Consider the following 52,776-nt stretch of genomic DNA (forward strand, 5'->3'; position numbering starts at 1 on the left):
AACAAATAAAAGACAGAAAATGGCGAAGAGGTTAAATGCTAAGTATCCTTACACAATCCATAATTACTATCTTCATTCACATTCTTCAAGTGTTAACTTAGCATTTAACAGATTATTGTGTCAACATTTCATGTTCATAATGTTTTTTTTAAGTAGCCTTCGTTTCTTTCTCCAAGTTTAAAATCAATCAAATGATAAATTTACAAACTGTAAACACATGTGTATGAGATGAGTAGAAATATCTTGTTATACGTAAGTCTATTGTCACATTCACACCAACAAACAAAAATTAGATAATTACTGCTTATACATACATAGAAAAAAGGAACACAAACCTTCAGTATATAATACTATGCAAATTAAAATAAATAGGCCAATGCATATTGTAATTTTAATAATTTTCTTAAATTTATATATATCTTAGATAATGCATCATGTTACATCATAAATTATTATAAATATTTAGATATATCAATCTCTAAAATGTCAAATATGTCTAGGCAGAACAAAACTACATTTAATAGCTACATTTACAATCCAATGTTTTCTTTTAAAAACGTACAGTTTTATCTAAATCATAGATCATTTGCCTGGAAGTAGGATCTGATTTACAGATCATTTGTCCGGTAGTAATATTCTTCACTTGGTCCTTCCTGGAACATGTTCGACAGCTGATCCTTAACCTCTGCAAAACCTGAACGTTTGCTTGGATGATAGTGCCAGCACTTTAACATGATCTTATAGAAGCTGAAACAAATAAAAAAGAACATTTCATTATCAACAATTATTCGTCCCTAGAGAACATGAAATGCAAGATTTATACCAACATATTGTTGTATTTTGTAATTATACAAAGATTATCACACATACATCTACACAACAACGATGTCTTTTTGTGAAACTTGCTAAAATGAAAATAAACAACAATTCCATCAATATAGATCTTTTCCATAGATACTTTGTAGTGTATCCTAAATAATGACAATTATAAATTGGTCATTTGGTTAATTTTGTGATACGCACTTTTACGATAGAAACAACTACTTCGAATGGAAGTTATTTGTTTTAGGTAATAACAAGAAGAAACTTCTTTTTATTTATATCAATATTAATATTTAATTATATGTTTTAAAGAAATTAGAGAAATATAAAAAATGTTCAATTGTATAGTATGTTATGTAGAAGATTCGAACAGAGTTTGATATTGTTAACAGAAGAAAATATTTAAGATATGTTTGTAAATAAAGAGTGATGGATGGGCAAATAAGATAGGTCCAAATTCATTTGCACTTTTTTCACTCACAGGGTGTAGATCAGAGCTGTAAATAAACTAATCATAGATACCAGGACCAAAATTTTATAATAACGCCAGACGCGCATTCGTTTACAAAAGACTCATCACTGACGCTCGAATACAAAAATGCTTAAAAGGCAAAAAAAAATACGAAGTTGAAGAGCATTGAGAACCGAAATTCCTAATATATGCCAAATACGGCTAAGGTAATCTGTTCCTGAAATAAAAAAGCCTTAGTTTTAATTTTCACATAGAATTTGAAAATGATGAAATACTACTCTTAGATCTGAAACATATAGCTTTTTAGTGAAAATTTCGGTGGATGCCTTGATTTCATTTCAAATAGGACCAAAGGTTGATTTAAACTCAGAGGAATTGACCGTACCTGTTTTAAATGAAGAAAAAGACCACCATTAGACATGAGTATTATTAAGGAAAGTATAAAACATTGAGAAGCAAACATTCTGCAAAAGTTACTGCTGTTTTATATAATAAATTTACAGCATTAATTTTGAATTAATAACGCAATGACATCATCCTTGTTGTATTTTGGGTTTATTTTCGTGTATCTATATATTTCGGCGTGTTTTCTAAAACAGTCAAATTATAATTAGAAATTACAAATGTAAAGTTTCCTTTTATGCTTTAAGGTTTGAGTAAATATTCTGTATGCATATTTTTGCCAAGTAATTTTGAATTATTAAAAAAAAGCTATTCAATACACTCACGCATCATCGCAGTATTCTGGTCTCTTCATTTTGTATCCTTGTTTCAGTTTAGAAGCAACGTCCCTGCTCTGTATGTCTGGGTAAGGTGTGTCGCCTACAAATTGAAAAACAAATATTCTCTCATTTCAGGGGTTGTACGACGACGCATTCATTGCCTGTTATCTTGCGGATAGTGTTCTTTCATCAACTATACAAAGATAAGCAGGCTTATCGTTAGTGAGCATATTCCAACACTACTACAAATTATGTTTTATCTTTCATCTTTTATTTTTAAATTACAAACAAGTTGTCAAAATTAGTTATGGTTGGTTTGGATATTTTTTTTATCAGTATGTTAGTCAACATTCAACATTCAACTACTACTATTATTAGACCGACATCGTTGTAGATGTACTTTAAGCCAACGGACATTAAATGTGTTTTTCTTCATTGTTACAAATGTTCTTATAGGAACCAGGATTATAATTTAATAAACGATCTCAATCTAGTATACATGAACATTAAACTGTGAGCGATAAAGGCTTTGTTGCAGTAAATATTAGTATTCAGTTTTCTCATAGCATGAACATTGAAGTAAAAAAATATCTTACCCAATGAAAATATTTCCCACATAACAATGCCGAAAGAGAAAACATCACTCAATTCATTTGCATGCTTAGTTGTTTTCATACATTCTGGTGCCATCCATTTCAGTGGTATACGTTCCTACAAAAAAAATAAAAAATAAATGAACAATTTTATTTTCAAAGGTCTTTCCGCCCACAAATGCGTATGTTTCGAATAGGAAATATTCACATTCGGTTCAAATGACTATTCTGGTGTAAGATAAAATCTTAATTATGGAAGATTTAAGAAAATGTATGCTTTCTCAATACTTTTGCTTAAGATAAGGGCCTGGTAGGTACTTTCGGTTAAAATTTCAGTTTGAGTTTCATTTATTATGTTATTTAACTTTTTCAAACTGATTCCAAAATTTAAAGCTCTAGTAACACCAAGAAAAAAATCACATCCAGTCAAAATCTAGAACATCAGATTTACATTTGACCTTTACGTCAATTTGAAGGCTAGGAAGCTAGCACATTCATTCAAAAGATCTTAGGTCATTTCTATATATGGTTTATGAACTATGTCACTTATCATCTTATTTAAAATATAAGATAGGAGAAAAAGATTATTAAATGTCAACGTACCACTACAGTCTATACGTTTTCTGATGATAAATTAGGTAAAATAAACCAGAATCAGTTAACCTCGAAGTCATTTTCAGTTTGGTTGACTAAGGACCTCAAATCAAAATACCCTTGATCTCTGTAACTTATCGATTATAACATTTCACATGTAACCCTTATGGTAGTCAAAGAAGAGAACACAACACTTATATGGAGTCTCCTAGCTATAGGCGCCTCTATCAAAATTAAAACATAACATTCTAAGGATACAACGAAAAATTTGAAGAATTGTTCAGGGGCTTGCTAAATGACTTCTCCGGATACAGGAGTTTGTCGCTGCATTGAAGACCCATTGGTAGTCTTCGGCTGTTGTTTGCACTATGGTCGGGTTATTGTCTCTTTGACACATTCCCCATTTTCATTCTTAATTTTATTCAGTACTCGAGGGAAAAAAAATATGTTCAATTATAAAAAAAAGTCATTTGAACACCAAATATTTCTATACATTTTCATTGCCTCTAAATACTTGTGCGTACATCTAAATAATACTATTTTAAAATGTAAATTAGATATATATACAAATACAAAAACCCGTCGAACCGGTTTTCAGAAATTAGAAGAATAATGTTAAATAAAGAGAATGTCATTAAAACTTACTTCCCCCTCTTGTTCTGCGTCAGGTTCTGGTCCAAATCCAGTTATCTTTGGTTCAAACAAATGATCTAAAAGAACATTTCTGGCTGCTAATCTTCTGTGGACAACCTATTGCAAAGAGTAAAGTTTTTTTGAAATAAATAATTAAAATGATAATATTAGAAATTTAAAAAGCAAAACAATTCAAAAATGGTCACATGTAAAGTTTTATTAGCAATGTCATTTTAAAGCATATGCCGTTACCTCGTTTAATAAAGTTTTCTTAATATATAATAAGTCTCTCTTTTCAGTTACGTGATACGAATGGCTATTATATGTAAATAAGGTAACATAATGACATTGTCTTTCCTGTTTTGTACCTTTTTTGATGATAAATAGTCCATTCCAAGACAAACCCCAAAGACCATTCTGAACAATCTTTCTTCCAAATCAACAGTTACGTCAGACTTCTTTGAGATCAGGAACTCCTTCAGTACCCCACTTTCACAATATTCCAATACCATAAACGGTCCTCCTACAAACATGTATCTTTGTAAAATAATGTAGTGCAATGGGCATATGCTTATAAGATGAAATACTATGAAAATCATGAAAATATAAACCAGTGTCATAATATAATCATTTGGCAAAACGAAACTTAAATGCGCATCTGGTGCAAGGAAATTGGTACCGTTAATTTTATTAAAGTTAAGTAATTGATCATATTCATAGACTGCTTTATCAACTCCATCACCAACTAAACTGGATGGCTAATGACAAAAAGTATACAAAATTGAATATGGATAAGATAGTGGACCAAGGACAGACTGACGGACAGCAATGAGCATAACTATACAAATGGAAGCAGCTTACATCAAGAACATTGGACAGTTTAGCTGAAGAATACAGATTTTCATCTCCTTCATGATTGAGATTTTCTAACACAATTCTGTTTCTATTGTTGCGGTTCATGTCTCTGTCGTTACTTTGTATGATTTAATAATGTCCTCCATGAAAAAATGTCCACCGGACACATTTTGACAATATTTACTTATTTAAATGTGTCCTGGACAAAATTTCCTATGCAAACATGTCCTCAGGTATGAAAAAGTGTCCATGAACATGGACATTATTTACCACCATAATATTGTCCAGGTGGACAATTTTTGCACAAGACATTGTGTCCGGCAGGGCATTGTTTGATATGATTAAAGTATTAAATGATATCCACTGCCTTGTTATAACTGGACGCATTTTAAAATATGAACTTGAATTAATTGTAACTTTGAAATCAAAATTGTTTTATTGGCACTCACACCTTCCTTATCCTCATATCTATATCTTTTATCTGTTCAGTTTCATTTTCCTTGGAGTACACAATTTAATAACATTCACTACAGAATTTGTTTTGCAGATGGACCATATTTCATAAATTGTTGCTGTAAAATGCTGTCCACTTAGGAGACAATATTTCATGGCAATGGACAGTATTCATTTTCTATTGCCTTCTTCTCTGACATTAAAGATATGGTAAAGTTTTTCATATTTGATTTTACACTATCTTCTTATTGTTATTCTTTCATTGTCATAACCATTTGATGGGAATTTTTAGAACTTAAATTTCTCTATATTCACCTCCATCCATAATTTATTTGTTAACATTTGTATGTTGATCAATTTCTCATCAATCCTTTATATTTTAATTCAAATTGAAGTATAATAAAACTGTGCAATGACCTTTGTATTACTTAAATTGGAGGACACAACTACTATGAAAATTTGTCCTGTGAGTGGACACTTTTTTATATTGTTAGCAGTAAAAATCTGTCCTGTTGAGGGACACCATTCCACGGCAATGGGTTATATCAAATACCGAATTTAAATGAAAAACTGTCCACATTGAAACTTTTTCACAGGACACTATTATGTCTTACAACTCGACGAACTTATATACTTACTAACATCGTCCTCTACGTATCCTATAAAATCCACAACGTTTTTGTGATGTCCGACTTTTTCTATGTAAAAGTTAATTTTAGCCTTCATCTTCATGACATTCTCTTCCTTTTGGTCATCTGTAGTAATATGATTAAGTTTAAATATCACTAATTATATCATTTTGTTTAAAACTATTTAAGGTATGATTTATACTAATTTTTCGGTAGTGTCAATAGTGTAATATTTCCAATACTTTATTGTTGAAAAAAAGGGCATATTTACTATAAATCGCCATCAACAAAAGAATATTTTACTGTTATATTCAGACTGATCTAAGAGATATTTGGTTCCCAAAAATGTTTTATCTGCAGATATTTATATGGTAGTCCCTAAAAAAACTCCACTTAACAAACTTCAGCACAGCTGGTACTTAATATTTTGACTGCATTCTACAGCTAACCTTTTTTCTGAGTTTGCGGTGTGGACAGGTTAAAAGTATTGACAAGTCGCATGTAAGTTATATAATTTGAAAGGAATTTAAAATCTTGGTTTTATTTGTAGATAGTACATTATCTTCATGTACATTGTACCCTGATATCTTTATAGAATTTTATCATATTGTCTTCGGCAATCAAAGATTCATATGGATAATACTTTGTAATTTGTTTCCTTCACTCTAAGTGGAAAAGGAAATAACGAGGAAAAAGAAATATTCCTTTGACCAGTGTTAAGACCCTTTTAATTTCTGTGGTATAACTAAGAAATTACATATGTTGAATTTAATTTGTATGGTATACATTCATATAACTTTACCTTTTAAAACTTTAGCAACAACGGTTTGTGCATCTCGATGGTTACCATAGTATTTGGATAAATAAATTGTTGCAAATCTTCCTTGAGCTAACTCAGATTCCATGGATATGTCCTTACGTGAAATAATTAGATTCGTAACTCCTTTAAATTCCATTTGTCCATAGAAGTATATGTCGTCATCAAACTTAGAACTGTATGCTCGATTCTAAAATACAAAGACTGATTTGATTGAATGAAATTAAAATATTGATATGAATTTTATTATCCTAACTGTGAAATGCTAAATGTTTTAGATTTTGTTGCAAAGAGGAAGGGCAAAGTTTCTAAATACTAAATTGTGTGTCACTTACTAAAGTGCTGCAAACAATTTCCCACAATTTTGAGTAGAAGTTTCTGTAGTAGGGATCAAAATTGGTAAAGTGCTAGAAATTTGGAATGTCACTGGAAAATGAGGTCAAAGGAAAGAGAATTGGAAAAAGTAAAATAACAAAAAAACCGAACTCCTAGGAAACTTCTAAATGAAAAGTTCTTAAGCAAATGGCAAACCCAAAAGCTCATACACATCAAACGAGTGAATAACCACTGTTATATTCCTGTGCTGAGAGATGGCATTTTATCAATACAATGCATTCAAACCGTATGTGGTTACGTTTTTATACCAAGTATAGCCAAACGTCCCACTTTGTCATGGGGTTATAACAGGTCCGAATAAGGCAAAGGTTACAACACTTATATTCCTCAGTCACCTTTGGGGTTGAAATAGAGTCAACATTAAAACAACTAAAGATCTGAATTGAATCAAATTCTCCTATAAATAATTCTTCTAAAAAGTCGATTTTTAAATATCTTATTCGAATTAAACTGACACTACCATAGCAATAAACGGATAAACAAAAACAACTGTACTTAAAACACACCACGAAAATTCTATAGACTAAGCAACACAAACCTCACTTAAACGGAGGTGATCTCAAGTACATCATGATAAGGAGATTTTGCTCCACATGTGGCATTCTTCATACATAGACAATAAATGGATGTCTTCAAACATGTTTTCTATATGTGATTTTTCTCTGGTCAGGAGTCAGTATTTAAGTGGTTGTCGTTTGTTGATGTATATTATCATATGCAAATCATATGCTTTATCTTTCTAAATATATTGTAAGATGCAAACTTTATATCTCAATTATTGCAACATTTGTAGAAGTAAATATGAGAGAAGTTTTCTTTCGGTACGATTATCTTGATATATACTGTAAAAGTCACGTTTATCAAATGCACACACATTTCTTTATGCATGTTCAGAAAGCAAGCATTGTTTGGGAATTTTTACGCTATATTGATGTATCTACTTTGTGAGATATTTTTTTTAACCTTCCGTTGACTTTATTGTCTTTACTTGAAACTAGAAGCTTTTTAGAGTCTGTGTCGCTCATCTTGGTATTTGTGCATATTAAACAAAGGACACAGATGGATTCATGACAAAATTGTTCGGTGATGATGATGTGTTTTGAAGTTCTTACTTTATTGAACGTTCTTGCTTCTTACAATTATCTCTATCTATAATGAACTCTGTCCATTAGTAACAGACGAAATTATTTTTGAAAAATTTACAAAAAATTACCAAATTAATGAAAATTGTTAAAAATTGACTATAAAGGGCAATAACTCCTCAAGGGTCATCTGACCATTTTGGTCATGTTAACTTATTTGTAAATCTTACTGAACATTATTGCTGTTAACAGTTCATCTCTATCTAAAACAAATTCAAGATAATAACCAAAAAGAGCAAAATTGCTTTAAAAATTACAAATTCGGGGCCAGCAACCCAACAACCGGTTGTCCAATTCATCTAGAAAATTCAGGGCAGATATATATTGCCTTGATAAACAATTTCAGCACTAGTCAGATTTGCTCTAAATGCTTTGGTTTAGAGTTTTAGGCCAAAATCTACATTTTACCCTTATGTTTTATGTTTAGCCATGGCGGCCATCTTGGTTGGTTGACCGGGTCACCGGACACAACTGTTAAACTTTATACCTCAATGATTACTGTGGATAAGTTTGGTTAAAGGAGTAGGTTCAGTAAGACCCCTTTTTGGCCCCAAAATATAGCAGTTTTAGAAAATTGTGCAAATGTAATCGTTAAGATATTTATTAAAAAGTAGAATGCTGCTGCTGCATAAATAAGGACTATGTTTGACAATACAATGCACATACATCTGGTATTAGCATCACTAAGTCATGCTAAATGACTGAAATCTTCACAATTTTAGCATTTTAGTTAGATTTAAGACGGTTTCCGTCTTAAATGAAAGAGCCCGCATTCGTGTTCATTCATTATATTGAAATGTTAGTTGTATTTGATGATAATACTGTATTATTGATACATAATATATATAAAGGTTGATGATGAACACTGATGCGGCCATTTTCATTTTTTACAAAAACCTCTAAAAAGTGACGATTTTTGGCATATTTGATAGATTTGTTATATTTATGCTTGAATAGAAGTGTTTTAAATGATTTAATCAGTTAAAATCCTTCCCTAATTGAATAAATTGAAATAAACACTTAAGTGTTTGAAAAGGGTATACAATCTTTCGTTAGATGAACTTTAAAATGCCGAAATCGTCCCTTGCCGGACCTACTCATTTGACCGATTAGTTTCAGAGGAGAAGATTTTTGTAAAAGTTAACGACGACGGACGACGGACGACAAGTGATGCGAAAAGCTGACTTGGCCCTTTGAGCTGTTGTGTTGGCTAAAAAGGTATGCTACACTATGAATAACCTCATAGTAAGGTCTTTTTTTCTTAAATTTTATATGTTTTGTAGGTAATACTTACATTATATCCACCATTAGTATGTGAGCGAACTCGGATTGTGTTACGAATAGTTCTTATCCCTTGTGTCATTCTGGCTTTAGCAGGCTGTAAACGCCCAGTACGTCCAAGGAATAACAGTACGACCACAACACCAATCAAAAGCAATATGAACCCTACAATATGAGAACGATGATAGATTTAAAATTAATACAAAGTAAACAGAATAGTAATATATTGGAGAAAGGCGGTAATAAATTCATTAATGAAAAGTTAAAAAATAGGTTTCCTCATGTATCAAACTAGTGTGACAATACTCACCGGCAGATATTCCAGCAACTCCGCCAGGTGGAAATCCAACAGCTGAAAAGGTAAGAATTTCATATATATTCACTGTTATAAAGTATAATATCATGTTTGTTTCGGCGAAATGCAATGTGACAATTCTGAAAGATGTTTGCTATTCAGAATCCTCTGGTCTTATTAATGTGGTGCTATTAAAACATTTCTCCGTTAACCCCTACTTTCTTTTCATAATTTTATTACAGAGTTTAAAAAGCCATATTTGAAAATCCAATAAGATCTTTGTTATTCTTTCATATATTTTGAAAGAAAAGGTTGCCAGTGTTAAATGTATGAATAGTCTTGAGAAAATCGTTTCCGGCATATTGTCAATGTTTTATATCTCGAAAACAACGAAACGGGACTTCATTTTTCTCTGTTTCAGGTCCGTTATTTATATACTATGTCAGTCTTTTAAAAACCTTGTTATTTTGGAACAGAGTAGCGAAAATTCTTAAAATCATCACAACATGTCGTCTGATCCAAATTGTGTTCGTACCACCATTTCAATCTCTTTCGCTTTTTTTGTGTAAATGTCTTACGATTTCCTCAGTTTTTGTTTGTAACCTTGATTTGTTTCAAGTTAATTACGGGGTTAACTTATAGCAGCGGCAAACTACTGTCGCCTTACTGGAACAGCAAATGTTAAGATTTCAATTTGTAAAAAATCACGTATAAGGATGTAATACTATTGGTTTTCAAACCACTTATTATTTTAATGATAGGAAACATGTCAATTTAATGTTTTGGAATACAATGATTGTGAATATATCACGCTTTCTATACATGTTCTCATCAATACAAAACCATGGCACAGACTGTTTTCATTACTGAAACATTACTCATATATGACTTACATGCCTCCGCTGTTTGGAATTTCAGAATTGCAGGAGATCCGCTCATAACAAAGTGTGTATCGTTGCCATATTTAGTGAATAATTTAAACCAATAGTGGGTAGTAGGTGAGAGTCCTGTTAAATCAAACGTAGTCGCATCTTTATGTACTTTGAAATCCCTTGAGGAATTATTAGGTCGGAATAACTGAATGAGTATACCCGCACGCTCATAACAGGACGGTGCCTGAATCCAGCTAATACCCAAACTTGTGTCTGACGTCTTTAATATAGTAATGTTTGATGGACTATAATCTTGAAAAAGAAAAATGAATAATGTGAAATATTACAATAAAATAAAAAGCTACATGTATATATAATTATTAAAGATACACGACTGATGATCGTTGTTGTTTCGTTCGAAAGATTCATAGATTGAATTTGACAATTCCCTTATGCCACATTTTGATAAAAATAGTATTTACCCTTAGTTTGCCATACCTTTGATCGCATCATTTTTGTTTGAAATGGTTTTTGCTTATGAATAGTTTGGATTTTCAAGCATTGAATTTGTTCTAAAAGAGGGCCAATAGATACAAGAAGGACAGTCAAACTCGTATATCGAAAATAAACTGAAAACGCCATGACACCAAAACATAGAAAGACAAACATAAAGGTACATAAAACACAAAATGGAAAATTAAAGACTACGCAACACCAACCCCACCAAAACTGGGGGTGATCTTAGGTGCATCGGAAGGGTAAGTATATCCTGTTCCACATGTGGTACCTGCTTTCTACAATATATCAATCTATTTATTGTAGAATACGCATGTTAATGTTACCAGTATCATGTTTTGAAACATGAATCGAAGGTTTTTGTGTGTGTCATATAAAAAGATTTAACAACAGAAATGCACTTGCATAGACGTATTTTCTTTCTTAATTTTGATTGAATTACCTTTCTATTATAAAGCTAGAGACTCTGAAGAGCCTGTGTCGCTCGCCTGAATTCATATGTATTTACGGCAAAATTGTAGACGTTTCTCAGTATCTAAAATTGGTTTCAATATCACAGGCAAAATAAAAATTTTTTAAAAAAGTGTCATTTAAAGGCAATCTTTCCACAAAAATTGAAAATTTTCGATATTATAGACAGTGGTCAGACACCCCAAACATTAGACCCCTATACGCTTATTTGATTGGCTGAAAATTACCTGCATATTTGAATGTAATGAAAAATTGAAATAATCGTTAATTCTTTAACATAATACGCCATATTAGCCATGCAGGATTACAAGCAGTATCATCGTGCATGTTTATAAACTAAATATCCCAATGATGGTTCTGAGCAAATTTGGTTTCAATTAGCCCAGTAGCTAAGGAAAAGACTAGGACGACGGATCACGGACACCGCTTGCCAAATGTTGAAAAGAGCTCACTTGAACCATCAGGTGAGACGTACTAACAAATTAAAAGATGTAAAATAAGTAGATTGCTTACATTCTTGTACTCCTTTGTAGCTTTTCACCTCTCCTAGCTGTAATAAGAAATCTACTGGTAAAGGAATAGCAGTTGCAGGTTATTGACTTGTTAATGTGTTTCCCTCGGTTTAAGTTTTCACTTAATCGATTTATGACAATTGAACAGAGGTATAATGCTGTTGCTTTTAATTTAAACATCCTGCCATAATTGTTCTATGATATCTTTTGCATACTACCTACTATTTTATATTTCTATCTGTGTTGTTAACAATCTGACGTCAAACCAAACACGCGATTCTACACCATAGTTGATGTTAATCAAGCCATTCGGTCACAGGCCTTCAAATATTTCAATCCTTAATGGGTTGATGTAACATACATAAATAACATATACAAAAAAATAGCATTGCACGTGGTTGTTAAATTTGTTATATAAGTTTTTATGCCTCTTTGTATTTGTTTTGCTTGTTTTTGTTCTGATTGAGATTGAGATTGTAACACGGTGATGACTGCTGTACCCCTATTTTGACAAGTTTACCTATAAAGTCTGTTTTGTTAACGCATCGTTGTCACTATAATGGGATTTGATACGACTGTCATACAAGCAAGTTGTAGGCTAAGCACTATTAAGCAAGGTCAAATCCATCATTTTCTACATAAAAAATGCCTGTACCAAGGCAAAAATATGACAGTTGTTGTCGATTCGTTTGATGTGTATTATCTCTTGATTTTACCATTTGATGATGGGGCTCTCCGTTTTCGATTTTCCTCGGAAATCAGTTTTTTGGTAATTTTACTTTTTATTTACAAGCACAGACTACTACTGATGAAAAATTATTAAAAGTTATACGTGCTAGTCTTTATATGCATGATTTTTTATTAGTTGTTATTGGCTTTGAAATAACGTTCAGTGACTGCGAGTGATCTCAGATCTATACGAAGTGTCTCTTTTGCTGTGGGATGTGTAAGTACCCTGTCACATCCTATCTGTTTTTGTTACATGCATTTCTGCTTTGTATCGATCTGATCAATTAATCCTTTTCAAATAATTTGCACAGTTTATTCTTATTCAAAATCACTAACGGTACTCGTTTAATCGATTTCCTGTATAGACTACCCCTTCTTTACAAAAATGTACTTTTGGAGTACACCCGTCCGAAAATGCAATTTATATCACTAAATAATCATAGGTTAAATCGTTACTAACGTTTTTGCGGAATTGTCACTTCAAATCTTTCCCATTACTTCAGATTTAAAAAAATAAATAAATTGAAAACACGTTTTAACAAAGAAAAACGAATTATCGTTTCGAAGAACAAACAGAAAAAAAGTGAAAACGGCCAATCATGCATCACACTTGTTACCTCTTATCGTGTAACATCTTTGTAAATGGTTTTTTTTAAATTAAAATTGTAACTGTTGTTTGATTATCAGATATGCTTAAACGTTGTATTCAGAAGATATTATCTCATTGCAAATTAGATTTAAAAAACGGTATATAGTTGTAGGAAACGTTGTATAAGCCAATGAGAGAACTCTCCATCCAGGTCACAATTTATAAAAGTAAACCATTATAGGTCAAGGTTCGGTCTTCAAAACGGAGCCTAGGCTCACACCGAACAGCAAGCTATAAAATGCATGCATGTAATGTTTGAGTTATAAATTAAGGTAAATAATTTCTAGAACTATCATTATCTAGCTTAGGTTGTATTAATTTGTTTTGCCTAATTGATTTCCTTAATGTGATCATTTATTGATAAATGACATTAATATGAATCACTTACATTGAATGTAGTCATACTAGACAGCATGGCTAAGTTGTATATATAAATCTGTAGAATATGAACTTCATCGTCGGTTCTATTGATTGGAACTTTAAGCCAGCAGTTATCAATATCTAGGACACTATCAATCATGAAACATTCACCCTTAGGAATGCAGTAACAATCTCTTGGAAGCTGATTACAGATTGCCGGTGTCTAAAACATGCACGGAAATGTATCTCAAATTCAACGTCATAAAACTAAGAAAATTTCAATATGAACTTTATTGAAAAACTCAATGCCTTGAATATGAGACCATAAAAAGCCCATTTAACAACTAAATTGAAGTTTGACTGAAAATGAAATTATTTATTTTGTAACATTTTTTGTTTTGTTTGTTGCATTTTATGTAAAGCGTTTAATAGAACTATCGTCAGACATTTTGACTCACTTTTAATGTTGAAAATTTCTTTTAACCAACAAAAAACGTAATTACCTTAATATTGCTGAAAATCATTTTACAAATATGAAATAATTGAGACAAGTAATTAATCCAATGAGAATGCCCGCAGTTCACAATGTTTTATATTAAATAAACTTAAAAGTGAGTTTGTATCCATTCGTCCTAGAGTAGGGGGTTGAATCTTTGGTAAATATGCTAAAGGTCTTGAGTTCGAAACCAAACCTAAATACTGGATTATTTCTAAATCAACTTCAACAGTTAGTCTTTTCTGTGTAAATATTTTTAACTTTCATTGTGGTTTGGCATTCCCGTCAAAGTGTAAAAAAACCCAAAGGAAAGCATGCAAAGCATAAACTTCAATTGGGGGTATTATAGTAGACGTGATCCTGTATAGATCACCCCTGGTAGAACAAAGCAGTTGGGATGTAATTATGAAGATACCTTTCATTGTTTGTTTTTTTAAATTACCTGTGATTCGATCTTAAAGTCTTTCTGGTTCTTAACTTCTCCTGTGCTATTAACCACGAACTTGAACGATACTTTATTGATTCCACTGTGTTCATCCTTGGCAGCGACTGTTACTCTGAGTGCAAAATATGATATCAAATAAGTCTTGTCTACTCTCCGCTGCCGAGAACTTTTGTTCAACATTATTTTGTAAAAGAAACACGTTGAAGTGAAATAATTGTCTATTTGATTCAATTTTTTTTAAATGTCTTTCAAAGAGACGAAGTCTTACTACTTTACACTTATAACGTATCTCACAGGTGTGTCTGGTTTATTTTTTTTTAATTTTAAATCTTTAAAATTCTCAAAGTTTGCATATCTCTTATTGAAGCTTCATATTGATAGATATATATAAGTTTTAATATGTTTAATCTGAATACCATTCTTGCGGTTTGCTGACGATCTCGAGACCAATTTCACTTCAATAAACAAGCATGCAAATTCTTATTAATGTGGATTATTAAAAGTTGAAAAGAAAACAGAGATGACATTCTTTCACTTTAAATAGTGACTAAAAGACTAGTAAGTAAATGCATACACATAGTTTTTGGCAATTATATGTGATTACCATAAAAACGTACCTGCTTGAAAAAGGAAAATGTCCATCTTCGACATTTTTATCAAACGTAGGAGAGTACACTGACGGTTGGCTGTGATCAAAATGAACAATTGTAGAATCGATATTTGTATTCCCCATTACATCAGTTGCACGAACCCAAACTTTGTATGAATGTCCGTCCTGAATATTGACGCCACTCAGAACAAGACTTTCATTTTCTTTAAGGGGAACTATATTTTCCCAACCATTTGTTGGTGGAATAGTGCTAGGTATACCGTGTATAATTTCAAATCGAACAATAGAATTGATATTTGATATTTCGTCTTTAGTTCTGCTACCTTCTTTATCATCAAATTGAGATTCAATTTTTTTATAGTCCACTCGCCTGACATCATCACTGAGTCTTGGAGTATAGTCTTGGATTCTTGCTAAGAAATGACCATTTTCATGAACTTCGTTTATAAAATGATTTTCCCATTGCACTACCAAGGTTGTCGTCTGCTGATTGTTAGGTGTCGTCTGCCAGCTGAAGTTAGACTGATTAGATGCCGATGAAACGAACAACCGATGACTTGATTTGGTGGATATTTCTGATGTTTTATCGAATATTGCTATTCTTCGGACATATCTTGAATTATTTGCTTTGTCAGCAACTTCGAGTATTGTTGAATAGACCCCTGGTCCCTTAGGTTCATATTCTGGGAATGTGTTGTTGCTTGCTAGTACCTCGGTTATAAACTCTGGCACTGGATTATAGTCTGACAGAATATCTGGTTCTCTTAAAACTGAATAGTCAAGACTATATTCCATCTTCCATACTTCAAATGCGTAACGCTCTACTCCAGACAGACTTCTATCTGACCATCCTGACCATTTTGGTCGTATTGGTCTCTAAAAAAAATAGTTTGTAAATTAAAGACAACGTTATTTTCGTAAAATTATATACTAATTTATTAAATCTAATAGATTGTCACTAATTCAAAAAACTCCTAACACCCTGTTCTTTCTGAAAGCTGTATTTCTTCGTCTGGACTTGAGTATCCCTCATGAAAAACTCACAAAAACTCTTCGAATGCACAATATTTATAATTGGTTATTTTATAATTTCGGTTTTATTTCCTTAACATAAAATTAGCCATGTACCTGTTGGTTTTATAACAAGCCTTTTCTTTTAATTTAAGACAAACTTATGGACCATTTGTTATGCTTTATCATACTATGTTTAATTATCTTAATATTTCTATTGATTTTAGTTCTTTTTCTTAAGAAGGAATAGGGTCGAGGATTTCTTTTTTTCCGGCTTATACAGAAGTGACAATACCACAGTAAAAGTAAAATTCATAAATCGAAGACACAATAGCAACGTATGTTAATTAACAGAAAACGACGAAAATTAATTCAAAAATGTGTACTAAAAGAGGGACGAAAGGTACCAAAGGGACAGTCAAACTGATAAATCCAAAACAAACTGACAACGACATGGCTAAAAATGAAAAAGACAAACAGAAAAACAAGAGTACACATGACACAACACAGAAAACTAAAGAATAAACAACACGAACCTCACCAAAAACTAGGGGTGATCTCACGTGCTCCGGAAGGGTAAGATGATCCTGCTCCACATGTGACACCCGTCGTGTTGCTTATGTGATTACAAATCCGGTAAATAGTCTAATTCGGTAAGTCACATTCATGAAAGGGGAGGGGATTGTAGTTACGACGTAAGGAACATATCCGATATCATTTGTGAAACGGTTATTCCATAACGGTCAACCAACTCGTGATGGCGTGCGTAAAATTTACGAAGGCATGATTTCAACTTCACCATTTGGAACTCTTGGTTTAATAGCTTCCTTGTGAGCAGTAACCCTCTATCAAGAAAATCATGATAGGAAATGCAAGCACGGGAATATCGTATCAATTTGGAGATATATACCCCTTATGCAGGTGCTGCTGGAATGTTAGAAATGGAAAGTTCACAATTGGAAAGCTGAAATCATCTCTTTTGTCGTAAAGTTTTGTTTTCAATCGACCCTCATTGTCAATTTCTAGATGTAATTCAAGATATGAAGCCGACTTAACTGTATCTGTAGTATCTTTTATCTCCAATTCGATGGGATAGATGCGTTCCACATAGTCACCAAATTTTGAATTGTTTAGTGAAAGAACGTCATCTATATAGCTGAAAGTAGAGTTAAAGGATATTGCTAACTTCTTATCTTTCTTCCTAAGAAGTTCCTGCATGAAGTCAGCCTCGTAATAATAAAGAAACAAGTCGGCAAGTAGAGGGGCACAGTTTGTTCCCATTCGGATGCCGACAGCCTGTTGCAAAACAATGATATAGTAAAAGTCAAGGCTATTTAGCTTTATAGCTGAACTATTTTCACCAAGCATGTGATATGAGATTAACGGAGGCATAAAAATCGAAGAATATATTTTTAGAATTTTTAAGCAAATACTTTTTGGAATTTTTAAACAAATATTTTTTGAATTTTTAAGCAAATATTTTAAAATTATTTTTATCTATACGGGTTAAATGTCTCCTGTCTTTTACTATGCCCATTTATTTTTAAATTTGATTGTTGATCAGTAAACCTAATAGTAAAATTTAATATGCCATTTATTTTAAATATGTTTGTTTTTAGGATCTCATAACATGGGCTTTCATATTTTATTGTTAATACTTGTATATCTGTATGAATATGTTGTAAAGCGTTTAGGGTATTTTTTTTATATTATATGATGCGCTGTTATAAATACTGTATAATAATGATAAAATCTATGAACCGAGATAGTCAATATCAAGATCTTCATCATATTTACAGTCTGCACACCACCTTATGTTTCCTGCACTTATTTCATATAAATTGACTTGTTTTATTACGTGTGTACTAAAAGAGGGACGAAAGGTACCAAAGGGACATTTCAAACTAATAAATCCAAAACAAACTGATAAATCCAAAACAAACTGTCAAATTTGACTATTCGACTTTTTGCAAATTAATAAAAGCTTATAAATAAAAGATGGTTGACATTAAGAGATTTTGGCACCATACTATACTTACTACCGATAATTTCTTTTGTCATATACACCAAAGGTATAAATACTCTTAAACACATATCCGTTATTTCAATCTAAATAATGATCTCGAGTGGACTTTTAAAAGAATATATCTACGACAAAGTCGGTTAACACTGCTGTTGGGATGGAGAACCCTGTGTCGGAAAAGTGCCTTCAACTCAGATCGTATGTGGAAAATTGTAGGTCGGTAGGTATCTTCGGTTACTCCGATCCCCACCATCAACAAAAAAACTGGTTGCAAGATTCTGAAGAGTACATTAAAGATCTGTACTTTTGTCTTGAACGTCTTATTGTTAATGTTTCTATGTTTGATGTGTGCAGATCATATCAATTAAGGATTTTGTCTTTGTTGGAAAGCTGGTTTGTTGTTTATCTTATCACATCTGCATATTAATATCATAGTGTTATCGTACTTAAAACCCCTTGCTGGATGCCAAAGTCGTATTTATGAGATACACACTTTTGACTTTTTTATTTATTATGGCTGTTTAGTTCACGCATCATTGTAAATATAACGTAATTTGATGAAACTGTCACCACAGTGAGAGTTTTAGAGCTATAAAACCAGGTTTAATCCACCATTTGCTACATCTGAAAATGCCTGTACCAAGTCAGGAATATGATAATTCTTGACCATTCGTTTTTGATGTGTTTTGTCATTTGATTTTTCCATTTGTTTAGGGACTTTCCGATTTGAATTTCCTCTGAGCTCAGTATTTTTGTGATTTTACTTTTTGATGACATCGAACATTTCAGAAAGTACCATTCCCCCTGAGTGATCGCGCCTTGTCGGAGACGAATATATCTTAATACGTGATAGATTGTTTTAATTACACTGCCTTTCTGGAGTGGACCGTTTTTTACTGTGAAATATAAAAAAACAAAGTTTAATACTTTTGCTGATATTGAACTAAATTCTACATACGTGTTATCATACCGCAGTTATATACTCTCCTAGCTCAAATTTACCTTTACTGGCGATAATTCTACCTAAGAAGATACACAATCTTACTGACGGAGAACCTGAGTGTTAGCATGCCTTATCGTTGATAAAGTAAGTTGACTTTTGTAAACAGTGATACCATACATAAGTCACACCTTTAGTACAAAGACGTGTTTTAATCTCTTAGCTGTTTTTTCAAAAGCTGTAAAAACTTTAGTTGTTACCCTAGTTATATCCTCTTCTAGCTGAAGTGGAACGTCACCAAAAGAACAAGTGCTAGATTCTTGACAGTGAACTGGTTTATCGTAGTCAAACCGATACTCCATATTCTGCTGAGAACTAATTCCATTATATATCTCAGTAGCGTGTAGTTGGTTATTGTCTGGATTAATAAGTATTCGGTACCCGCCAGTAGTTACTGTGTAGGTCAGAACGTATCTTTAAAATTTAATAATTATCTATAACAGAATCGAAATGCTGGAATAATAATTCGTTTTTAGCAACCAATATATTTCAATTCAGTCAAAATTTGCAAAGAAGCACTGCTGCTGAATTATTCCCTTGCAAGTGAATAATTCAGATCCGTATTCATGTGATCTTCAAGTTAACCCAATAGCTAAAGATTTTGTTTGCATCGTCGTCAGCCATTTCATAGGAAAAGAATGTAATCAATAAAAGTGAAACAAAGGCGAACCATTTCGTTGACTGATTCGATCCACAAAAAAACAATTCTTAGGTATACATGATAATTCACTTTTCGCTTAACCGATAGCATGATATAACAGACCTGGAATAATACAATTGCACGAGGTCGCTACAAGTATTTATATATATCTATGTTTATGTTTATATCGGCTTTTATGACAATCACAGCGTTAAATGAACATTACAAAAGTTAATAGTATGGCGTCTGGATAAAAAAAAATACAACTGAAATTCTGAATATCTGTTTTCGAGTATATGCAGTGCTTACTGTTTATTTCAGACATATTGTAACTTGATTATACGTGTGTGTATGTTATAACTTTTTAAAAATGAATTAAACAACTAGTGTCCCCTTAACTGACTCCGAGGTCCCAACTTTATTTTCTAAACAATTATTCCATTTTAAAAACCAGAGCAAGCTTAAAAAAGCATAAGTTCCTGCGACAGCTAGTCTTTGAGACACTAAGTTCCGAGATACCTAGTTCGTGAGACAGTTTTTTGTCGCCGAAGCACCGAAGTCAACAGATAATCATAAGCTACCTTTTCAAGGGACTGCGACGATTTCAATGGGAATTTAGAGTTTCGGTAATTGCCGCTAGTTTGCATCCACCGTAAATACTTCTAAACTGCTTTCGTTATACCACAAGTTTTCAACTCGAACTTTATGGTTTACAAACTTCACAATTCTTAATACTCTATATGATTGTTTTCACTTTCACTTTCAACAGCTTTAAAAACAAACAAAATAACTCGCACAATGTATCTATATACCTATAGCGAAGACCTCGAAGATAGCACCTTTACAATAACGAGTCTAATAGCAATCGAGAAGGAAAAAGATGATTTAAGATGTAGTTTTTGTTAATGTATTGTTCAAACGAGTAATTTATGATGGATTACACTTAAACATTGAATAATTAAATAGTATTTTGTTTAAACTGTATTTTTATCACAAATTAATGAAAGCGTACTAAAAAACCAATCTACACTTTCTTTATTCGATGTAAACCATTGCCTAAATTATGATGGTTAAGGACCATAACTCTATCATGATTTTCTTGATAGAGGGTTGCTGCTCACAAGGAAGCTATTAAACCAACCATCTAGAAATTTACAACGAGGGTCGGTTGAAAACAAAATTTACGACAAACGAGATGATTTCAGCTTTCCAATTGTGAACTTTCTTTTTCTATGTAGAAAAATTCAAGCCGCGCCGGCATAGTGAGTATAAATCTTCTAATTAAAACGATATTCCCGCGCTTGTATTTCATATTATGATTTCCTTGATAGAGGGTTGCTGCTCACAAGGAAGCTATTCAACCACGAATTCCAAATAGTGAAGTTGAAATCATTCCTTCGTAAATTTTACGGACGCCATAACAAGTTGGTTGACCATTATAGAATAACAGTTTAACAAATGATAGTTTTCTTACGTCGTTCCTACAATCCCCTTTCCTTTCATGAATATGACCTATCGAACTATTTACCGGATTTTTTATAACATGAGAAACACGACGGGTGCCACATTAGGAGCAGGATCTGCTTTCCCTTCCGGAGCACCTGAGATCACCTCTAGTATTTGGTGGTGTTCGTGTTGCTTATGGTTTTCTATGTTATGTCATGTGTACTATTGTTTGTCTGTTTGTCCTTTTTATTTTTAGCCATGTCGTTGTCAGTTTTTTTTTATTTATGACTATCCCTTTGGTATCTTTCGTCCTTCTTCTGGAACAAGATTGAAAATTGTTCGATTTAATGTGTGACAAAATCAAAATAGAATTTTCTATCGTCAATTCGAACGATTTGTTAATGTTTATGAAGATTGGCTGAAACATGTCATATCGTCCGACATTGCTCAAATCAAGGTACATTTGTAAGTATACTGATGCACAGTTTAAACGATACATACATCACTTGAGACTCAGATATTCCTTGATTTATAATGCTTATGTTTGAGTGTTTGTGTCAAAAGTCTAATCTGGAAAAGCGCTTTTAAGGTAGCACAATACAAAGATTTTATAACTCCAACTACCAAGTTTTAAAATGCTGTAACTTTCTTAATAATGCTTGAAAATTTATAAAAGTGGTAGTTTTGGATAGCTAACAGATTATTCTTTCAAATTAATGCAATGTTAGCATTATGCAACAATTATGTAACCAATTATAATGTTAACGGTGTCTAAAATATTTTTCACCAAATTTCCACTTTCAAATGAAATTAGCTTCTGCATAGATATCCCTAGAGGCTTGATTTTATTATATGTTGTTCCTATGGCCATTATCTACAAAAGGGTGTCTCAGATTTCAGATAGAATGTATAGAACAAATTTTACATCTAATTAAACATTATCTTCTTTTATGTGGTAAGGATGTTTCACTAATTGGAGATTTATGAGAGAATAGAATACCATAGAGACAATCTGAGACACTCTTTTGAAGCCCTTGATGTGTTGATTAAGATTTCGTTAAAATTTTCTGTATAGTTAAAGAGATGAAAGAGCCAAATTCATTCAAGTGACCTTACCCAGATTTTGCCACTAATTACATACTAATTGATTACATAATGATTGCATAATAAAAATTTTACATTCATTTAAAAGATTAATCTTTTATCTATCTATATGTACCTCTTTTATTATTTTCTATGCATTCATAAGAAAGTTATAGCATTTCAAATGTTAGTGATTGGAAGTAAAAAAATCTTTGTATTGTGCTACCTTAAGACAATTTATAGAGTGTTTTTTTTTATTTACCTGTCTCCTGAATCCACCTGGAATACATTTGTGCCATTATTCATCCTACATTCTAGAACTGTATTAGCTATTGGCTTCAGGTTAGATGGTTGAGGACAAGTGAAAGTTTCCCTGTTTACTTCGGTTTCACCGTCTATTCAAAAGAAAAGAAAAAGACCTGCAACGGTGCTGGCAAAAAGGAATAACATTGACACAAATTTCTTAATATTCATTACCTTTTGAATTTTCAAAATCAGTATACAAGTTCCCGATTGTTTAACAAAAATTTACACAAGGTTGAATACAGCAGCACAAAGAATAAACTTACTTAGACCGAGTTTATGATGAACAACCAGCACATGTGCATCAACAATTCCAAATTTTATGTCCCTGATGTATCCTGGAATGGGTGGAATATGATCAAAATCATATTTGACATCTACAGAGGCATCAATGTCGAAGTTCATTAAATTAAACTCATCAGAATTGGTCCAAAGCAGGTCAACTTCTGATATGTTTGTTGCGTCTGTCATAAATTCGTATGCAAATTTATTTGTTGTATAACTGTACTTAGCAAACGTCGCATTGCCTTTCCCTATCAAAGGCTTAAATCCATCACTATGTACTGAAAAAAACATAAATAGAAATTCTAATCATAGTATTGAATGACTTTCAATTGCTGTGTCAACAGTTGGTTTTTATTTTTTTCTACTTCTTCCGCTATATTGTTGTTTTCAATCAAGTCGCTTTTTTTTTTTATAGAAACTTGGATGTTAAATTGAACAAGGAAATGGTAAATGTGTCAAAGCGACAACAACCTGACCATAGAGGAGACAACAGCCGAAGGCAACCAATGGATCTTCAATGTTGACCAAATAGATGAATGAGCCTGAATAATAAAATACTACTTGATGCAATTTTATATGTTTTTATATGTTTTTCGACGCACAACAATGATATAATACGGCAATAAAGTATTAACAACATAATTTATGTGACTGCATCTTACATTTATTTGTAGGATCCTTTAAAACAAACCAATTAAGCTGTTCTGTAACAATTTCATCTTCATGCCTTATATATCATGTATTGTGCTAAAAGGCTTGATTTAACTGACGAGGAAAAGTAACACCTGGTCACCGAAAGCTTGATTATTGAAGAGCCTATGTGATAGAGTGGTCTACCGCGTCCGACATATTGCAAGGCGATCTGGTTCCACGATATCTCAGTAGCATGTGTTCGAAACCCGGCGAGGGACAGATCTAACATTGTTGGGCTGATGTTAAGACGAAATATATACTACTATACAGATTGTATTGTCAGTCTTGTATCACCATCACTGCTTGTGATCCGATAGACAAAATATGTTGTAGAGTCGTCACTGGACGAACTGATAATATACTAATATACTAATAGCAATCATTTCTGTGACTGAATCTTACATTAATTTGTAGGATCCTTGACAATAGATATGTTAGCTGATCTGTAGCAATTCCATATTCATGCTTATGAATTTACGTTTTTTGATTGAGTTAAGCCTGCCAATTGATATTTTATCGTGCGTTTTTCTATGTTGTAATGTTATGCTATTGTTTCAGGAAAAAAGAGAGAAGGTTTGGATCTATTAAAACGTTTAATCTCGCTGCAAAGTCAGATAGGAATCTGATGTACAGTAGTTGTCGTTTGTTTATGTAATTTTTACGTGTAACGTGTTTCTCGTTTCTCGGTTTTATATATAGATTAAACCGTTGGTTTTCCTGTTTGAATGGTTTCACACTAGTTATTTTGGGATCCTTTATAGCTTGTTGTTCGGTGTAAGCTAAAGCTCCGTGTTGAAGGCCGTACATTGACCTATAATAGTTTACTTTTTTAAAATTGTTATTTAGATGGAGAGTTGTCTCTTTGGCACACACACCACATCTTCCTATATCTACTTATATAGCATGTACTGTATAACGATGCTAGATTCAAACTGACGAGGAAAGGTAACACCCGGCCCTTGAAAGCTTTATTATTATTGTAGAGCTTAGGCGGTCGATTGGTCTTGCGCTTCAGTTACATTGAAAGGCGATTTGATCTAAGTATATATATAATGCATAATAGCTGATTCTTATTATGTTTATATTCTTACAAGTTTTGCAACTAGTTCCACTGAAACCGTTTGAGCACATGCATTTGTTGCCTCCATAACATCTTCCAGGGTAGCAGGGTGCCAAATGTGAACAGGATGCAACTGCAAAAAGTTAATGATAATTGTTTTATGGTAGATCTGATTTTGTTTTTCTGAACAGCCCGGAGAATAGTCGAAGGCCTCAAATTGCTCTTCAACACAGCAAGAAAATTCCACACCAAGAGATGGGCTTCACCTGACATTTATTTAACCTTAATATTTACTTAAAGATGAACACTTGTCTAAAATCAACTGACTATTAGCTTGAATACATAGGATTCTTTTAATTTGGGTTAACTTTTATTTGTCGGTTTCTGTCTAAAAACATTGGCACCTCAGAGAAATTCGTATAACCAATGATTTTACAGTTGTCATTTATAAATTAAAAAACCCGAAATACGTTCGAAAAACCTATGTTCATTTGTTATCGAAACAAAGATAAGAACAAAAAATATTCTTACTAGATATTGACGACAGTTTGTATATTTTTTTTTTAAAGGAAAGCGGTATGTATTGCAACACTAAATAAATAATAAAATTAAAAACGACGGATACATTCAAGCAGTCAAGAAGTCATTACATATATGTGTTCCATCTTATTATAATAAGAAAGGAAGTAAAAGTCATCACATTATGCTAAGCTAGTTAATATGAGCAAATTATTTCAGAGAGCTGAGCTGTTAGTGAGAACGTTTTGCAATGCAAAACCAAAAATATCCATATAAGTATGTTAAATACGGCTGCTGCTGTCAGTGTGAAAGTCTTATGTTGAATGCCAAAAAAAAAAGCTAAATGTATTAGTAAATATTAAAATAAACTGAAAAAGAAAATACTTTTTTTTTATCTGTTAACAATTCATCATGTCGACGAAGCTTTTGTCCAAGTTTCAACACATTCAAAGAATATCTTTCAAATTGTCTTATGTAACATATATTAAAGTATCGAACGCAATCATAGTTTTGAACATTTTCCAAAGAAACATAAAAAATGTAAAGGTATATTTAAACAGAACTCATTTGACTAACAGCTCGAACAACGGATATTCTTAAACCGTGCTGACTCCCATTGGCGATTGCACAATATACGGATCCCCAGGATGTAACAAAATGGACTTTATTATAAACCTAATAACAAACAGAAAACAATAAACTTTAGGAAACGATGGTTTACCGCAAAAATGAGGTGCAAAAAAATTGTACACCATATCCGGATTTCGACCATTAATGTCTCCTCGGTGATGTAAGGAATCGAAACGGTATTTGGAAGGCCATATAATTTACCTCAATTTAGGATAGATTGTTGCATTGTGGAGAGTCAAAACAAGATGAAAAAATCATATATATAACTGTATATATATATTTATCTTCGCAGAATATAATCTCTCTTTGAATTACAAACATTTTGCTTCAGACACCTCAAAAGTAAGAAAATGGCAACCTTTATAAAGATTTTGACCATACCCTGTATCTCAATATTTTTTTTTTTCAAGTAAATTTCTTTTATTATATATCTGCTGTTTTAACAATTTACTCGGATTACAGCGTTAGCCCGAGGATCCCTGTAATTAGTTACTGAATTTTCAGGGAAAAGTTCAGTAAAGTATACTAAAGTATTAAAGTGTTAATAATATATATCACATACACATTATTTTAAATACAGTGTATACATATTAAGAATAAAAAATTCATAGTATAAATCACGTGTTTACGGAACATCATTATTGTATTACTAGTAGTCCGTTTATTGATTAGATTGAAGAAATAAAAAAAAGATTTGGTTTTTACCATAGATACAGTGTTTTGATCATGAACAACTTATGATCAAGTTTCGTAAAATTTCATGAAGTGGTCGCAAAATTTATTTATGTTACAAAAAATTACAGAAATAATCAACTTAAATTGAGCATGCGCCACATGCCAGCTCCGCCTTTGACGAAATATGTGGTCGCTATGTTTCGCTTTCGTTGACAACTTCAACAGATGAAAACTACAAATAATCGTGGTTAACACTGATATAAACATATTACAAAATGTTTTACCAGATATTTCAAATGACTTCTATAATTTGTGTTTGGGCTATTTAAATATTTCTTACATCTTCAAACTTTTTGATATTTACAAATATGCTATTTATCTAATGTTTCTATGTACACATTGTATTGCAAAAATATTATACTAACACAAGTCAGGTTAAATATTTAAAAAAAGGACATGAGTGTTTCGCATTATCATATACAACATGTACAACGTCACGATAAAGCTTTTTTTTTTTAAACCCGTACATGTCCTTTCTGAGGAAAGTCTTTGATTTTATATCTGATTCTATCCAATTTAACCTAAGCCATGTTATAAATTCAAGATTGTGGACTGTGTAAATGACATTTCGTGCTTCCGAAGCGCTTTTCATGAATAACCCCCACCAGGAACGCTCTAACCAAACATTTAAAAGCTAAAATATTTACGAATACGATAAACCCTAAAGATGAATAAAAGAACATTTAAAGATTTGTTAACTTCAGATAAGGTAAATTTTGAGGAATTGGAATCTTAGTTTCTTATTTTACCAGGGAATTTTATGAATATATATATAAAAACAAGAATGTGTCCAAAGTACACAGATGCCCCACTCGCACTATCATTTTCCATGTTCAATAGACCGTAAAAGTTGGTAAAAAATATAATAAGGCATTAAAATTAGAAGGATCATATCATAGGGAACATGTGTACTAAGTTTCAAGTTGATTGGACTTCAGCTTCATCAAAAACTACCTTGACCAAAAACTTTAACCTGAAACTTGCACTTTCATTTTCTATGTTCAGTGGACCATGAAATTGGGGTCAAAAGTTTAATTTGTCTTTAAAATTAGAAAGATCATATCATAAGTAACATGTGTACTAAGTTTCAAGTTGATTGGACTTCAGCTTCATCAAAAACTACCTTGACCAAAAACTTTAACCTGAAGCGGGACAGACGGACGAACGAACGGACGGACGAACAGACGAACGGACGCACAGACCAGAAAACATAATTCCCCTCTACTATCGTAGGTGGGGCATAAAAAGCCAACGATATGTCAATACCGGTACAACGACTTTGATATTGATGAAACCCCCAGGTAATAACAATCTAACATCAGTGATAATACCTAAATACTTGTTAATAAAAACAGCACATTATAGTCCTGTGATTTAAAAGGCATATTCTATATTCATTGAACATATTTTATTTAAAATTGACCTCATAAAGTGCGGAAAATAAAATGATTGAAAACACGCATATAATGCGGAAATTTGAAACTATTGTTTACAAGGAATACTCTTGTAGTTAAATTGACATTAAATTTATAATGAAGACAAATAACTGCAGTAGCTGACAATAAAGTAGCGTAGTAAATTAACCTTTTTTACTTACTTCCAGAACATATCTCTCCATCAAACCCTGCAGGACAGGAACAAACATTTGGCCGGATACACGTTCCGCCGTTTCGGCAATTCGGGGAACAAACAGCTGCAAATATAAAATACACTGCATGAATAAAATTAGTTAATTTCCTTCTACCAATCTCAAAAGGTACGTATTGCTATCTGTGAATTGTGCCACAATGGTGATTACTTCTATTTTCATTAGTTGAATATTTAATTTGTTTATAGGTTATCAGTATATATACAATATAAGGTCTATGTCACAAAAAAATAAACTTTGTTTTGTGCTGAATCAAAAAAAAAGTTTAATTTTTTTATGATATTGACCTTATATTGTTTTATACTACAACTAAAACAAATCATTGATAGCTTTTTATATATGTAACACAATTTATCAAACTTATAACTTTATCATTTTTTTCTGGCTGTTATCAAAGCAGTGTCCCAAACAGTCATATGACGTAGGAAGTCAAATAAATTATTTTTTTTCAATATTTATCATATAAATTTAAGAAAAAAAAACCCGGTTGAAATTGTTTTCAAGAGACAAAATTTTACATTTTTACACATTGCTATACTTTGCAAACTTCATGTCATCTGCTTTCAACATTCTCACTGAATGTTAAGCAACCAACAGTTAATCAATCAAGCAATCAATTTTTCGAACGTTGACATCGTAATTTGTAAATACCCCCTGGCAAACTGTGCTTAATCAAATATTTTTTATAATGTTATCTTTTACATACTCTTTCTGTGCAATTGCATGATACCACAATTAAACATCATGTCGAGTAGTACTAATGCGCGAATTTTTAAGTCACCTTAACACCAACGTTTACATTTTAAGATTATAAATATATTTAAGCCTTTTCATTTTAAACAGTCTTTTTATTGTTTGTTTTGTCGATTACTTATCACTATGTTATGCTTCATGCATTATTATGTAAACTCTGCAAACTTCCTTTTATTAAGCAAACTCCCATTAATATGCTAAACTGATCATCACAATATAGCGTCTATTTTAAATAAGAACACTTTCTGTGTTTCTTTGGTAGTTTTATGTTTTTGTTTTTTTTTATATTTATTTGATTATAAATATGAAATTACGAATATTGCAGTTCCTATATCCATTATGTCTCCATCCTGCACAACAGAATGTCTCTGTGGAATGGTATGTTCTTCTAGAATATCCCCTGCTAGTGCACCTGTCAAATATTGTTCAAAGTGTATATTAGGTTCATGGTTGCTGGTTCCTCTTCTACTTGACAGTTAATGTATGATTTATTTCAGTTATTATGACTCTTAATAAACACAAAGCTCTATACACTTTAGATTCTTAACTCATATACATATTTACACTTATGTTGCCAACAAGAAGGGTGTCAAATATGGATCACAATTTGCTTACCACTCTGGAACACACGAGAAGTTTGAGTTTTGTTTATGTTGATAACTCGTAATTTTTCTGTGATTTTTGTACTGTTGTTTGTATTTCGTATTTTGTTTGGTGTTTTGGGGGGTCATTATCAGTGTATGTTCGAGTTTGAATAGTCTGTTAGTATCTCTAGTTTATATTGTATTAATACAAAACACGATAAACCTATCCAACATTTCCTGATGTTCTATCTTTATTTTTATTTCTTTTTTTTGTGTATTGTTTTTATGATTGATTGTTTTTTTTCAGTGATTAGAATTTGCAGTAATTCGATGTACTATTATACTGAAAATAGTATTGTCTGTAATTCCATAATCTTACATTTTACTTTCGGTCGTTGATCTAATTAGTCGATGCTTAAATCACAGAAGACATGTGTTATTTTCTTATCTTGAATACCGAAGGGATATCGATTTGGTTTTAAGATTTTCCCAGAAGTAGTACAAGTTTCTAAAAATTAGTAAAGGCACTTACCTACCCCACCATGTACATTTACAATAACTGTGTTGGTAGTAGCGCGTCACAACTCGTGAACAATAATTTCTGTAAAAATACAAACATCATTAACTAGTAGTTTTATCAAGGAGAAATGTGATATTAATACAGTTGACTCCTGAAGACATTGATTAATGACTGTTTACATTTTTTTTTCGACATCAACTTAATAAGATGAGCGAAAGATTCCAGAGGAACAGTCAATCATAAATCGAAAATAAACTGACAATGCCATGGCCTAGATGAAAGAAATAAACATACACATAATTGTACACAAGAAACAACATAGAGTCTCAGGTACGCCAGAATGGTAATCAGATCCTGTTTAAGATGTGGCACCCGTCGTGTTGCTCATGTTATTACAAACTCGGTAAAAAGTCTGATTCGGTAGGTCACATTCACAAAGGGAAGGGGATTGAAGTTACGACGTAAGAAACATATCCGATATCATCTGTGAAAGGTTTTTACATAACGGTCAACCAACTCGTGATGGCGCCTGTAAAGTTCACGAAAAGATGATTTTAACTTCACCATTTGTAACTCTTGGTTTAATAGCTTCCCTGTGAGCAGAAACATTTATCAAGGAAATCATGATAGGAAATACAAGCGCGGGAATGTCGTATTAATTGGGATATATATGCTCAATATGCAGGTGCTGCTGGAATTTTGCTGCTACATAGAAAAGGAAATTTTACAATTGGAAAGCTGAAATCATCTCGTTTGTCGTAAATTTTGTTTTCAACCGACCCTCGTTGTCAATTTTTTAAATTTTAGTCAAGATATGAGGCAGACTTAACTGTAATTGTTGTATGCTTTATCTCTAGATCGAGGTTATGCGTTCAACATAGTCACCAAATTCTCAATTATTAAGTGATAGAACATCGTCTCTATAGCGGAAAGTAAAGTTGAAAGTAAATTCATGTTACAATTTGTTATTGAAATATGCTCTTTAATGCAATCATTTCAGCGGATGATTGCGGATATGATCCGAATTACTGAACTGCAATCCCGTACCGATTTCACGAATATTATCTAGTCAGGAAAATTGCATCAGGTTTAATCCACCATTTTCTACATTTGAAAATGCCTGTACCAAGTCAGGAATATGACAGTTCTTGTCCATTCGTTTTTGATGCGTTTTGTTTTTGTTTTTTGATTTTGCCATGTGATTATGGACTTTCCAAATTGATTTTCCTCTGAGTTCAGTATTTTTTGTGATTTTACTTTTTAAAAAAGTCTGACACTATTTTTTTTACACTAAGTACAAAACAAGTATATATATAAACAATGGAAATTCGACAATGAACAGACAAGTCCCTACTGAGAACAATGCAGCTATTGTACAATATGTTAAATGACCAAAGTGTGTGCAACTGTGTAGTTTGTCCTTTAATCCTGATGTTAATTTGTGTTATCTCCCTTTGTCACAATTGAAAATTTTACATCTGTATCTTATTAGGATGTAATATGTTTGATTATGTAGGAAGGAGTTCGGAATACCCATAGTAAACTATTTAACTTTGACGGAAACCCGGAAAGTGAGTTCTTAACAATGGCTGGTATTACTGCTTGCATCAAGTTGACCATGCTGAGACGAATGTAGAAACATTTATTTGAATTAACAGGATTTGAAGGTTTTTTTTAAATTTTAATCAGGGTTCTCACTAAAGAATTTTGAAGGTGTGAGTCCATGAAGTCTTCATTTTTGTACATGTATATATGGTGAGTCAAACAGTAAAAAGAAGACCTGAGAAATACAAGTAGATTTTTTTTTATTAGACTACAGCATACACCAGGTTTTTCAATACGACAGAGTGTGTGATAATAAGAGAAGTTCTATTTCCTTTGTTTTTCATGTATTTACATACGTTTGTCTTATAGGCAATAATTCGGCTTATTAGGGTATGAATTATGAAAAAATACGGAGCATGATATTTTGTTTTCTTTTAAATGTATTTGTTTTATTGAATATCTGATACCTGTCTTGTTGTTCATGCTAAAGTAGAAAATTATATTGTGGCTAAGATATTTTAAATAGCCTTTTTATTAGGCAGACTTACTTGCATCATTTGCATCCTATATTTCTCTTCCAGTTGAATTGATATCATCAACATAGTCATTATAATGTATAATCTTAATGGGTGATAACGGTACTTAAAGTTAACAAAAAATGCTATTTCTTTAATTATGGAAATTAACAAATTTGACATTAAAACATATTAGGCTACACATATAAGCTTTATTTGAAAATTTTGTAAACATTATACCAAAATGGTCATTGGTCATTTAATCTTAGAGGCATGCATGTTTTTATTAATTATTATCAGATCTTTACTTTTTTATTTTTTTATTCTTTTTATTGTTGAGCTAAGCTTTTTTCAACGGATTTTTCTAGTACGATCTTATGTTTTACTGTTACACCGCTGTCAGGTATGGGGAGGGTAGGGATCCCGCTAACATGTTTAACTCTGCCGACTTCTGTATAAATGTGCCTGTCCCAAGCCAGTTGCCACAATTCAATGTTGTCGTTTGTTGATGTGTTACATATTTGTTTTTCTCTCACTTTTTGTACATACATTAATTCGCTGGTTTTCTCGTTTGAATAGTTTGACATTTGTCATTTCGGGGTCTTTTATGGCTGACTATGCGGTATATGTTTTGCCTATTGTCGAAGACCATACGGTAACTTATAGATTTTTTCTGTGTTATTTGGTCTCTTGTGGAGAGTTTAATCATTGGCAATCATACCTCATCTTCTTTTTTATATTGATATTTATTACTATTTATATAGGAAATGTTCTACATTGTATTGTCCTTCTTTGTGTAAATGAATGTTAGATATCAAATGTTTACAGATTGAGATTTAATTACATTCATACATCTTCTTTCACAACGGGAGAATGTCTTAGGGTTATTAAAGACACTTTTTTTTTTATCCTATTTTGAATAAAGAACTGCACCATGGGTAAATGATACGAATGATACTCACATCACCCTTTAAGGTGGTATTACTGTCTATTACCATTTCGGATTGTAAATAACAGAGTACCTAAGGTCCAGATTTGCAATCAAATTAGCAAAATTTGATGAGGAATGCAAATGAACAATGTGAAATATCAATTAAAGTATATATAATATTTCAACCAAGGAATATGAATATGCTTATAAGCTTATTTATTTATTTTTGGGCTTGATTTCTATTTTTTTTATTGTCATTTGGAGCAGAGGTAAATAGTGCATTTTGGAGAAATTTACATGGAACTTTGCTATTTCATATTTTGCTAAGGATTTTCCTATCCCAAGAATAGATTACCGTAGTCGTATTTGGCACAACTTTTTGGAACTTTTGGTCCTCAATGATTTTCAAATTTGTATTTGTTTGGCTTTATAACTTTTTTTTATCTGAGCGTCACCGATGATCCTGGTACCTTTCATATTTGAGATATATGCACATTAAACGATGACGCAGAGGAGTTTAGTACATTGAGACATGGTGAAAATTGACATTGAAAAGTTAAAATCGCTCTCCAAAATTTGTCATAGAACTTTTTTTGTAGTCGTCAATCAGTCTCAATGTCAAAGAAAAAGGTCAAGATATGAAGTAAACATTCTAGTTTCTGTAGTATTCTATATCACATGCTAACTCGGAAATATAAGTACTGACTGACTGATGTGTGGATAGAATAGAAACAGAAAATCTTCAATATATCTGAATTTGAAATCAATGAACTAAGCAAAAATAGTTATCTTAAGGTCTTCGAAAAGGTTTTTAAATTGCAGTGCGAACTGTAAATACCACTGTGTTATATAGACTTATGCATCATTCGTATCCATTTTATTTTTAACAAACTTTCGAGCGAATAGAATGAATTACAGATGAACTAAACTGAAGTCAAAATCATCAGTGCAATTTTGGGTAAATTTCATCATTACAAGAATCAACTGTGTCAACATATCTCGATTTACTGTAAGTGGTAAAAACAAATCAATTATACATTTAGGAAAACAACACTTTTTAAATATTTTCATTTGAGCGTCACTGATGAGTCTTATGTAGACGAAACGCGCGTCTGGCGTACTAAATTATAATCCTGGTACCTTTGATAACTTGATGCCACTGCTGGTGGACGTTTCACCAGCCCACTAGTCAACACTCCGGTGTTGACATGAATATCAATAATGTGGTCATTTTTCTAAATTTCCTGTTTTCAAAACTTTGAATTTTTCGAAACACTAAGGATTTTCTAATCCCAGGCAAATATTAACTTAGCCGTATTTGGCACAACTTTTTGGAATTTTGGATCCTCAATGCTCTTCAACTTTTTACTTGTTTGGCTTTATAAATATTTTGTTTTGAGCGTCACTGATAAGTCTTATGTAAACGAAACGCGCGTCTGGCGTACTAAATTATAATCCTGGTACCTTTGATAACTTATAAGGGATTAAACTGAATGTTTTCTTTTTTGAAATGTTTAAGCCAAGTTTAAACGGACTTACTAGTTTTGTTATTCTTTGGTGATTTTGTCGGATCCATATTTTTAAATGAAACAATACTTATTTTTCCTCTTATAAAAATAAAATCACATTAACACAATCTAAAAACAGAATTACGGACACCCAAATAATTCAACGAAATATTCATACATCAACAAAAACAAGTAATATCAAGTCCATAATATTACAGGAAAAATTATGTATTCCGCCCATTCATGGACGGGACCCAACCATCTGGATTTTTTAAAAGTTAATGATTGAATAGCAGAGATTAAAAATATGGTTTTAAGCAATCTTACCGCATGAAAACATGTGTACATGAAAGGTACAAATTGCAGTTTTATTACTTTATAGTATAAACGATATAATACATTCGTCAGCACTTTATTGTATGATGTTGGAATCAGGTAAAACACAAAATGTCCCCGTTAACAGTTGTTTTAACCTTCATAATTTGTCATCAAATGCTTTTAGAGTTATATATTTCGCTTAATGCATAGAGTATTTTGTCTGATGTTTGAATAAAACAAAAAGGGAAGTTATTCGAGGCCAGCTTTTGAATAAAAATTGACGACCAATCTTAAATTCAAGTAAAAATAAATTTCTAGGACTGTGCCAATTTTAAGTCGTATACCATGAAGTGAAATTAAACTCTTTTGATAATCTACTTTTTCCTATTCTGTCACCGCACTAAATTCTGCAGTAACCTGACAAAATGAACGGTAAACTATCATTTTCAATATAATTTTAAACATGTAACAATATATATTTATAAGATCCTCTACGATAAATAACGAATGCAGTCACAGAAATATTTATATGATAAGTACATCTGAACCAGTGACAACTCTACGACAGTTTTTATCAATCGCATCACCAGCAGTGATGGTGATAAAAGGCTGAAAACACATACTGTATACAAATGTCGTCTACATAACAGCCCATATATATTATAAGATAATTTTTTTCTTCCCTGACAGGGATTCGAACTCATGCTACTGAGATATCGGCACATATTCGCCTGGGTTGCTTGACCACCTGACTACCTCACGTTGTTGAGGATGGATGAACAGACAAACGGACTACAAAATTAATGTTAATTGGAAAAATCTGATTACAAATCTATTAATTATTATCTTTAACAATATACGTGTATAAGATAAATCACGGTCGTTGCGAAGCAAACGTAAATTCTAATGCAATTTTTATTGGACGTTGACAAATAATTTGAAGGGTTAGATTCCATGTTCTACCAGTCCGAAACTAAGAAAGCCACCATTTTGAATTCCGATTTTTTCGGTGTGTAATTTCTTACAACATATACAAAAAAGTCACATTTTTTTGGTCAATATTGAGACCTTTATGAAGCATACGAAAGGTTTGTAGACTATTTTTGAAGGCAATTTATTTTAATATGCTGCAATAGAATTGAGAACTGTATTGTATTTTAAGCTTGGCTTTGTAAAGCTCGACTTTACTGTCGCAAAAATCCGTTTACCTACCTCCGCTACGCGTCGCTAGGTATACTCAATTTGCGACAGTAAGACCTCCTTTCACGAAGGTCAAGCTTAAAATACAATACAGATATCTCATAAATAATATTTCAAACAAATAATGTAGTGGTGGTGTGACGCATATACTACATGAAAGTTCTTCAAAACGAAATAATAAATTCCTCTACATTCAGGTCAGTGCGCACCACAGAGAGTCAAATAGTTAACAAGCATACCACTGCCACTGCCCAGCTTAAAGCATCTTCCGAACATTTGAAAGTCCCTACCATGTACTGGTTACCAAATTACACAAAAAACCATTTAAATTCCGTTTCATCTCCGCTTCGAGTAAGTGTTCTACTACTAATCTATCAGTGCTTCTAACCACCTCCCTTACTACTATCAAAGAACTGGTTATTAACTTTTGTAATAAAGCTTATGAAAATAATGGTATTAATTATTTTTGGAGTGTTAAAAATTCTTTAGAGGTTTTAGATAAAATACATGCTTTCAATGGTCCTTACAATTCTGTTGACAGTTATGATTTTTCTACTCTGTACACTACACTTCCACACAATCTTATAAAGAAAAAGTTTTTGTATTTGATAAAATGGTCTTTCGAAAAATCTCATTGTAATTTTATTTGCTGTAACTCGTTTAAGGCCTTTTTCTGTAACGAAAAAGGAAAGTATGCTAGATACACTTACTGGAAATGTGAGGATATGATTGAAGCTTTAAACTTTCTGCTTGATAACATTTATGTACGTTTCGGCGATAAAGTGTATCGTCAGGTAGTAGGTATTCCTATGGGCACCAACTGTGCCCCTTTAATAGCAGATTTATTTCTATATTGCTATGAATCTCAGTTTATGACCAAACTCAGTAAAGACCCATCATTGTTACATTTGGTTGATACATTCAAAAATACCTACCGTTATCTGGATGATATTTTTTCGTTGAATAATCCAGAGTTCTCTAAATATACTTCAGAAATTTACCCAAACGAACTTACTTTAACTAAATCTAACATAAACAGCAGCAGTTGTCCTTTTCTAGATTTAGACATTTCAATTTCAAACGGGAAACTTCACACTAAAATTTACGACAAAAGAGACGATTTTTCATTTCCTATTGTTAATTTTCCTTTTTTAGACGGCGATGTGCCTTTGGCTCCATCATACGGTGTTTATATATCGCAACTCGTTCGGTTTGCCCGTGTGTGTTCTGATGTCATAGATTTTAACGAACGTAATCAATGCATCACTGGTAAATTGTTGTGTCAGGGATTTCGATACCATAAATTACTTAAAACTTTTACTAAATTCTTTCATAGATACAAAGATTTGATTAGTAAATTTGGCTATACCTGTAGAAAGCTTATTAAAAATGGTATTTCTCATCCTAAATTTTATGGTAATATTGTACTTAAAGCGAGGAAATCACTATGTGATCCTTGTAAACTCATCGAACCTTTGAACAAACTTATAAGTAAGGGTTATCGTACCAATATTGTAATTAGATCTCTGAATATAGTTCACATTGGCACTAATATTGATTTTGTCATTAGCAAATTAAAACATAACTAAATTTCATTATCTTTTGAGGCGAGATGTATAGGGGACACAGCCACGTTAACTTTTATTTCTATAGAAGTCGCTCTTCACTATACTACTACCTGTCGATACATTTATTTTTGGCATTGCACAAGTCATGTCTTCTTTGACTATTAATGACGTTAAAATACTAAATCCCTGTGATGTGTTTTAGTCGATTTTAGTCTCTGATGCATGATTTTTTTACTATTAATTGGTTTTGGCTTTTAACTAGCTGTCAGTAACTGCGAGTACTCTCAAATCGTATTTTCTTGTTAATTCGACCTGTTGATACTGTTTATAATGCTTTTTTGTCATTTTTTATTTATATGGATCTTGGCTGTATACCAGCTTTGATTATTTGTAATATCTTCAATTTTTCACTTATTCTTACAACATTTGTATAAACTTCAAGATTATAAAAAACCGGTTTTTTTCTAAAGTGAACATTGATTGGTTAAATATTTCTCAGTGTGTTTGAATTTATTTGATAGCCTTTTGGTCATGACTGTTTGTCTCTAATATTTAATTAACTGTGCATTTGTATTCAGATATCGCAGATCAAATTTATTCGTTCTTTGTGTAATCATACGTTTTTTGATTGAGTTCAGTCTGCTAATTGATATTTTATCGTATGTTTTTATATGTTGTGATGTTATGCTATTGTTTCAGAAAAAGGGAGAAGGTTTGGGCCCATTAAAACGTTTAATCCCGCTGCAAATGTTTGCACCTGTCCTAAGTCAGGAATCTGATGTACAGTAGTTGTCGTTTGTTTATGTAATATATACGTGTTTCTCGTTTCTCGTTTTGTTTATATAGATTAGACCGTTGGTTTTCCCGTTTGAATGGTTTTACACTAGTAATTTTGGGGCCCTTTATAGCTTGTTGTTCGGTGTGAGCCAAGGCTCCGTGTTGAAGGCCGTACTTTAACCTATAATGGTTTAATTTTTAAATTGTTATTTGGATGGAGAGTTGTCTCATTGGCACTCACACCGCATCTTCCTATATCTATATAACAAAGATATATGCAAGTGAATGTACTATTTAAAAAATATTTCAGAGGAACTGCGTATGTCTGTTGGTAGCTTACACAAGGCCATTACACCTCAGTAACACACTCCTGTGTTTGTACAAATTCACATCATGTGATATACCCAGTTGCTATGTTAAGCTTACAGAAGTATCAAACAATTCTTTTCATGATAGTCTAATTAGTGGAAATCCAACTGTATTTCATATGTACATTTTGTGGTACATCTATATTGTTATAACACAACAATAAATTTTCGGTAGGCTTGCTTAAATTGCGATCAAGGTAAAAATTATTTTTCAAAAATCTCCCAAAACTGACATTTTTTTTTATAAATATTTAATTTTAAATGCTTATTCCAGTTTTATATATTTCTATGAAAAAAAGTGATGTTTTTTCAATACACAAAAGTGTGATTCTATATACGTCTTTATATATTTGTTTTAATCTTTAAAACTTGAAGCATTTCTAAAAAAAAAACATTTAATGAGTTCAACGAAAGAGCTCGTTGTATACTTTCCCACGATATATAAGAAAGTAAACAAGTATACAATGCATTTATTGTCTCTGCTGTAAATCAAACGCAATATATCTCAATCGCAAATTTTAACAATATATTATTTATAACATTTGAATTTACGTTTTGGTTATATTTAGGGTTTGATTGTTATTATTGATGACTTTCTTATTTTCAAAATTACAATCGAACTGCTTTCAAAAATATAGAATTCCTATAAGGTATTTGTTTTATCTTGCGAAAGTTATATCACTGAAAGCAAAAATCTATAGCGGAGGTACATTTATTCAAAGATGAGTTTTATATTCAATTGGAAATCGCGTTCTTTGGAAAAGAAACTATGCCAAGCAAAGTCATTTACATAATACTCACAACTTATTCTGAATACCCTTATTCATAATACCAATTGTAAAATATTGTACGTCAAACGTGCGTTTTGGTCATTTAAAAGGTCTAAGATTATGAATAAAGGCAACCGTATTATACCGGTGTTCAAAAGTCATAAATCGTTTGAAAAAAAATTAACCAAAAATGAGGGCAACACATTAACTATTATGAAAGGAAAATTATAGGAACAACAAGAGCACGGAAGTGCAACAAAAACAAACGCCAATATACATAAAAAAGGAACAACGCTATTCCTGATTTTATAAGGGACATTTAAAAAAACTGGTGGGTTGAAACTGGTTTCATTGCTAGCCAAACCTCCCGCTTATATGACAATAGTGTTGAAACTATATCGTTAAAACGGCACCACCACGTGACAGACACACAGCACAAACACACTCAAGAACACCCACTACAATAAATGCTCATACAAACAATATAATATTCGACACACCATGCAAACCGCAAAACAAAAAAAACCGACAAAAATCTTCTTTCAACGACAGAAACCACAGGACATCTTACATAACAAGCATGCAATCCCGAACTTTATAAACCAAAAGCTAAAGATAAAACAAAATTTAGTTCACCGTCCTATATTTTTTGTTTCACTTAATTTTGTCATGACCATGGCACTTTAGATACAACCAAGGAAGAAGGAAGTTGAAACTTGGCTTTATTCCATTTATTCAAGTGACAACCTCATAGCAAATATAAACAAAAAATAATGTCATTTTATGAGCATGGCTACTCTTTAGTGCCTCAAATCGCTGTACTTAGAGGCAACAGTCTATATTTCATTTAAGTTGAAAACTTGTATACTATTTGGCCTATTTTTTTTTATTTTTTTTTATTTTTTTTTTAATTTTTTTATCTTTTTTGGATTCGAGCATCACTGATGTGTCTTTTGTAGACGAAACGCGCGTCTGACGTAAAAACAACATTTAATCTTGGTTACTATAATAGGTTCATCCACACAAAAATGTGGTTTGATTAGGGACTTTCCATTTTGAATTTTCCTCAGAGTTTAATATGTTTGTAAGTGTACTTTTTTCCAGTGAGATAAATATCATGGGAGACATTATTATCGAACGTATGTTAGTATATCCGTGTTGAATACCAACAACCACAACATATGTAATGCTGTCATATGTGTAAACTACAGAACCCCTGTTATTCAATCATTTTTCATTACGAAGCAGATGATCCGGGTCTTGTACGTTTCATAATTGTTCCAAAACATTTGTTATGACTGTATGAGTTTAGAGTTTATCTTGAAAAATAAAGCTCAGTCGTACAGATGTTGAAATACGTCTACTACAACTGTGTGTACAAGTTATTTTTTCTATTATGTTTCAAAATTGTCGATACTTTATAAATGTATTTTTAGATGTTTGCAATTAGTTTATGTTCTTCATGTCTTGAAATAACGATACATATTACCCGAATTTGGTATATAACATTATCCGATGTTTGATTTTTATAGCGATTAAGATTATGACATAATGTTGAGTGATGTACACCGTTTTGACATTTTTACCTATTATGTCTGTTCGTTTTGTTTAGACAGACATCATTGTCGATATGAAAGAATTTGGTGCGATTGTCATACAAGTGAGAGGTTAGCTAGCTATAAAACGAGGTTAAATCTGCCATTTTCTGCATGTCCCTATTATGTTCATTAATTTTTCGAGTCACTGAATAATTCATTGTTTAAAAATATTGGAATTCAACAATGTCTACTCAATACTAACGTAACAGCAATTAATCAATCTAGCAATAATGATATCCATTAAACTATATTTGTTCAACTGAAGATTGAAACGTAAAACAATTTGTGTGTTAAATTTGTTCAAAGGGCTTTAATTTGTATTTACACACAATATGTTTATATCTTAGTAGACTTGAGCTATATATACTTGGTTGCTATTTGTAAACTGCTAATACTGAAAACTTAAAACAACCAATAACGTTACGAGAATGATAGTTTGTGGCAATTTCGATTCAATTGAACGAGTTCAAATGCTTACAAGTTGTCATAAATGCCAAAAGACAGCATATTAATTTTTTATCTCGCCAGTATAAAAATAATAGTTCCAACAATTAAACCATTCTTACTCTTAAATTGTATGCGTTCTGATGATTGATTAGGAAAAATTAACATTGATAATAACCGAAAAGATATTTCAAAACATCAGGAAACTATTCATACATATATAAATGTTCTTTGAAATAACATAATATGACAAAGTATATATAAAGCGATACGTTAAAATTTAAGTAAGGCGTAAACTGATTAAACCAGAAGTGAGCCTCCCGTATTAGCCAATGGTCATTGACCAATACGTCTTTCCCGTATGGCACCTGTTCAAAAAAGCTAAATTAATTAAGGATTCTTATTAATAGGGCAACGTTATCAATATTGCACATGCTGATTTATCCGTACATAGGATGCTTTGCTCAAATCATTAAATAAGTTATGGTATATTTATATTACAAATAGTATTGCTCGAAAAAATGAAACGTTCAATAATAAATATTTTCAACATATTTTCATATTCATTAAGATAAAAACTCCCGTGGTCAGATTAATTTAGGATGATAAATAATTTCGGAAAAATCTTCAATTGCAAAAAAAAGAAAAAAGATTAGATAAAATTGTTATTTTTTAACTATGTTTTGTTTTGACTACTTCTCAATGATATATACCATCCAAATCATAGTTAGTATCATTGGAAACATGTCTTCTTGGTGACAATATGAAAATCCAATCCATAGTTACAGGCGAGCAGTGCTTTATTTGTTTTTAAATTTGATTTGGTCATAGTTAGGTCAATTTTTGATGACACTATCTATATTTGAAATTTATTTTCCCACAGGTATTTGAATACAATATTATTAACAACCTGTTTACATAACTTGTGCACCTTACCTAGTGTCAATAAATTTTTATATATCAATATATATTTATTTTTTACCAAATATAGTATCTTTGTTGTACTGTATCCGTCTTATTTGTTTTTCTCAATGACGCGATGAGTGTTATGATAAACAAGGTAGAAGGAAGTCAAACTTGGCTGTGTTCCAATGTTTGGAGTACAGCCCAACACGAGGCACGTACTGCTATACAATGATACAATAATATAAATTTTAAAAAGATTTACTTTATTGTAGCATAAAGTAGATATATTTGTTTATGACCGTGACATCCTTTTCAAATTTTCTGTTGGGAAAGGAGTTCAACTACCAAAGATTCTAGACAAAAGATTACAGTCATCAACTTTTGTCCGAAATATAAGAGAGGGACGAAAGATACCAAAGGGACAGTCAAACTCATAAACCGAAAATAAACTGACAACGCCATGGCTAAAAATAAAAAAAGACAGACAGAAAAACAAAAGTACACATGACTAAACATAGAAAACTAAAGAATAAACAATACGAATCCCACACAAAACTAGAGGCGATCTCCGGTGCACTTGAACTTTCAGCATATCCTGCTCTACATGTGGCACCGGTCTTGTTGCTTATGCGATAACAAATCCAGTAAACAGTCTAATTCGGTAGTTCACATTCATGAAAGGCAAGGGGATTGTAGTAAGGAACATTTCTAATATCATTTGTGAAACGGGTTTTCAGTAACGGTCAACCAACTCGTGATGGCGTCCGTAAAATTTACGAAGGAATGATTTCAACTTCACCATTTGGAACTCTTGGTTTAATAGCTTCCTTGTGAGCAGTAATCCTCTATCAAGAAAATCATAATAGGAAAAGCACGGGAATATCGTATCAATTGGGAAATATATACCCCGTATGCAGATGCTGCTTGAATGTTGCTACTTTGAAATGGAAAGTTCACAATTGGAAAGCTGAAATCATCTCTTTTGTCGTAAAGTTTTGTTTTCAACCGACCCTCATTGTCAATTTCTAGATGTAAGGCAAGATATGAGACCGACTTAACTGTATCTGTAGTATCCTGTATCTCTAGTTCGATAGGATAGATGCGTTCCACCGTCACTAAATTTTAATTATTAGTGAAATAATATTATCTTTATAGCGGAAAGTAGAGTTAAAGGATATCGCTAACTTCTTATCTTTCTTCCTAAGAAGTTCCGGCATGAAGTCAGCCTAATGATAAAAAAAGACACACGTCGGCAAGTAAAGGGGCCTAATTTGTTCCCATTCGAATGCCGACAGTCTGTTAAAAAAAACGTCCTCCGAACGTAACAAATATGTTGTCAATCAGGAAAACAAGCATATTGATGATATCAGTTCCAGAGAACTTTTTGTTTGAATCAGAGTGATCCTTTACAAAGTAAGATTTATCCCTCCCTAAGACAAGATACTTGTGTCTACGTTGGCCTTTTTTTATGAAGCAAAGCAATACCAACCTTTTCAATTTGTCTTATAGTTTGGAATGTGGAAATTATGTAAAGAGAAGAAAAGTCAAATGTTTTGATACTGTTACAAGAAGAAAGCGAGTTAGATTGTATGTACTCTAAAAGATCTTTGGAATTTTAAGTATCCACATCTGATTCACGTCACCTCTTGAATAGGCAGTTTCAGAATAACTTTGATGCCTACTATACGGCAATATCTATTACAAAAGAAAGTAGTATTGCTAGTGTATTTAAGTCAATTGCAGACTGTTTCAGATATGTTGTTTTCACAAGGTGACACTATTGAAAATTAAAAGCGCCAGAATTAATTTCATAAACCGGTTTGAAAGAGTTGCGAAAACCTGATATGATATAAATTGGTGAAAGTTCCTTTATTCCTGTTAAAATGATCGAAATCATGATACAATATGGGTTACTTAACCGGATAGGGAAATTCCGTTAGAGCCGTAAAAAGGGATTCTTACGATCCTCTAATACAACTTGATACTAAAAACAGTTAAAGAACTACGTTCGTGCGAGTACGTTTTACGCTTAATTAAATAGTGTTAACCTTTATGTTGCTTAATGTCAGTTAACATCCGATAATATCAGAACTGGGTAATGCCATGAATAAAAAAGATGATTAGATTTTGAATACAGCGAACGTGTTCATTTGCGTCTTGGTTATAGATATTCATTACACGCAGTCTTATTATTATAGCGTTGCTTAAAATTTCGTAGATGGATTAGAATAAGAATCTATCAACTATTGAATATTCTTTAACATGAATTAATAAGAATAGCGACCAATCATCCTTTTCTAGCAATATAGTCATGTATTAAAAGGGTTGCTTTATTTCTAGTGTGATGTTCAGTTTTGACCATGGTGTTGTCTGATGTTTTGTTCCTATATATTTTTTTACTAATGGTTTTTGATCCTGTCTGTTATATAATCATGTTAGGAACTCTTGCAATGTCAAAAAAGTATAAGTATAACAAAAACCTTCAAACGAAGCGAAATGAGGACTGAACAACGACTCTTAAGTAATCGAATCAATATTTGTCAGACAAAAATCATCTACTGATAGATTTTACAGAGCATTAATAGTAAGACCATTGATAAAAACAAATGGTCAGCTAGAACAAAATATATTCGTCACAGAAAATGGTTTAATTATTTTGTACTTCATATGTGTGTTTCTTCTTCAAAACACTCATTAGCTGCTCAGAATTAAAATGCTTTGGAGGTCAAACTCAAATATCCAGTTAAAGATCATTGAACATAAAAATCCCAAAACATTGTAAGCCAAATACCTTACAGTTTCGAATATTTGTAGAACTTGTTAACATATAATTTACAGACATTACCCGTATTTTTGAACTTCTATGTCAACAGAGCAGTTTTGATGAAATTAAGGCAAGAAGAACAAATCTTGTTCATACTTGTTTCTTCTTTTGTGACTACTTCAATAACTGTAAACTTAAAAAAATTTTGATTCTTTTTAATTGTTTTTAATCAAATAACATTTCCTTGATGAATATCTATCATCAATTTTATAACAGTTATAACTTAGTTTTTAAATGAATATCGAAATAATATCAAATGTTTTATCGTACATGTGCCTCATAAATTGATTAATAATTTGTTTCGTCCTAGGCTAGTAAAACTCGTAAAGGAGTAGGTCCGGTAAGGGCCGATTTTGGCCTCACATTTCAGGGTTCATCTAACAAAAGATTCTGGACACTTTAGTGTCTATTGCAGTTGAATAAGTTTTGGTCAGTGTACGGCCTTCAACACGGAGCCTTGGCTCACACCAAACAACAAGCTATAAAAGATCCCAAAATTATAACGGGAAAACCAACGGTCTTATCTATATAAAACGGAGAAACACGTGTAAATAACATAAACAAACGACTGTAATCAGATTCCTGCAAACATTTGCAGCGGGATTAAACGTTTTGATGAATCCGAATCTTCAACTTCAACCTTTTTCTGAAACAATAGTATAACATCACACATAATATAGAAAAACACACGATAAAATAACAATTGGAAGGCTTAACTCAAAAAACGTAAATTAACACACGACGAACGAATAAATCTGATCTGCGATACCTGAATGCAAATACAAAGCTAATAAAATATTAGGGACAAACATTCAAGAAGTACTTATATAAAAAATATGTTAACGTTAACTGGAATTATGAACTATATTTATCAAAACTACACAATTAACATATGAATGTATGTCCTTCGTTAAATGTCGTACCTTACCAGATCCTTAGTTAAAAAAGAATATAAAGTTTTTGTTTGTAGAATAAAAGTAACTGAAAATGAGTATAACAATGCAAAAGGGTGATAAATTAGACATTCAAATCTCATATATTACAAAGAAAAACACAAAAAACTGCCACAGTCATGGCAAGTTAAACAAAAGACATTGACATACAAGCCGAACAAAAGTCTACAAAACACTAAATAGAAATCTATATGCAGAGCCACACGAATACTGAAATACTTGGATGATATCATGCATGTTTGATTGGTAAGCAGGTTTTGCTCACTCCATAACAACGTGAAAATAGGAAGTGCAGGCAACCAAACAAATTTACAAAAAAACCAGGAATTCTCGTATTTCTTTGAAAATATGTTTTGTGTTAGAATTAATTCAAATCCCATTCAATGTTGTTTTAAAATATGAATATGATGGATAATTTTCATCGAACGTTATATCTGTATTTAATGATAGTCGTAAACAGTTATTGAGAAAAAATATACAAATCAACCAAATTCCTTGAAATTTAATGAACTGATGAATAGTAAAAATCTTTCTGATCTTAACAGCTTGTGCAAATTTATAAGACTCGTCAATATGTATGTAGGCTCTCCTGGATAGCTCATGTACTTGATATCATATAGTTTAATATGTATACTGTTATTTATGATATTTGACTCTCTCTTGCTTTCGTATAACTTTTGAATGTATGTACATATACATTATGTAATATTTATTGTGTGAATCTCTATACCAATGTAATTTGGTTTGTTGAGAAATAAAAATATATTGCTTGATTGGAATGATCAGGGGTTAAACTTATTTAAGGTGTATAACAAAATAAGAAAACAAATTTGTTTTATGTCATAACACAAGTCTAGCAAGAAAAATATATATACCTGAAATTAAGCATAGCAAGTTCGAATGTAAAAATAATTTCTCTCGCCTTATAAAAAAAAAGTATAGAGCTCAATATAATTTTCCATATAAGTATATAATGAGATATCATTCAGTCTAAGAAATAACAATAGTGAAAAAAGCTCAGATAACATCTTCCTTTCAATTAACTTTAAAATAAACCCAACCGGCATAACAGTATTTTAAATAGAAAAACAATAACTTTACTGATTGATTAATACCCCTATATGAGCTTAATTTACATAAAAAGAAACAACTTGTGAATTAAAAAGTAAGAAAATATTTATAAGTGGACTTTATTCAAAATTTTAAAAAATATCCAGAAAATTAGAGAACATCACAGCAACAAAAATGATACATTTTTTTTCTGAAACAAGTGCGCATTTCGACTACCAATCAACTACATATTTTAAAAATCAGTATAAATTATAAAAACGCTTACCCTTTCCATGATTGCGCAGTTCCAATATACAGAAAAACACAACATAATACTAGTAATTTAAAAGTCATGTTGCCGTCTGGACCATTATAGTGGAATCGAAAGATATCGTTTATCTTTGGTGTTCCCTTAATTTATAGTTTGAAACAAGAAGGAAGAAAATACTTTGGCAGAGATCCAATAACAAATATAGAAAGCTTCTTTTAAATGATATATGAGGTATACAGAAAATATTTTTCCAAATGAAAAAATAGGGAAACTTTCTCCTAGATGTTTATCATTGAAATATATTTTTTTTATAATTCTACGTATTTCGTTAAAATCATATGAAACTTAAATAAAAAAACATTTTTAAAACTAAGATGGTTACATTCATCATAAAACATATATAAATATACCCTTTTCTGGAGAAATTTTTTTAATTGGCTAAATAAATAAGGAATTGTTGGCTTCCATACAACACTTCTCTGACATGTTTTCTGTTTGCATTAACCTCAGCGTGACCTCTCTCATAAAAATCCAGTGATAGCATGTACTCAACTACTAAGATGAAAACTGATTTGGAGAAAAAAAAAGATTAAACCCACGTTAACATCGCTCTGTCATCCAAATGAACTATATCTTATTGTTCATGTTATATACGTGCTTACCTGTATATCCATGCTTCTTTGTTAATTGTTTACATGTGCAAATTGGTATGCTTCGGCGTCAAATCACGACCATTAGCTAGCTGCAATATTTTCACAAAAATGCTGACCGAGTGACATATTGTTTTGGCGATTATATGAAATTGATCCGTAAAAAATGATACAATCGTGCACAGAAGACTAATTTTATGATATATACATGCATTAGTTCAAGAATTTGATATACAATTTTTTCCAAAGTAACTTTTACCATATAACTTCAAACGTGTGTGTGATTAATTGTTAAGATGATGGTTAATCATTTTTTTATTCGTTGTTATTAGCTTCGAACTAGCTACCAGTAACTGCAAGTCCTCTCAAATCTTTACCAAATGTATTTGAAGTTGTTAGATGAAGTTATTCTTTGTAGTTAAGTTAAGTTGAGTTAAGCCCTTTAAACTGATTTTTATAGTTTGAACTTACACATCACTGTCCGATGTAAACAGGAGCGTTGGAGCCTTCAAACCAGTTTAAACCTGCCATCCCAAGTCAGGAGCCAGATATATTTTGGTGTCGATTGTTAATGTAAATCATTTTTGTTTTGCATTCATGTTTTATACATAAATCAAGACGTTAGTTTTTCTAGTTTTAAATATTTTTCATTTGCAATTGCCCGCCTTTTTATCTCACCTAGCCCAAAGGGCCAAGTGAGCTTTTCTCATCACTTGGCGTCCGTCGTCCGTCGTCGTCCGTCGTCGTCGTCGTCCTGCGTTCACTTTTACAAAAATCTTCTCCTCTGAAACTTCTGGTCCAAATTTAACCAAATTCTAGAGCAAATCTGACAGCAGTAAAATTGTTAATAAGGTTAAGATCTATCTGCCCTAAAATTATCAGATGAATCCGACATTCCGTTGTTATGTTGCTGCCCCTGAATTGGTAATTTTAAGGAATTTTTGCTGTTTTTGGTTATTATCTTGAATATTATCATAGATAGAGATAAACTGTAAACAGCATTAGAGTTCAGCAAAGTAAGATCTACAAATGAGTCAACATGACCAAAATGGTCAGTTGACCACTTTAGGTGTTATTGCCCTTTATAGTAAATTTTTAACCATTTTTCGTAAATCTTAGTAATCTTTTCAGATGAATCCGACATTCCGTTGTTAGGTTGCTGCCCCTGAATTGGTAATTTTGAGGAAATTTTGCTGTTTTTTTTGTTATTATTTTGAATATTGTTATAGAGATAAACTGTAAACAGCAATAATGTACAGCAAAGTAAGAACTAAAAATAAGTCAACATGACCAAAATAGTAAATTGACCCCCTAAGGAGTTATTGCCCTTTATAGTCAATTTTTATCAATTTTCACAAAATTTGTAGATTTTCATTAACATTTTCCACAGAAACTACTGTTATAGATAGAGATAATTGTAAGCAGCAAAAATGTTTAGTAAAGTAAGATCTACAAACAAATCACCATCACCAAAACACCATTTTGTCATTAATCCATCTGTGTACAATGTTTAATATTAACATAGACCAAGGTGAGCGACACTGGCTCTTTAGAGCCTCTAGTTTGTTCTTTATCAAGTATGCACTATCTCATTGTTGAAGGCCATACGATGACTTATAGTTGTTAAATTATGTCTTTGTTATTTGGGTTCGTGTGGATATTTGTTTCATTGACATTAATACTACGTCTTCTTTCCAGGGTGACCTTTTCCCTGATTTTGTGAAAATTGTTCTCATATTTTGCATTTTTGGAAATCAGGTGAGTATGTGTTCGAGCGTAACTGATGAGTCTTTTGTAGACAAAAAGCGCGTCTGGCGTATATGTAAAATTTAGTCAGGTTTGGCCAGCTTACTGCTATAATTAAAAAGCCTGACGAGGAATTCATTGTTAAACTAAAAAAATACAAAAAACATTCAAACAAACGAAGTACACAATAAAACAAAACAGCAGTAGGCAAATTATAATTTATGACGGTTTAAAGACCACGTTATGTTGCTATGAGGAAAGACATGAAGTTATTGAGTTAACCCCTACAACAAATAAAGCATGCTACGACGTTTGTAACGAATGCATATTGTAAAAACACTTGATCGCTGTTATCATTGTATTATTGATCATATTTATTCGCGGAAACATTATTTTGCTTATGATATAACCTGATACCATTTTTTGTCGAATCAATATGCTAAAAAATAAGTAACAAAGATATTTTTTTCAAGATCGTGGGCTTTTGATTAGTTAGAAAACACACTTTAAAATCGTCAATTATCATTTATAATCAATCTCGATCCAAAATTTTAGACGGTATCATACTGGTTTTGAAAATTCAGAATTTTGAAAATAAATTGAGAACAGAACGTGGAATGTATTAACATTAACGGTTCCATTTTTCAGCACCAGATGCGCATTTCGATAATAAGTGTCTCAAAGAGACATCAAAATGACCAAACATATAGAACTAAATATTAATGGGTCTCCACAAACATTTATACTAGATAAGTGATACTGACATAATAATATAAACGGCGTAATATATAAATGATAAAAAACAAAAAAAAATAAAACAGAAGAAGAAAAGAACAAAAATGCTCACACACACACAAAGACTAACATAGGTTTTTGGAAAAAAAACTTATTCAATGCATTGAATGACACTCACTTGTCTGTTTTGATTGGTTTCATGACTTTAAGTTACCACCTCGTAACTTCTATCTTTTTTTCACTAGCGGCATACTTCTGTGGTCTTATGTCGTTATATAGCCAAATAGTCAAGTTCAGTAATTATACTAAATTCTTCCATCTTCCCGAGTGTGCCATGTTGATGTCAAGTCATTTTTCCTGATGAACGAAGGATGCATAGACGAAGACACTTACACTGTTTATGCATAATGTGTACGATACAACAGAAACACAACAATAAAATGTAACACACACAGAAATGAACTATAATATAACAACGGCCATTTTCTTGACTTGGTACCGGACATTTCAAGAAAAAAATGGTGGTTTAAACCTGATTTTGGGACATGCCAAACCTCCCGCGTTAATGGTAATGTTAAAATATAACATTAAATGACAACATTACATGACAAGATTACAATGAAAATAAATGAGAGAAATATAGGACAGAGAAACACACGAATAATAGCTAATAAGCTATTCCTGTTATTTATTCAAATCTAGATATTAAAAGTTGTAAAATTATATAATTATTCATTCAGTTGAACTTATCCTTAACCAAACACTGTATTACGCATGATTTTTTTCAAAAGAGAAATGTTTTTATCATTATAAACACTTCAAACAAGACATTTTTATTACTTTAATTTGTGTTAATAAAAATAAATCAAAAGCTTTCGATGTTTCAACATATTTGCTTTCTAAAAGTTTCCCTATCTTAGTTCGTTAATTCATGGCGTATATGTTGCAACCTCGACTCAATCAGGAAGTTGTTTAAGTGACTATCCGGATTGGACTGAATAGCGACATTGTGTATCTAATTTTATTCATCGCTGTGCTTGTTCTTGGTCATGCTGTTTTATATGTACATTAGTGTTATAAAATATTTTGACAGTAAACTGATTTCTTTAAATCATAATCAACTGTCACATTGGAATATTATTTCTCAAAAAGTAAAAACACAAAATACTGAACTCCGAGGAAAATTCAAAAAGGAAAGTTCCAAATCAAATGGCAAAATTAATAGTTCAAACACATCAAACGAATGGATAACAACTGTCATATTCCTGACTTGGTACAGGCATTTTCTTATTTAGAAAATTGTGGATTAAACCTGGTTTTATCGCTAGCTTAACCTCTCACTTGTATGACAGTCGCATCAAATTCCATTACATTGTTAACAATGTGTGAACAAAACAAACAGACACAATAAGTAAAATTGTCAAACGATTAAAGATTAAATGGGATAATACATTAAAAACTTAGTAAAGGATTCGAACGAATCATGTGTATCAGTATTTATGTGATTTCACTTTAAGTACTTGTTGTTAGGACACAATATATATACAATATTTTAGCTAATAACATACATATGCAACTGGTTAAAATAATATATTATAAGTAATAGTTCAAGAAAATATATCATGTTTGCTGCAAAAAGATTATTAAGTTTTTATATTTGCCTTCTTTTTTTATCAATATTTCATTATGTTGACGAAATTCCTTTAATAAAATTCAAATCCAATAATTTGTTTTGTTTTTGCCCGGATATAAATAATCCTTTGTATACAGTAAAAAGTATAGTTGTTAATAAATCATTAATA

General features: G+C 31.8%; 2 protein-coding genes across 2 annotated transcripts; both read right to left on the reverse strand.

The window, feature by feature from the left end:
- Nucleotides 1-589: 589 nt before the first annotated feature.
- Nucleotides 590-4,358, reverse strand: LOC134704879 (tyrosine-protein kinase CSK-like). Its single transcript, XM_063563663.1, has 5 exons — nucleotides 4,205-4,358; nucleotides 3,849-3,953; nucleotides 2,613-2,727; nucleotides 2,023-2,116; nucleotides 590-747 (listed from the first exon to the last, which is right to left on the reverse strand). Exons 1-5 carry the CDS (start codon nucleotides 4,346-4,348, stop codon nucleotides 609-611), a joined length of 597 nt encoding a protein of 198 aa, XP_063419733.1. The 5' UTR covers nucleotides 4,349-4,358; the 3' UTR covers nucleotides 590-608.
- Nucleotides 4,359-10,535: 6,177 nt separating this feature from the next.
- Nucleotides 10,536-33,355, reverse strand: LOC134704813 (uncharacterized). The gene is made up of 11 exons (XM_063563596.1): nucleotides 33,343-33,355; nucleotides 29,508-29,605; nucleotides 28,377-28,485; nucleotides 23,137-23,433; nucleotides 22,830-22,962; nucleotides 19,599-19,812; nucleotides 15,372-16,240; nucleotides 14,752-14,866; nucleotides 13,842-14,036; nucleotides 12,077-12,113; nucleotides 10,536-10,888 (listed from the first exon to the last, which is right to left on the reverse strand). Exons 1-11 carry the CDS (start codon nucleotides 33,353-33,355, stop codon nucleotides 10,536-10,538), a joined length of 2,433 nt encoding a protein of 810 aa, XP_063419666.1.
- Between the last annotated feature and the right edge of the window lie 19,421 nt (nucleotides 33,356-52,776).

Source organism: Mytilus trossulus, chromosome 2, assembly GCF_036588685.1.
Source record: "Mytilus trossulus isolate FHL-02 chromosome 2, PNRI_Mtr1.1.1.hap1, whole genome shotgun sequence".
Lineage (NCBI taxonomy): Eukaryota > Metazoa > Mollusca > Bivalvia > Mytilida > Mytilidae > Mytilus > Mytilus trossulus.

What these genes read in the sequence shown, in the direction of transcription:
- LOC134704879 (XM_063563663.1), bottom strand. Translation starts at nt 4,348, where the DNA reads ATGGTATTGGAATATTGTGAAAGTGGGGTACTGAAGGAGTTCCTGATC. An exon ending in ACTATTTATCATCAAAAAAG is followed by an intron (nt 3,954 to 4,204) that starts GTACAAAACAGG and finishes TCTTTGCAATAG; the next exon opens with GTTGTCCACAGAAGATTAGC. An exon ending in ACGCAGAACAAGAGGGGGAA is followed by an intron (nt 2,728 to 3,848) that starts GTAAGTTTTAAT and finishes TTTTTTTTGTAG; the next exon opens with GAACGTATACCACTGAAATG.
- LOC134704813 (XM_063563596.1), bottom strand. An exon ending in ATATAGGAACTGCAATATTC is followed by an intron (nt 28,486 to 29,507) that starts GTAATTTCATAT and finishes TTATATTTGCAG; the next exon opens with CTGTTTGTTCCCCGAATTGC. An exon ending in CAGGTGGATTCAGGAGACAG is followed by an intron (nt 19,813 to 22,829) that starts GTAAATAAAAAA and finishes TAAATTTTAAAG; the next exon opens with ATACGTTCTGACCTACACAG.